The sequence below is a fragment of the Pomacea canaliculata genome, linkage group LG2, assembly GCF_003073045.1.
Source record: "Pomacea canaliculata isolate SZHN2017 linkage group LG2, ASM307304v1, whole genome shotgun sequence".
NCBI classification, from domain to species: domain Eukaryota; kingdom Metazoa; phylum Mollusca; class Gastropoda; order Architaenioglossa; family Ampullariidae; genus Pomacea; species Pomacea canaliculata.
This window is the reverse complement of record NC_037591.1, coordinates 30,881,393-30,943,957: the sequence shown is the minus strand read 5'-3', so window position 1 is coordinate 30,943,957 and position 62,565 is coordinate 30,881,393. Positions and strand designations below refer to the sequence as shown.

The 62,565-nt window shown below is 40.7% G+C and overlaps 5 protein-coding genes and 2 long non-coding RNA genes across 10 annotated transcripts in view; 6 read left to right on the top strand and 1 right to left on the bottom strand.

Moving 5' to 3' along the window:
- Positions 1-2,355: 2,355 nt before the first annotated feature.
- Positions 2,356-8,338, bottom strand: LOC112556322. Its single transcript, XR_003097701.1, has 3 exons — positions 8,324-8,338; positions 6,186-6,437; positions 2,356-2,768 (listed from the first exon to the last, which is right to left on the bottom strand). It is a non-coding gene; the product is annotated as an uncharacterized LOC112556322 (long non-coding RNA).
- Positions 6,595-21,883, top strand: LOC112556323. 4 transcript variants are annotated; one of them, XR_003097704.1, is made up of 3 exons: positions 6,595-6,710; positions 18,983-19,231; positions 20,994-21,883. It is a non-coding gene; the product is annotated as an uncharacterized LOC112556323 (long non-coding RNA). The 4 variants fall into 4 exon arrangements; XR_003097705.1 differs by lacking the exon at positions 6,595-6,710 and adding an exon at positions 17,222-17,237; XR_003097703.1 differs by lacking the exon at positions 6,595-6,710 and adding an exon at positions 18,081-18,296.
- Positions 21,884-25,870: 3,987 nt separating this feature from the next.
- Positions 25,871-27,978, top strand: LOC112556319. The gene is made up of 6 exons (XM_025225195.1): positions 25,871-26,088; positions 26,582-26,674; positions 26,929-27,040; positions 27,189-27,352; positions 27,573-27,735; positions 27,928-27,978. Exons 2-6 carry the CDS (start codon positions 26,642-26,644, stop codon positions 27,936-27,938), a joined length of 483 nt encoding a protein of 160 aa, XP_025080980.1. The 5' UTR covers positions 25,871-26,088; positions 26,582-26,641; the 3' UTR covers positions 27,939-27,978.
- A 3,773-nt stretch (positions 27,979-31,751) lies between these two features.
- Positions 31,752-40,560, top strand: LOC112556317. Its single transcript, XM_025225193.1, has 4 exons — positions 31,752-32,093; positions 34,379-34,734; positions 39,294-39,602; positions 40,409-40,560. The coding sequence occupies exons 1-4, from the start codon at positions 31,834-31,836 to the stop codon at positions 40,438-40,440; spliced, it is 957 nt and encodes a 318-aa protein (XP_025080978.1). The 5' UTR covers positions 31,752-31,833; the 3' UTR covers positions 40,441-40,560.
- LOC112556316 (general transcription factor II-I repeat domain-containing protein 2A-like) lies at positions 35,182-36,605 on the top strand. Its single transcript, XM_025225192.1, has 2 exons — positions 35,182-35,762; positions 35,799-36,605. Exons 1-2 carry the CDS (start codon positions 35,308-35,310, stop codon positions 36,304-36,306), a joined length of 963 nt encoding a protein of 320 aa, XP_025080977.1. The 5' UTR covers positions 35,182-35,307; the 3' UTR covers positions 36,307-36,605.
- Positions 40,561-47,947: 7,387 nt separating the features above from the next.
- Positions 47,948-55,116, top strand: LOC112556308 (tripartite motif-containing protein 45-like). The gene is made up of 6 exons (XM_025225181.1): positions 47,948-48,158; positions 49,753-50,855; positions 51,324-51,470; positions 52,090-52,245; positions 52,947-53,126; positions 53,497-55,116. The coding sequence occupies exons 2-6, from the start codon at positions 49,767-49,769 to the stop codon at positions 53,524-53,526; spliced, it is 1,602 nt and encodes a 533-aa protein (XP_025080966.1). The 5' UTR covers positions 47,948-48,158; positions 49,753-49,766; the 3' UTR covers positions 53,527-55,116.
- A 915-nt stretch (positions 55,117-56,031) lies between these two features.
- LOC112556311 (E3 ubiquitin-protein ligase TRIM33-like) overlaps positions 56,032-62,565 on the top strand; it is an 8,399-nt gene continuing 1,865 nt past the window's right edge. Inside the window, exons 1-6 of the mRNA XM_025225185.1 lie at positions 56,032-56,630; positions 57,057-58,159; positions 59,852-59,998; positions 61,322-61,471; positions 61,720-61,899; positions 62,306-62,565. The exon at positions 62,306-62,565 is cut by the window's right edge and continues 1,865 nt beyond it. Coding sequence (XP_025080970.1) covers positions 57,071-58,159; positions 59,852-59,998; positions 61,322-61,471; positions 61,720-61,899; positions 62,306-62,338 — 1,599 coding nt within the window. The 5' untranslated portion in view covers positions 56,032-56,630; positions 57,057-57,070 and the 3' untranslated portion in view covers positions 62,339-62,565. The remainder of the gene's footprint in view (positions 56,631-57,056; positions 58,160-59,851; positions 59,999-61,321; positions 61,472-61,719; positions 61,900-62,305) is intronic.

Genomic DNA, 62,565 nt, shown 5'->3' with positions numbered 1-62,565 from the left:
AGAAATGTCCATTCTGCCAACCAGAAGGCATCAGAGCCGATGGGACGGTAAAGCAGTTGGTTGATCACCTGGTTAGGGTTGAATAAGGATCCAATACTTTGCCCTGACCTCGCTGGGATGGCAGAGATCGGTATAAGGTCAGAACTAGCATCCCAGAATACAGACAAGACAGACACCCAAAATTATATTACCAGAAAAAAATCACTATCCAGCATGAAACACCTGGGACCGTTACATCTGATAACTCAGGCTCTGTCTCTTACTGCTTTTCCTCCCTTGGCGAGGAGGGGAAGGATGTGGATGAGGGACGCTTATCGTCGATTTCTCCATCTCACCGTCCGCTGCTTTCTCTTCTCATTTTGTGAGACTCTCTGCTTCTTTTTCCTCACAGATAAAGTATGTCAACAATCCTTTAATGGCATGTCGAGGGATGACACCCAGCTTTGAAGAACTGCGATCCTAGAATCTCGTTTCTATCCTGATATCATAACTCGAGAGGAGACTTCTCCTACTTTCTACCTTTTTTCCTTCAAAAGCTTTCGCGTTTTCGATTAAATTACTTGGGCAACTACTCCGACGAAAAGGACAAAGAAACACCATCTACTGTCCCTTGGCTCAACGAAGAGTGTCGGATGACTCATCATGCCTTCCCATGCGGTGAATGTTAGACAACACCAACATGCATTCAGTATATTTTGAACCAAAACAGAAAACTTGCGTGGACGAAGTTTCTGTCTTCATTATATTCTTTCCTTTCAATTCTTGTCTGCAGGGGCGTGGTTATCCCAGGCTGTGGTCGGGAAGGGGAATTTGACGGTTATTTGAGTTGTCTCTTCTGTCTCTGGGATCCTTTGTTTATCTTTTTTGTTCTTCTATTTTTCTTTTTCCTTTGTTCTTTTCTCATTAATAAACACGTGTTTTGTACTGTTCTCACGTGTGTAAGTTTGTGCAGTGAGGGACGATTGGGGGCGTCGCCGGCATCGGGTGTTTGTGTGTCTGTTGAGTCTGTGTGACTGTGAGCTCAGTCGATTTCTTAACGCGACAAAGTCGACTTCGATGGTCTCCGGAACGAAAAATAGACAGAGGAATGGAAAAGATTACAGCTATCTGTGTATACTGTGTCCTCAGTTTTGTAGATGTCTACCCTGGTCTACTCCATCTTAGTTGATATCAGACGAGTCTACCCGCGACCTCTCGCAAACTGGGAGAAAAAAAAAAAAGTTCCATCCTTAGGATGTTGGAAATGAGAAAATGCTAGAAATCGCTGTTTCTGTTTTCGGGCTTGTATTAAAATTCTAAATTATGCGGCGGGCAGGTAAAATACCAAAATCCCAGGCCAGCAGGTGACTACACAACAAACCTTGTGATAATAGAATGGACAACAACTAGTAGATAATCTCTTTCACTGACCGAGTTTATTGTGTAAAATGAAACTGTTTGAATTCGTTCATAATAAACTTTAAAAGCAACATTTCCTTTATAGGCAGCCGTAGTCAATCTCGACTAATGTTTAAGATGAAACCTAAAGCAAACCTGTTGTGTGAATCTTTATTTAGTAAAAAATGTTTTACTGATAATGGTACGTGTGTGTGTGTGTGTGTTTGTGTGTGTGTGTGTGCGTGTGTTTGTGTGTGTGTGTGTGTTTTTTGCATCAATTTAGTGCTTTCACTTTCTTCTGTATTTAAGGCTCTTTTGCAATTTAAGCTTGTACACAGCAAATTATAAAGAAAATTTTATTTGTGATGTAAGTGGTTCAGTGACTAAGGTCAGTGTAGTGCCATAACAGACACAGTCAGCCCCCACATTGAGAATGATCAACAAGAATGTGTTCCGTCGACAGCTCGTACACACTTGTGCAAGGTGAAAAACTCAAATAAAAAAAGAACAATTTGATTGAAGATAGATATGTTTACTTCAAGATTATTTCATCCAGCAGCAGAAGCAGACTAAAAGATGGAGCAAGAGTGAAGTGAACACATAGATATAACAGAGAGCTTGTGTGTAAGGACATCGTGGACAATGTTTCAAGCTGCACGTGACACGATGACAAGAGTCATCATAGGGCTACAGTAGACACAGTGAGCCTACAGGATGTCATTTATCTACACTGAAGCTTTGTGCAGTTCACTGACAAGACATTGGAGTAAGATAACTACAGACTACAGCTAACATTGACAACATTATAAAAACATTTTGTATTTGTAGATAAACACAATGTCGTCTAGTAGCAGAAACATTTGTTTGTAAAGTGCAGCATCTCACTTGTTTATGTTTGTTTGTTTGTCAAGTACAGCATCTCACTTGTTTGTTTGTTTGTTTGTTTGTTTGTTTGTTTGTTTGTTCGTTCGTTCGTTCGTTTGTTGGCCATCGTTCTTACTGCTGTGTGTTACTGCTGGCCACATGTTAGTGAAGGTGTGTTGTCACCACATTGTGATAATATTTGCTGTCACAGCGGTTACTGAATGTTCACTGTTGTATCTGTTCACTGACACTGAGTACAGGGTACGTCAGCGGCTCACGTGTAGCAGGATAGTGAAGACAAGCAGGATGGAGATGGGAGACAAGCAGGCTTGCTGAAAGCAGTTTTGGCTGGATTTGTAGTATTTGCTGATCCTGTAGTAGGGATCACCCTCGCTTCATGGTGATATCACTGAGGGGTTTACCGGGGTTCTTACGGACATCACCAAGGACCTTAGGTGGTGGAGCTGCAAGCATGCCTTGACGTAAAACGGGTGGATTTGGAAGTGGCATCAAGCCTCTTCTACCGCCTGTAACAAAGTGTGACCAGACAAACATTATAAACACAAGACTCAGCACGTGCACTGTGTAACTTATCCTACAATAAGTAAATACATCAATAACAATAAACGGCTTACGACACACAGGCTAAACTGTCATCACGACAGTGGACATCAGATGTCCCAAGTTCGTATCTCGTGGAGAGAAATTTCTCTTTGTGAATTTCAAAGGCGTAAACAGCTGATTGTAGGTTTTATCAGTTTTATCCAGTGTGTCTGTGTCCGTGTGAGTGAAAAAGAAAGACTGATTGAGCAATTATGATTTCAAAGTTGATGAATATTTAGTGGCCACAAAAACGGGTCTTCTTCTTCCTTTTTTCTTCTTTCTACTTCTTGTTGTTCTTTCTCATTTTTTTTCTTCTTTCTTCCTTTTCATTTATTCTCTTTTCTTCATTTTTTTCTGGCATTTTTATTCTTCTTTCGTTCTTCTATCTTCTTTATTTCTTTTTCATCTTTTATTATTTGTTCTTTTTTCTTTTTTCTTTCTTCTATCTTCTTTATATTTTCTTTCTTTATTTTTCATCCTTTTTTATTCCTTCTTTTTCTTCTTTTTTCTGCTTTTTCTTCTTCTTTCTTTTTTCTGTATTTATTTATGCGTTTAGCTTTGCCAGTGGAGGAGACTGAGTGCGGTGAGCGCATTTGTTTTGTTTTTGCTTCTTGCAGTTTTTCTACGATGTTAAATATTGTATTTCTGTGTGTACTTCTTATCTTTATGGAGGAAGATGTCTGTGGCAACAACTGATGTGACCGTTAGAAGGGCTCATGGGCATCAAACTGCACACCTACCAACGCAGCAACACTAACCACTCGACTATCCGCTTACACAGAGCGAACTAGATGAACTATAAAAATAGAAACACTCAAAAGCAGGATACACATGAAGTGTTTACATCAGCTGCTGAAGACACCTTCATCATGCCGACAACGAGACCCAGTGTCTACTATGCACCTTTGTTGTAGTGTTGTAGATATTTGCGGCTTATTGGCAAAGAAAGTAGTTACTTGGTGCGATAGTATCAAATGGTGTGGCTAAGATAAAACATTGTTTATTTCTACAAGATATTATTAACAGTAAATAGAAAACAGCAGACCGCCACAGCTTTAAGTGTTTTGTTTGAGTGGTTCGTCATAACAATTGCAATAAACAACTTTATTCATCTCAGTGGATAGTTACACAGGTAAAGGTCATCCCCTAACCTTATCAGGTCGTTGAGGGGTGAAGTGTTAGAGACCTCAGACCTCACTTGTGTCGGGGCCAACTTTACATGATTGCAGTGCCTATCTCTCCCTCACTGTCTTACCTTCCGCTACCCTCCATGGACTCAGGTACCCGCCAGCTGGGGCAATGACAAGATGAGGTGGTGTGTCTCACAATTCTTATGAACACCCACTCTCACATAGTTCAGACACATCTACATCATTACTGAACCTTGCACACACACACACACCCACACACACAATATTCCTGTGTGATGGACCCCTCCCCAGACAACCTGCCAGTCCAAAACCAAATAAAAACGAGGGTTGGGCGTAGGGAAGCATGCCTGCACACGAGATGTGGGAAAGAAAGAGAACTAGTACAGTGGAACCTCGGTTAGCGAACGCCTCGGATAGCGAATTTTTCGGTTAACGAACAAAAATTTCGCTAAAAATTTGTCTCGGATAGCGAACAAAATTTCGGATAACGAACAGCCACATGAACCACACGTGACCGACCAGCATGTAATCATTCGCGCTCGAGACAGTTACGATCAGTCGTTCCTTACCTGTGCGCATCCTTCTTATTTAGTGATTGTTGTGCTTTATTTTAATAAGATAATCCTCAATCATGGCTCCAAAGAAGATTAAGAGCAATTAATAGTAGTGAGGTAATGACAAGACGCGGCCAACAAATGAATTGAAAAAGGAAATGATTTCAAAGTATGAAAGTGGCATGCGTCTGTCGGATCTGTGATGTCGTCTTACCGAAGAGTTTTACAAAAAAAGGCAGAAGAAGCAGACACTGGACAAGTTTTTTTCTTCAACCTCAAAGCTACAGAAAAGGGAAGTCTCCCCGATTTTATAATGTCACGTGTGCTCATGGAGAGGGGATTCAAAGCAGTAATTCCACCCTTCCTCCCCACACCTGTTTCCAACCACGCCGTCAAAACGGCAAGTTTTCTGTTTAAATGCTTTCGTTAATGTTTTTATGTTTATTTAACTCCGTTTATATTGCATTATAACTGTTCTCATTAAAACAAATACCTATATATATATATACAGCCTGTAACTTTCAAATAGCGAGTCAACAGGGGCTGGGAACCAATTAAATCTATTTCCTTTATTTCTTATGGAAAAAATTGTTTCGGATAACGAACATTTCGGTTAACGAACAGCTTTCCAGAACGGATTAAGTTCGTTAACCGAGGTTCCACTGTACAAGGAATGGTTGACTAGAGACCTGACAAAAGACAGAGGAAAGAAAAGAGTGAAAGCAGATCATTCAGTGTCAAGACCAGCAGGAAAAAAAAAGCTCCAAGCGAAGTACTGGGAGATGAACCGAGAAGTTAAGAAGAGTGAAGGAGGCGACAAGAGATAAGGTTGCACACAGGATGACAGAAAAGGCAAAACAAGCAGCTGGGCAAAATAACACAGAGACTATACGGACTTACAGAATTCTGTCAGGATGGCAAAAACACAAATGCATGTCGGACAGTAAAGAGTAACAATGGCAGCGCCATCACCGGGGATGCAGAACAAAGATCTGGCTGGGCGGAACATTTTGATGAAATACTGAACCAGCCACCACCAAGAACCATTTCGGATATTGCCCACCCGCAGAGAAGTTTCAACTAAAGAACAACCCACCAACCCACCAACCCACAAACCAAACACTAAATCATCGAAGCCATCAAGTCTTCCAATACTGGCAAGGTGACAGGCCCAGATGACATTCCTACAGAGCACAATGAGAAGCTGACTGACCCCTTGGCAGTGAGGACTGGAGTGAGGCAAGGCTGTATGCTCTCACCAACAATCTTTGTGATCGTCACAGACTGGATCATGAGAAGAACAACCTCTAACAGCAACACGGCGTTCAGTGGACCTTCGCAAGGCAGCTTGAGGATCTCGACTTTGTGGATGACATCAGCCTGTTGTCCCACGCACAGACAAAAGTTATTCCGCTCTCAGAAGAAGCAGCGATGACTGGCCTGACCATCAACATCAAGAGGACAGAGGTAATGCGGGTGAAGAACAAGCAAGAAGCCCCACTTCAGCTACATAAGGAATGTATTACAGAGTCAGACCTACCTAGGCAGAAGAGTTTTGGAGACCAAGTTACTAAAGCAATTTCGACTTGTAAGAGAAATAACAGCCCGAATATTCTAGTGCACTGAGGGTACCTACCCAGTGGCTGTGGAGCAGACATGCAGGAGCCAGAGATGAGGAGCACCATTGCCACGAGTATCAGCAGGCGGCGCATGATGAGACAACTCGACCGTCTGGCGGACAACTGTGAACGTTCAGAAAATCGCTTGGGAAGCTCTGCCGGGTGTGAACATGTCTCGTGGGCTTCACCCTATTTATAGTGGCAGCTCCCTCTCCCAGAGTTCGTGTCTTGGGATGTCTTCTGTGTGGAAACGCTCGCATAACAACCTGCTTTTTTTCAGAAAGACAAAAAAGGAAAGATAAGGCGTGTTCTTGTTGTCACGTGTTTGTCCTGTTGAAATGGCTGGCTACGTTGTTTCTGAAAGTATTTCACTCTTTGACATGTTCTGATGGACTTACTAAAAGGTTTAATGTAATCTGACTTTGAGGTCAGGTTGGGGTCACAACGCACAAGACCACTCCCACTGGTCCCTCGCACACACACTGAGAGAGAGAGAGAGCGCGGTCACGTGATCCAAGTGGACCCACCGTCGCCGGCTGATAGTAGGTTTTCTTACTCTTCCTAATTGTTTTCTCGTAAATATTTCTTGACAATGTAAACACACATTTTGTGCGATATAAACAGCAACATACATTAAAACAATTTATTTACATAATGATAATTTCTCGGCATAATTGGTGATTGCACATGTTTCAATTTACAGTAGTTTTGGTGTTACAGTTAGCGGTGCTTTACACTTACTGAGTGCTACATCCTTCTGCTTACGAAACGATTAATGGCATGCTAACCAATATACATATATTACATACATCAGCAACAATAAGTGAAGAAACAACAACAACAACAACAAAGAAACTGAAATGCGAGTTCGCTGCCCGCAGTGTGTTGTGTTCACATTGTGGATGACTTTGTCCATTACTTATTGTGCGGCTTACAAGAAATGTTGAAAGTATCAGCATCGCAGTTCACTTCCGCCTACCTGACAAAATGTTTTAAAATGACAAACAGTGACTTGAGCCGCGGTTATTCGGGAAATACAGATATAAATGATAATAAAATATAGTTAGAATATATAATTATGATATGCATCCATCATTATCATCAATCATCAGTCATCAATCATCAATCCATCAATTCATCCATGCATTCAATTATTTTTCATCATCATCATTCATCATCATTTATATATCCATCCATTCAATTATCGATCATCATCACAAGTTTTTTACCACTAGGTGGACTGCTGTCTGTTTGTCGAGACCAACGTTTATAGTTTACTAAGTTTTCTGCTTTTAGTCTCGTCAGGCCTGAACAGTGAATGTGACTAAATCAGAAACTGTGTAGTCTCGTGCCTCGTTTTAGTAGTTCATTGGACAAAAATCCTGTTAAAGCAATCCATTAATACAAGTTGCTGTTTGTACAGCGCATCCTCCCACTCGTAAGGAGCATGTTCTCAGCGGTTACAGACCAACGCCAGTGATGTGTCGCTACATACAGACGATGTACACCTCACCTGTACATTCTAGCTCACAAACCCATCCGTTAATTATCCGCTAAACGGAGTTTGCCACTCGCAGCTGGGATCAAAGAAAGCCGCTTATAGTGTACTACGTCACGCTAACAGTGTACTACGTCACGCCAACAGGTGTGGAAGTGTCTGTATGAGGTTTTTCATCAATCAGCGAATTCGAAATCAAATGTGTCTGTATAGACGGTTTGATATATGTATGAGTTTAAATGTTTAAAACCCAATGTTTATTAAAGAAATCTGTTTGAACCATGCAGTATCAGTTCCATAATTGTTCAAATAGCTTTCTCACTTCTTCACTTAACATGTTGATGGTGACTTTTGTGAATTAACCTGACTCCTACTTGAACTGCTGGTTACTTAGAACAGATGAGGTGACTGACTTGAGTGTCGTTGTGTGAATACGTGTGAGCGAGGGATTAAAGAACAGGTTTGACGAAGCACACGAAAATCGTGAGAGAATAGAAGGGAGAATTAGGTGAGAGGAAAACAATAATGAAAAACAACTCAGTGGAGCGTAGCACTTGCACTTCTGTCCCTTTAGCAGGAGCTCTCCTGTGGAGTCTTTCAAGTGTTCAATGTTGCACCTGCTGAGAGGGTGTGTGTTGGAACGAAAATTTTATTTACCTGGATGAGACTTGCATTATTGCAGTAGAGCGAAAGCGAGTCAAAACACTCGGTGACATCCTTTGGTCGAGTGCTCGTCCATGGAGCCTGTCAAGTGTAAAGTTTTGTATCCACTTTGTAGTGGGGAGGGTTGTATTGCTTATAACATGAGTGGTGTCCCCTGGGGCTGTAGTAATGAAGCGAGAGTAAGCTATTTCCCACAACTCGACGAAAAGCATCTTGTTCTCAAAGCTATGAAGTTACAAAGATAGTTACAAAGTCACTATTTTTATGTTTCTGGACCCCAGGACACCTTGCCTCCTGTTTATAGCTACTGCTCAGGGGTAAAAAGACATCCGCTGGTCTGGATACCGCTCTATAACTCTTGTCTCTTAGCTCCAATATTACCCAGGGCAACAACTTATCCTGACTTCATAAGTACGGCCCCTGGATGTTCCCTTTAAGTCTCATCATGGTCCTGTTTGTGAGCGTGTACGCTTGCCTCTCAAAGCCACACCTCACCCGATGGATTGCACTGGTTGCAAGCACATGGACACTAGTCCTTGGCCTGTACTTTCATCGGGGAAAACATTAACACTGGTGACGTGTTAACATTCCGATTTTCTAAAACTTGTACTTTCTATTAGTTTTATCGTTTCCTAAATTGCCCACAAGGCAGTGGGACCATCGGTTAGGGTAGTGTACACAGGGAGAATGCCTTGGAGCTGCTACACATTTCATGTTTCCACTGGAGTTGGCAGCGCCTGTCTTTCTCTGGTCTCGTGTTTCTAGGGGTCAGAAGTTTATAGCAGGAGGGTCCTACATTCTAACACTAGACGTAGTTTTTGGGGTTTACTAACTTGCAAGTTGATATGGTAGCCTTATATCATTGACTTTTTAACCCGCAAAATTCAAACTGGGATGGTAGTATCAGCTACGAAATTTGTAAACAGACCGGGAAAATGAGAGCTTGCACGTGACTTGCCGTGAAGTTACAGGTCCTAGGAATAGCAGAAAAAGTTGTTACGGAGAAGGGATATGACTTTTTTATATTTTCTTTTCACTATACCCCCTCCTCCAAAGACCTAGGTCTCCATCAGGTGGCAGGACCAGTACAAAGAGGGGAGGCCGCAATGCCCCTTCTTCCTCCCCCAACCGTTCTCTGCACTTTAGATGGCCGGTCCTGATCATTGCACGCTTCAGATGTTTCAAGGTGACAAGGTTTTTCTTTCTCCCAGTCCTTCCCCCCTCTCCTGGATTCATGTTTGCCGCACTCTGACAGGTGACATGTACTCTTCCCAATGGCATGCTTGTCCGGAGATGACTAGTTCTTACCTCCCCGAGAATAGAAGAAGCGCCACTTTATCGCAATTATGCAAACAAATGATTTGAGATTGCCTATAATATTCTAACAAAAATTTGGAAGAACCAATAGTCTTTTCCCTTATAAGCCACAGAAAACCTGTTCTCCATCGGCCCATCATCCTGAACACTCAGGGGGAGGAGTCTAAGAACTTTTTTGAAGATAGTTATGTTCCTAACCTGTCATACCATAAAAAGGAAAGACATTCCAATGTGATTAAATGCTAAAATGTTTTTTTAGTTTGTGGTTGTAGCCCACACTACAAATCGTTTAGAAAGGGTTAATTAATGCTCAAATCACGTGACGACGTCTGGCTGTGTGGTTGGTGCCTTGGGCGAGAGTCAGACCACCCTGACATAGGAAGAGGTGCGCGAGTGCCTGCGAGGCTTCAAGCACGACTGCCTCTAGTGTGGTGACTCCCTGGAATATCATATTTCTGTTTTGAAATTCTCAACATTCTGTCTGTATCTTTTACTACAGGTCCAGCCATGTGATATGCCGCACGTTTCTTCTCTCCTAATACATGTGCAAGCGATCACACACACACACACACACATCTTCTTTGCCAGGTGCACATCTGCAGGTACTTGAGTTGTCAGTCACACAAACACCACACCTGTACTTGAGCTGTCATTATCAGATGTCTAGTAGAGACAGAGCCAGGGAGAAAGAGAGAGAATGGAAAAAAATGAAGAAAGAGGAAAGTAGATATGTTATATATTATTGCAAAATATTATAGCATGAACCAATTTCTGGTAATCAACAGAACACATCAGTGGCGACAACAGACATCCCTGTCTCATTCTTGATGTGACTTCACACCATTCTGCCATCCAGTGAGGTTCTCAACATTAGTTTGCTACATGGCTGTCATGTTGTCCTGTAACATCTTGCTGAATGTCCCAGATGCTGACTCGGTCAACTACCTTTTCTGGCCTACAACAGAAAATGTCCAGTTATTTTGTGTATTCAATGGTCAGTTTACTCAGCTGACTAAAAACAAAGATTGCGAGAGTAAAGTCTCATCCCTTCCTTAACCCCACTGTGTGTTGCTGATGTGTGATTCCTCTTTGCAACGACTACACTGTTCCAACATCTTGAGATACATTTTCTCTCATGACTAAGGAGCAAGATTCCTCCAATCGTTTCTTGTGCACTTCTTTAAGTTAGACATCAGTTTTGAAGGCTTTTGTCTCAGGATAATTTAGATGGGTCACGTGCTGCTATTTACCCCACAGAGTAGGATCCTGTCCACAGTCATTTTGTCAGACACCAGACAGACGGCAGGATCGACCACAAGTCATGGCTCGCACCACCTGTCTCATCTCTGGTTCACCAACAGTAGCTTATTCCTGTTCAGGGTATTTTGGGAGAAAGTCCTGTGTTGGTCAGTCTGTGACTGGGCTCAAAGCTGCTTGTAATAGTTTGTCCACCTCTACCTGGGATTCCACTTTTGTTGTTGAGTCACAGAACACATCTCTCAAGACCATTGCGTGCACATACGTGTACAAGTTTCTGCATGTTTTAAATAGTTCTTTTACATATTTAGTCCATGACTTGTCATGTTGTACATGAATAGCTTTACATATTCTCAAGCACTCGTTTTGTCACACAACACTTCCATTTGCTCTGTGTGTGTGTGTGTGTGTGTGTGTGTGTGTGTGTGTGTGTGTGTGTGTGTGTGTGTGTGTGTGTGTTGAATGCCTGTCTGTGTGTGTGTGAATGCGCTGTGCGCACATGTACACGTGTATATGTATGTATGGTAGATGAGTAGGTAGACCCGTCAGTAGGTGTGAGTGCAATGTATTCATGAAGGACGGGTAGACAGACACGTAGATAGCATCGAATACTTTGCACTCTCCGTTGCCGTAAAGCGCCCTCTGTCGACACATACCGTTTGCACTTCCTTGTTCCCCCGTCTCCATGCTCTACACCCCACCCTCCCTTGGGTGCGGACAGGGTAGCTTGTCACATGTACTTTTAGGTTTTGCTTGCAAAAGTTAGCCTGGCCTTGACCACCACGTGCTCTGCAAGTTAATGACGTCAGGCGATCTGCTGTCGCCCGGATGTTATCTCACACGTCCACGGGGAGGGGGGTGTTACAGAGATAAAAAGTTTGAACCGTGGCGATGAGGGGGAAGGATCATGTTTGGCTGTCGCAATAACTAGACAGCTTATATTAAGCTTTTAATTGTGTGACACTGAGGTGACAGCCAGCACCCGGATGTCCGCGGGTTTGTGTTACGACCTTGTGTGTGGACGCGTGTGAAAGTGACTTTATGAGTAGCCTCTACATGACAGATGTAAACACCAATAAATGTTTACTCACGGCGACAGACAATATTGATGTGAGTGGCACATGGCTGGCGGGCGGGTAAACTGACAATCATACAGACTGGTTATCAGTCGTTAGCACATTTTTCTAACCGACAAAATAAACACAGGCCGCAGTTATAATGTCTTATTTAATTAGTTAAATCCCTGATGCACAACTGTAAACAAAAGCTAATTACAATGCTCATTTGTTGAGAACTTTAACTTGTTTCACGAGTGTTTTACTAGTCCAGGTCCACTGGTCCATTTAGCAGGATCTGACCAAGCAGTGTCCCTTGTTGATTTCAATTATTTCTTCAAATCATTATGCATAACAATCTTGTTTACATAGAACTAGTCAAGATATTTTATTTAGTAATACCAATACAACAATACTTACTAATTATTTTAGTCATAGTTCTAACAGCCGAGCGACTGTGTTTATAGTTGTGAGCCTGGCTGTCGAAAAATAAGTTCAGAAAGTCTGCTGCCTACGATGTGCAAGTATTAAGATGTCGACTGTTCAACAGCAGAGGTTCATTTTTTTATTTTAAAAGTGCAGAATGCCAGACAAGGGAAAATATAAACAAAACTGTATATATTGTCATTGCTGTAAGCTCTCTCACACTCAAAGTATATACATATACAGCTGACATACAGCTGGGCAGCTGTAAATGAAAGCTTTTTATTTCACACATTGTTTAATATTTTTATAATCTGTCCAAACTCTGCTTGTGTTTCATTCTGTGAGACATGTGTTATAGACTGTCATCCATGCTCATCACAATGAATAAAAGTGTGTAGCCTTGTGTTTTAGTCGTGCCTAGTTTGTAACAGATTGTAACACAGTTTATAGCACAACATGGCACAGTTTATGTCACAGTTTATAACACAGTTTATTACACAGTTTACCGCATAGTCTATGGATCACAGTATTCAGCTCCCTCTCATCTTCATCCATTCTGGGGAATCATTATCTGTTGACTGTGTGTGGGTCTGCTTCATTATTATACCACTGGAAGTATGATCCTAGATGTCTGCCCTCCTACAAACTGGAATCAAAACATAAAGAAACTAACATAATGTTATTCACGACATACGTGTCACTGAAATACTTGCCTATAGACGAGCGCTCACACCCACAGTCACACGTACACACCCACAACCACAGTCACATGTAGGCACCCACACAATGTACACACCCACATACATACATGTACACACCCACACTCACACCCACAATGACATGTAGACACCCACAGATATGTACACACCCACACACACATGTTGACACTCACTCTCACACGAACACAAAGTAAGCTACCAACTGGACAACCACTGTATCTCCAGGTGTCACGTGACATGTGAACTATGTGTCTACAGGACTGAAGTCTCTTCAACCACAGCAGCGCACGTGACGATGCAGTGTGGCGGTTGTTCACGGCTGAATGATTCTGTACTTTGCACTATGTTCCCTGATCAGTGGAGTGTTACACCGCATAACAACTTTAATATCGTGTGGTAGTGAGGACAGATGTGACAAATGTAAATCCATGTACCTCCTGGCCGCTTGTTTGCTGGCTGAGCGACAGACACCCTGGGTACAGGGGCAGAGGTCATCTACTTCATAGATCGCTATTCACCAAGTCTTGTCCCTTCCAGTCTCTGGGTCAGCGCCTGTCACCAAACTGTGAAGGTTGGCTGTATTCGGTTCAGCTCTCGCTTCTGGCACGCTTTTCTGTGTATCAGGTATTTGTTTACAGGGCTGCCTGCCTTCGGGATGTACCTTAGTTGATGGCTCTCCCCCCACTTCACTGTGTCCGGTTAGCTTACCACGATGCTCTGTGTAAGGTGAACGGTGTAAGGCTCAGATACAACTAAATTTCACACTAAATTGACATTAGTGTTAGTCTTTCAAATCATAACTATTTCTCTCTCTCTCTCTCTCTCTCTCTCTCTGTCACACACACACTAGCAAGTCTTCACAGGAGAGAAGTTAAAGGAGTTTTACTAAGACCCAAAATACAACCAAATGACTTTTCATCTCCAGGTTTCCTTCCTCTGTAAAAAACTCACTTTAACAAATACATAGTCATTTATAACAGACTGACTGATAACGCGTCCGTTAGACACACTTTGCTACTTTCCTCCCAAAACACTCGAACTTCTCTAAAACTGAATACTCTCATTTCTAGAAGTCTGGAATAGTCAGGAAGCGTACAGTGGAATAGCCTCCCTCTCCATCCTAAATAATTGAACTCTTTGAACTGATTGGAGTTAATAAAACACATATACAACAATGTAAGTAAATGTGATGAGGCTTCCTACAACAAAGATTTATAACTCACAAAACATTACAGATACTTCCCAACTCCAGGACCCTTGTAAATATAGGTTTTACTTACCACTTTGGTACATATTCACCTACCAGCCTCTTTTGGTATCTTACTTTAAGTTTATTGCTTCTTATTCTCGTAGTACTTACTCACTTATATAGCTTATTCTTCCCCTGTGAAAGGCAAGACATAACGGGAGAAAAGTATGTCTTGCTTTATTTACCTCTCCTGAATAAAAAAAAAATCATTGTCATACACTCTCCCACACACTCACATACACACGTACAAAATGTAGAAAAGAATTAGCACCCTGTAAACATATTTAAAATTGAGAGAGAGAGAGGTATGCGAAGCCAAGATATGAACCATCGACCCCTGATTCTCACTGTTGTAGCGAAAGGCGCTTTAGACCATTCCTTATTAACGGCTTGATTTCTTCAGTAGTTTATTGTGTGATCCACAGCAGCAATATAATATAGTAACACACAGCAGTAATGCACAGTAGTAACAGACAACAGCAATATAATGTAGTAATACACAGCAGTAATACCAGATAGTAATACACAGTAGTAGCACAGAGAGGTAGCGAGGGTCTAATGCGGGTAAAACCCTGCAGACTTGTGTTTACTACATAAATACATGATACATACACAACTTTACACCAATGACCAGGTGGCTACACGAGAAGAATGTGAGTTGACCGCGGGCTTAATAAATAAAAACAACAACACAACTGATCTGTAGAGCACCTTACTCCATCATCAAAGACAGCTCCACTGCTTTACAAACACAAAACACAGATGGCATTAGAAGCAAAGAGTTGACTAACAGCTGATAGTGTGGCCACTCATTTTGACAAGAGGACGATTGCCGGCAAAATATAAACAGCTTTGCTGAGGCAGGATGTCAGTAAAGGACCCAGAGTGACTGCTAACAGAGCCTACAATGACAGCCGCCATCTTGTCACAGGGAGGTACACCAGTCAGGTGGACACACAACAGCCGCAGGACGCCATGGGGCAGCTTTGTATTCCTCTATTCTTCGCATGGCAACCCCGTGCAGTGAATGTCACACCCACACACACATTCAAGTGCATTCTCAAAGTAACCTGCCAACCGCTGTATCTGCAGGTGTCACGTGACATGTGAAGGGCGTGTCTACAGGACTGAAGTCTCTTCAACAACAGCAGCGCTCGTGACGACGCAGTGTGGCGGTTGTTCACGGCTGAATGATTTTCTATTTTGCACTGTGCACCTGATCAGTGGAGTGGCACACCGCATGACAACTTAATATCGTGTGGTAGTGAGAACAGGTGTGACAAATAAACACACTGTAACTACTTGTTACATTAACACTAGTGTAATATTATGTAATTCGTTGTACAACATGAGGACCTCCTATTCATCCTGATATGAGTACAGACTTACAACTGACTTCTGTATCAAAGAACTGTTAGGGCGAAGGTGACATGCGACAAAGGAGAAATGTGTTTCATTATTTACATAATATGTCTTATTGTATCTACCTGCTACACGACACACATTTCAAACATAAACAGCAAGAAATGAGTTCCACAGAATGGAGTCACTCCTGCCTTTGTCCATCACATACTTATCCCTCCCGTGGGGTAGCAATGCCATTGAACAATAACTTTGAATTCTCAACTAAAATATTTTACAGAGATAATGGAGAAATTATGTGATGGCCGTGATACAAACATTAGAGAAAGAGTTTTAATTGCTAGTGTATACGGACCGAATAAGGACAACCCACAATTTTACTCACAGTTAGTAGAATGTGTTGACAGATAGGGTAGAAAATATTGTTATTGGAGGAGATTGCAATATTGTTTTGAACTTTCAACTTGACTGTAATAATTACAAACATAACAACAATACTAAAGGGCAAGAAGAAGTTGATCAGATGATGACAAACATTTATCTAGTAGATATATGGCATGAGCTCAACACACAAGCACTGAAATATACTTGGTGTAGGTAAAGACCATTCCAACAAAGTAGATGAGACTTGTTTCTGATGTCACATTTACTCTCAAAGCTGGTGATGGATGCAAACATTACTGCCTGCTACCGTACGGACCCTTTGTTGATTGCTTTGTCATTAGCTACAGAACGAGAGGACAGGAGATGGAGGCTAAGCTCCTCCCATTGGAATTACAAAGACTAACTCCAATAAATACTGACATTAAAGGAGTGACAGAAGAGTACTCGGCCTTCCCATATGACAGATAATTTAGGGAAAATTCCCCCCTTGGAAATACACCTTGTAGTATCTAATCAGACATTTCTAGACACAATGCTAATGACAGTTACAATGACCTGCTTTAGCAGGAACAAGAAAGAAAGAAAAAGAAAAATATTAGAACAAGCACTTATACAGTTAGAAAGTAAAAATAGGTTAAACGAAAAAGAAATTCTTCAGCCTGAAAAGAATGTTTAAAAACTTATTAGTTTAAGAGAAAAAAGAATGGAGGGTGTACTGATTCACTCCAGGACAAAGTGGACAGCAGAAGGACAATGACAATGACAATGACAATGACAATTCTTTACGAGAGGTAAAACAAGCAAGAAAATGCTTTTTTCCATTTAGCCCTCGTCCTTTACAGGGAAGAAAATTAACTACATAAATGAAGTAATTAAAAATTATAGAAAAAAATGAAGTTGTCACAAAAAAGCTACGCTATATTTTTTTGAATGTTTTTTGTTTAGCTAGGAAGGAGACTGCGGTTTTCCTTTAGGGGAGCGGGGAGAAGGAACAGTCTCCTCTGTGTTGTCAGTGCCTCTCGGAGAGGAAGGTTTTCTTTTGTTAGAAGTCTTGAACGGACTTGGTGTTGTAGACCTGGGTACACACTACGAAGTTACTAGATTTGTTTGTATCTTTGTGTAACATTGAACCTGTTGAGGTGAGTGTGTATTTCTGTTGATTTTTGGTGAGCCTGTGTTTAATGTTTGAAGAATGGGTAAAATTCTGTGTTGAATGAGTGGGATATGTTTGTGTCTATGAATAAGTAGAAATAGTTTGTCTAAAGATTGATTTCGTTGTTTTTTTTTCTCTCCCATTTTTTTTCGTTTTGTTTTTCTCTTTTGTTTGTTACTCTTCTTCTTCGTATCCGCCTGGGGTTCGCCAGTGGAAATTTCGTATCATTTTCTAGTGGAAACTGTGTGCTACTTCAAGTGTAGATTTTGTCTACAGGCCTCATCTTTATATCTTGAAAGTATTTAGAAAGATGGCGTCGACAGCAGTTCAGGGAGTTCAGTTGCTTGAGATGGAGAAGGAGGCTGTTCATAGCGCGCTCCCTGAGTATTTCACACTTGATTTAAAGGCCTTGTCTAGGGATGGTAATATTCTGCTTTGGAGAGGTTCTAGAGTTACTGGAGGAAAATAGTAGAGAGAGTCTTGACGATAGTTTACCCGTCAGTATTTTATACATGAAAATGCATTTATTAATGTAAGTCTGTCTTTTAGAGGAAGGACGCCCAGAGAGGAGAAGTCACGTGGGTCTATTGTCAGCTTTGACAGCTCGCCTCTCGACACGTGCTCGAGGTTTGATGGAAGCTCCACTAGCGGAGTCCCAGAGGGTAGATGAGTAGTCAATGACTGACTGCATGTGGGTGGTATAGTAGAGTTTTCTTGTGTGAGTGTCAAGGAAATGTTTTAGTCTTGACAGCCGGTAGACTTTCTTGGAGATGTTTTTACTTGTGGTTGAGATGTGTTGGGACTACGATAAGTTATTGTCAATGGTAACACCCATGAGTTTGTGGAACTGTACTTCCATTACTGATTGAGCGCCGATTTGGATATTAGGAGATGGGGTGGCTAGGTTTTGTCTTTTCTGTCTGGCTGTTAGAAGCATGACTTCAGTTTTCTGGGGGTTGAGGGACATGAGGTTGGAATCAGTCCAAGCCTGGAGCTCGTCAGCGCTCAGCTGTAGGAGGGAAGCAAGTGGCTCAGTCTGTTGGTGGTGAGCGTGTATTGTGGTGTCGTCTGCAAACATTTCACAAGATTGGGATATGTGGAGAGCAACATCGTTTATGTAGTTTGTGTACTTTGTTGTCTTGTGACTTGTCGTTTGAGACTACCCTAGTAGCGATCCCTGCAAAATGTGCGGTCAGTGTGTTACAGGGAATTGTCATTGCAGGACCGGTTTTTATAGACTTGTTGGTTAGATGGCTGATGGCTTTCCACATCAGTTTGGTGTTCTTTGTGCATTCTACGAGGTTGCTAAAGTAGTTTTTCATCTTGCCTCGTTTCATAGCGGTGACAATATTTCTTTGCTTTTTGAATTCAGCTTCTTGGTCCGTCTTTTTAAGTGTGTCTCTTTCATGAACCGCGGCCTGGAGCTCCAGGTCGAACCAAGCGGGTTCAATGTTGTGTTTAATGCATTTGGTCCACAGTGGCACATGCTTATTCTATGTTGTTAGAAACCGGTTGTGCCAGTGGGTGATGGCGTCCTGTGGGTCTGTGATATCCTATATTTTATCTAGGGGACGACGATGGGGAAAGAACTAGAAACTTTATTTTACAAATCTCGGAAGTGGGTCCACTTAGATCATGTGACCGCGCGCTCCCTTTCTCTCGGTGTGTGTGCGTGGGACCAGTGGGAGTACACACCTTATCCTTCCTTTTCTGTCTTTCTGACAAAAACAGGTTGTTGTGCGAGCTTTTCCACACAGAAGACATCCCAAGACATGAACTCTGGGAGAGGGAGCTGCCCCTATAAATAGGGTGAAGCCCACGAGACATGTTCACACCCAGCAGAGCTTCCCAAGCGATTTTCTGAACGTTTGCAGTTGTCCGCCAGACGGTCGAGTTGTCTCATCATGCGCCGCCTGCTGATACTCGTGGCAATGGTGCTCCTCATCTCTGGCACCTGCATCACTGCTCTACAGGCTCGGGGTAGGTACCCTCAGTGCACTAGAATTTTCGGGCTGTTATTTTTCTTAAAAGTCGAAATTGCTTTAGTAACTTGGTCTCCAAAATAACAAATATGTTCACAAGGAATCCGTCACTAAGAGTTGTTTCTGGTCTTCTTCAGTGAAGACACACATCATGGCGAAGATAAACATCACTCTTCAGTAAAATAAATAACACGTTGAGATAATAATCGTGTCTGGGTTCATGGAATGTAAAATAAATTAACACTACTGTTAAAGAGAGAATAAAAAGCGCCGTAGTTTGTTTGTCTAAAAACACATTAAAAATTAATAAAAAGTCCAAACTGAAAACCCTTCAAGAATTTATTAATCAGAAAACAAGTCTCTGATAATAACCACACGGCATCACACAGGAATATTGCGTGTGTGTGTGTGTGTGTGTGTGCAAGGTTCAGTAATGATGTAGGTATGAACTAGATGTGAGACTGGGTGTTCATAAGTTTTGTGGATGCACCACCTCATCTTGTCATCGCCTCAGCTGGCGGGTACCTGACTGTAAGAAAGTTGGGGAAGGTAAGACAGTGAGGGAGAGATGAGCACTGACATCATGTAAAGTTGGCCCCGACACAAGTGAGGTCTGAGGTCTCTAACACTTCACCCCTCAACGACCTGATAAGGTTAGGGGATGACCTTTACCTGTGTAACTATCCACTGAGATGAATAAAGTTGTTTATTGCTATTGTTATGACGAACCATTCAAACAAAACACTCAAAGCTGTGGCGGTCTGCTGTTTTCTATTTACTGTTAATAATATCTTGTAGAAATAAATAACATTTTATTTTAGCCATACCATTTGATACTATCGTACAAACTAACTACTTTATTTACCAACAAGCCACAAATATCTACAACACTACAACAAAGATGCTTGGTAGACACTCGGTCTCGTTGTCGGCATGATGAAGGTGTCTTCAGCAGCTGATGTAAACACTTTATTTGTAAGCTGCTTTGATTTCAACATGTGAACAGCTAATATTGTAACACAGTGAACAGTTCACACTTTAACATGAAGCTCGTGGAATAATTAATCCGCAATCAAGTCTCTGTTCAAGTCGCAGGTTGAAAGCTGAGGAAACAGTTGCGGCTTGTAGTCCGGTATTTGTTGCCATAGACATCTTCCTCCTTAAAGATAAGAAGTGAGCGATGGACATGACTTTTACAAACAGCTAGGAAAGTGCGGTTTCTAACACTTACCAGCCGAATGCTAGAACTTGTTTGCTTGTTGTCCAGTCGCCACACGGCGGGAGGTCCTGTCATCGGGTAGACTTTGGGGCGAGGACAGGTAAACAGCTCAGGACAGGCAGATGGACACTTGGAGTTTAGACCCTGAGTACGAATAAGAGAGAAGAAGGAAAAATGAAAAATATTTAAAATTCAACATCTTGAGGATAAAGATTTTCATAGTGAGTGTAGCATTTATCATAAAATACAAAGTCATCACCATACACACAAACACTGATAGACAGATGGTACACACAGAAATACAATATTTAACATCGTACAAAAACTGCAAGAAACAAAAACAAACAACACGCGCTCCCCGCCCTCAGTCTTTTCCACTGGCAAAGCTAACCGCAAACCATTCAACACAGTGCATGTACACACTCCACGAAATAAAAGAAAGAAAAGGAAGAAGATGTATTTACTTATTGTAGGATAAGTTACACAGTGCACGTGCTGAGTCTTGTGTTTATAATGTTGGCCTCGTCACACTTTGTTACAGGCGAAATAAAGGACATGGGTAGAGCTCCATCTAAGGCCGTCAGTAAGGCTACTAAGATCCGTACGGTCCCCGGTGCGCCCGACAGGAGTATCGACACTGGGAAAAAGTGATCGTAAATCCTTAGCTCGGGACCACTCATCATAAAGCCAGTGTGGTCCCTACTACAGGATCAGCAACTACTACAAATCGAGTAAAAATGCTTTCAGCAAGCCTGCTTGTCTCCCATCTCCATCCTGCTTGTCTTCACTATCCTGCTACACGTGAGCCGCTGACGTACCCTGTACTCAGTGTCAGTGAACAGATACAACAGTGAACATTCAGTAACCGCTCTGACAGCAAATATTATCACAATGTGGTGACAACACACCTTCACTAACATGTGGCCAGCAGTAACACACAGCAGTAAGAACGATGGCCAACAAACGAACGAACGAACGAACAAACAAACAAACAAACAAACAAACAAACAAACAAACAAGTGAGATGCTGTACTTGACAAACAAACAAACATAAACAAGTGAGATGCTGCACTTTACAAACAAATGTTTCTGCTACTAGACGACATTGTGTTTATCTACAATACAAAATGTTTTTATAATGTTGTCAATGTTAGCTGTAGTCTGTAGTTATCTTACTCCAATGTCTTGTCAGTGAACTGCCACAAGCTTCAGTGTAGATAAATGACATCCTGTAGGCTCACTGTGTCTACTGTAGCCCTATGATGACTCTTGTCATCGTGTCACGTGCAGCTTGAAACATTGTCCACGATGTCCTTACACACAAGCTCTCTGTTATATCTGTGTGTTCACTTCACTCTTGCTCCATCTTTTAGTCTGCTTCTGCTGCTGGATGAAATAATCTTGAAGTAAACATATCTATCTTCAATCAAATTGTTCTTTCTTTTTTTATTTGAGTTTTGAGCTTTTCACCTTGCACAAGTGTGTACGAGCTGTCGACGGAACACATTCTTGTTGATCATTCTCAATGTGGGGGCTGACTGTGTCTGTTATGGCACTACACTGACCTTAGTCACTGAACCACTTACAATAAAATAATAATTAATTTTCTTTATAATTTGCTGTATACAGGCTTAAATTGCAAAAAAACCTTAAATACAGAAGAAAGTAAAAGCACAAAACTGATGCAAAACACACACACACACACACACACACACACACACACACACACACACACACACAAACACACGCACACACACATAACATTATCAGTAAAACATTTTTTACTAAATAAAGATTCACACAACAGGTTTGCTTTAGGTTTCATCTTAAACATTGGTCGAGATTGACTACGGCTGCCTACAAAGGAAATGTTGCTTTTAAAGTTTATTGTGAGCGAATTCAAACAGTTTCACTTCGCACAATAAATTCGGTCAGTGAAAGAGATTCTCTAGTATTTTTTGTCCATTCTATTATCTCAAGGTTTGTTGTGTAGTCACCTGCTGACCTGGGATTTTGGTATTTTACCTGCCAGCCGAATAATTTAGAATTTTAATACCGGCCCGAAAACAGAAACAGCGATTTCTAACATTTTCTCACTTCCAACATCGGAAGGACGGAACTATTTTTTTCTCCCAATTTGCGAGAGGTCGCAGGTAGAGTCCTCTCATATCAACTGACATCGAGTAGACCTGTGTAGACATTTAAAGAGCTTATTACAAAGTATACACCGATATCTGCCATCTTTTCCATTCCTCTGTCTATTTTTCGCACCGGAGACCATCGAAGTCGACTTTGTGGCGTTAAGAAATCGGGTGAGCTCACAGTCACAAATATTTTACATGTCTAAGTTCACATTAGCATTTGGCTACTTACCACACACACAGGGACATGCATTCGCTGCCCTCTGTTCAAATAACAGAACAAACAAAGGTGTAATTCGTTGTGCATTATTTACTTTCTTTTGTTATCACATTCTAGGTGTCTGTCTTATTGACATAGTGTAGAAAGGTATTGTAATATTTATTCGTCTGGATTTAATGTCGATTCCTATGTGCTATGTGCGATTCACTCAGATCAGGGGAGACAAACAGTGCAGCTACAAGCCGCGTATCGCCAGACACGACTAGCGTCCCTTTAGTAATGCCTAGATATTCTATTGGGTATTGCGGTATTACATATACACATATAGAGTAGTATTTACAAATGCCTGTATAGCAGGGCTTCTGCTTACGCAAAAAATTGCGTACAGTACGCATTAAAAGTTCGGAGGACCCCTTCAATTTTCGTCAATGGGGTCCCCTCCAAAGTTGGGCGAAGAACAGGGACCCCTTAAAAATCTGAAGAAGGGATCCCTGGGACCCCAAATAATTTAGCCTTAGCAGAAGCCTTGGTACATTATATTTCACACACACACACACACACACAAACACGCAGTCACACACACAAACACACACTAACACACAGTCACACACATTTCACTGGTCGCTTTATAACAGCTAATATATTAAAAGCTAATTATTCATCCATTCTCTCCTTAAATCTCTTTGATATATATATGTGTGTGTAGTCAGATAAATCACAAATAAATATAAACAGCGGAAGAACTTTCCTTATATGCTATTTCTTATTCTTACCTAAGTAACAGATAAATACATATACTCACATCGTCATTGTGTGTTTTGTTATTCTCTCTCTCTCTTGCAAACACACATTAATTCCTCTCTTTCGTCATCCTCAGTAATAACTTTATAAATCAAGCTAATCTAGGGAGGGTCTTTTCATTTCTTGAAGCAAAAAATAAATGGAATAAGCATTAGAACTGTGGGTAGAGTGTTCAGCATTTGTTTTTGGTGGTTTTTTTTTTTTTTATTACAGTTAAATGGTAATTAAATTGATATTTTACAATATCAGTGTTACAAAGTCTACAAAGCCTCATTTTGCCGACATTTATTCACGGGAAGGTAGTTGTTCAATGTCATAAACCTTATAAAGGAAGGCAATCATGTAAGTTTAAAAAAGTTTCTAGTAAAAGGTGTCACAGACACGCGCGTCTAGGTAGACACCTGAACATTTGCGCCTTCTTTCTTCAGACAATAACTCTGGCTCTCTTGTAAGGCTGTATATATATATTTACTGACACGAAATAAGGTTATACTATAGGAAATAATAAAAATACATCACTCAATGCTTACTGTTTTCTAAGATATCTAATTTTAACACAGTTCTTTTAGCGATTGAAGTTCAAACATTAGAATAATAAACATTCCGGCAGAACACTTCTTTCTCTCATGACTAATGATTTATCTTCTTAATTTCAGTCGCTCTGTGTGTGTGTGCAAAGCCACATGGGTTGGAGATGTCACGTGAGCAAGGAGTCAATCAGAAAGGTCGGGTAAGGTCCCTACATAGCAGGACAAGACAGGAAACTACAGGAATCGTCTAGACTAGAGTGTGGAGAGACACGTGATGACCACAACAGGGACGTTGTGTGAACGCTGCACGTGCCCTCACCTACAGACTTGTGTTACACAACGACACTTTGTCTACAGGACGAGTGGTCAGGAAACTACAACCGGACAAACATCTTCACCGACACTAGCATGACAGTCACGTGATTACTGGCCGTAACACTCGTCCTCACTAATGTCTGTAACTTATTTAGAAACCGGATATTAGGCTACAGGAACTAGAGAACACAATCAGTTACTGTTCACGTTTACTTTTCTCTCTGTATGTCGAGGTGGTCGCCTACACACCACAATGTTTGAAGACTCGGCTACACAGCTAAGAATAAATCCGGGTAATCACAGTCCTTGTCTTGTTCTCGTCGTTTTATTACGGGTACATTGTACTGAGCTGCTTGCTTTACACACAATTGTATTTAGCTCTTAGCAGTTAATACACAAGGTCCTTAGTTCATTTTTGTTTATTCCTTGTTAGTCCTCGGGGAGCATAGGGCCACAACAAAGCCTCGCCAGCCGACCCGGTATAGGGCAGCCCCCTCAGTAGGGCCCATGTGGTTCCCACCTCCTTTGCCCCGTTCTCTACTGTTCTTTTCCAAGTCTGCTTCGGTTTCTCAACTCTCCTCTTACCCTGAAGGTTCCAGTCAAGTGCCTGCATGCAATGGTATCAGTTTGTGCAGGGTGTGTCCTTTCCATCCCCATTTGCGCTTTGTGATGTCCTGGCTAGTGGTATTCTGGTTGGTTCTTGTCCACAGGCTGCTGTTGGAGATGTTTTCAGGCCATCATATTCCCAGAATATGGCGTAGGCATCGGTTGTTTAAGGTCTGGAGCTTGTTGTTGATGGTGTTTCTCACTCTCCAGGTTTCAGAACCACACAGAACAAAGGCTGTGTTTTCCTGGTTCATCTGTTTTTACAAGAATGTATAATTCTAGGACTAGAGACGTTTACTGAAGGCAGAAAAGTTTAAAAAAGGGGTTTCTAGTTCTTCGTGATGACAAACAAGCCCTGTCGAGCCAATATTATTAAGTTTCATCGGGAAGACGATGATGGGTAGCTGTATGCAGGACTAATGGAAGTTGTTCTTCATTGTCTTCGACGGTGCGACTTATTCACGCTATCGTGTGCGGATGAATGAACATCACATGCGAGTGTGAATCATGGATGCGGGTCTGTGTAGTGGAGCAGGTATGATTTATTATGAGATTCCTGATTGCTATTGTTGTATTGTGTGACGGGTATTACTGTATGATGATACTGCTGATTGTTGTCTTTGTGTGTTTACTTAGGCGGCAAGGGAATAACAACAATCCTTTACATGCTGTTTACGGGTATGGAGTGACAGTGAAGGTTGTTGTGTCTGACATGATACAAGGGCGACATTGTAATCAGTTTTGAGAGCAGGAAGCAGTTTGACCCTACATCCGAATGGGACACAACCAGGCGATGTCAGCATACTGACGAGAGCTGCAGTGGTGACGATGTGCGATGCTGACTGAGACTAAAGTCGTCTGCCACCCCCACATCACGTGACTCAGTCCCTGCAGTACTTGTTTTCAATAGTCTTACATTTTACTGACAGTCGTGCGCTGGTTGCTACCACAGAATCCTGTCATTTCTCTCTACCTTCAGCCTTCCGTGTCCTGTCACCATGCTCTGATACTTCACACACTGAGGTGAGTGTCAGCGACAGACACACTGACACTGATTCATGTCACAAGAAAGAAACTCCTGTTGTGCGTAAGGTTAGAGGTGTATAGTTTCGACTAATTTGAGTGTGTGAGATCACCTGTAGATGTGGTAGACTGTACAATGTAGCTTCAGGAACAAAAGCTAAGAAAGGTGACGTGTCCTGTGATGGCCATCTGTCTATACTAAATATCTGTCTATAACCGACAGTCTTTAGTCTCTAGTCTATATAGACACAGTTTGTAGTCTTCAACGAACTCTCCACTGATCCTCCCAGCTTTAAGTAATCATCCATGATCATCATTGTTGCCAAAGCATTACCACGATATTATTGAATGATTACAAGTCTGCTTACTGATGTCTACTGCGATATCACTCAGTAATGACTGAACACCACTGACATTATAGAGGGATTATTGTTCACTGAAATGCACTGACATCCTAAGGGATTAAATACTGAACTCCACTGTGACATCACAGAATGATTACAGACCTGTTTACTAAGCTTCAGTGTGACGTCACATAAGACAACTGTCAACAATGTCTGGTCATCAGCCGTCTGCTGCACAACAGGTAAGACACGGAAAAGTTTGATGTATTTTACCCAGAGTACGTTTTATCATCATCATCATCATCATCATCATCATCATCATCATCATCATCATCATCATCATCATCATCATCATCATCATCATCATCATCAATCATCAATCATCAATCATCAATCATCAATCATCAATCATCAATCATCAATCATCAATCATCATCTCAGTGATGTTTGTGGTGTTCAGTCTCGGGATGTTTTCTCACTGTACCAACTCTCACAGGGACAGCGCCCTAAGGGAAGAGGAGGTAAACAACATTCTACAGGTCGTGGCCGGGTGGAAGTCTACCTACACACAGTGACTGACCAACAGGCTGAGCTACTGACTGACACAGGTGAGTGGAATGTTTACAGTCACTTCGTTCTCTAAACACCAACAGCTGTAAGTAGGATAAACAGCAAACAAGAGTAAAGTAGATAACATTCATAATCACTAACTCTATGTGAATGACAAAGGACCTACAGATGATAATATTATTTTAGCCAACACACGTCCTCTGGAAGAGGTGAAGAAGAAGTCAGGCGCTGACGCAGACTTTGACCCCAACCCGTCACCTGTACCAGGTGTGAAGTTTCTCACCATCCGCGGTGATGATTCTCAGATCAAAGCAGCAGTTAGTCTCATCAATCAGAAGACTGGCTCAAAGGTTTGTTAGTTTTTTTGTATTGTTGTTTTTTGTATTTCTTTTTGTTTTGTTGTTATTTAATACCAGTATTACATAAAATAACACAGGATATTGGAATTTTACAGTGGGACAAAACCAGTTGCTGATACAAGCTTGAACAAAATTTAAAACATGAAAAAGGGCTTAACACAATAGTTGAGATATATATATATTTAAATTTACCAAAATGGTCTTCACACAGGACCCATTACCAGACCAGGCCCAGACATTCTGGCTACAGTGGGTGGAGGCCGCGTTCCCTCATCTCGACTCTCGCGCCTACTTCCTGCCTCCTGTCTACGTCAACCGCGTGCCCATGACTAGACAGTCAGCTGCTGGGCAGCAGGTTCTCGTCCTACAGTCAGGTCAGTCAGGTCAGACAGGTCAGTCAGGTCAGTCAGGTCAGACAGGTCAGTCAGGTCAGTCAGGTCAGACAGGTCAGTCAGGTCAGTCACCTATGATTCCATCAGCTGCTGGCTTCCATTCCTCAGGCCACCTCGCGTTCAGGACAGTGACCTCAGACGATGCAGCCATGCACGGTGCTCTTGTGTCTCCAGAAACTGTGTGAAGACAACAAAGAAGTCATGGTTGGACTGACTCAGCTTCAGTTCGGCGACTACCTGTGGGAAACTTGTACGCGCTGCAGCTGCACAGCTCCCCTACCGGCCAACCTCCCATCGGCTCTTGCCAGAAACTGGAAACAGGGGCGACTTGATGTCTTCTCAAATCTCACAACATTTCGGTTTAGTTTCACGTGCGAGGTGAAGGCCTTTGGCGACAACACACTAGGCACTGAATATTCGAAACGATAAAGAAAAAAACATCAGAAAGAAGCTGACAGAGCATGTCACAGCTGACAAGGCGGGAGGCCATGTTGTCTCACTGTGTCCGACATCGCTCCCGGTCTGCCCGTCACTAAGGTCATCGCCTTCCCCAACCTCACGGCTCGTCAGCTTCAACAGGCCATCTCCGGCGACCAGCAGCTCACTCAGGTTTCATCTCTCTTCTGACTACTTTACAAACATGTATCTTAAAAAAAAGAATGTTCCTTCATTGTTTAAGAGTTAAATGACATCTTTCGAATTTTCTGAGGGTTTGAAAGAGCTTGTAGATGTTTAGACATACTATGTTTTTCTTAGTTTTTCCAAGTTTTCGCTAAGTTACAAGTATTTTGGATGGTTTTGAAAACGTGTTTCACAAGTCATTAGTGTACTACTCTATTTATTTTAGTTCTACAACTTTCTAAATACTTTATAATACTCTTGTAGTCTTTCAGGTTATTGTGCTTTATATGCTTTAGTAAAAACCTCGACATTATTAGAGAGTTTTGATACAGGACTGTGTCGGTGTCTGGGAAACAAGAGATCCGCGCCGACATCCAGGTTGTGTCTGTCCTGTGATCAGTTGTCTGACCCAAGACACCCTATGACGTCAGTAGTCACGTGCTGAGGAACTCGACACTGGTGGCAGCGACGTGTGGCTGGGCTGGCAGTGTTAAAGTGTCTCGTAAAAATGTACCAAAAGTTATAGCCAGGTAAGGTGTTAACTCATGAGACTTTACATGATTTATGGTGTTTAAATACTGATGGCATGCTAAGGCTTGTGGTAAGCCCCTCCCCCATCTGACTGACCTTCTTAATGCTATTTTTCTGTCTCAACTTTTTTTTTTATGAGAGACAATTATATTTACTATATCTATATCTATTCTGTTGGTGAATTTGTTTAACGCCTGGAGTACTGAGTTTGAAATTACCAGGTATTGTCTTTGTGTCATTGTATTTGTACTCGTTGAAGAGCTCGCTGCTGTATCACCGCTGCTATGTATTCACCCAGCTCCCTAAGCCCCTACTGAGCAGACTTCAAAATAATGAAGATAATCTCGCGCGTATGGTCTTCTTAAATCGAAGAGCAAACCATGCTCAATGCAAGTGTATTTAAGTGTACACACAATGTGATTACATCTATAATTTATGCATACATAAAGTAAACAAAAAGGTACTTCTAATCTCTTAAGAACATATTAATTTGAAAACTCAAGTGCAACCTTACTGTTAATAGAAGTAAATGATCTGGCTGTGGGCAGTGAGATTCCACAAGACAAACACGTCTGACAGGAGACGAAGTTTGTGGGATAACTGATCCCACAGGTGTTGGTGGTGCTGGGGGGAGTAGCTCTAACTTATTGGGGGAGCGAGATCTTTCTTTTATTTTGACTTCAGAATGGTACATGATACTGAAAAACACTTACAGCTATCTCTTTAATTAACATCATTCATATTATTGTTTTGTTCCTAGTGTACAACAAAGTAGTAAAATCAAGCAACTCCACCAAGTGCATTTTAAAAAAAGAACCATGTATACGATATATAAGAATCACAGAAGTACAATGATAACCTTTGTAACTATCCATTTGGTAATGAAGATGTGTATATTGTTGGGGTACAAACTGGTGATGTACTGCTGTAGGAAGTTTCATAGCCAGGACTCCTAAAACAAGCAATTTTGGTAACAAATCACCAGAAAGGTCTTATGCTTTCTTCTATACAATATAATTTAATCTGAGTAGTGTATTTAGAAAGCTGAAGAAAAACAAGAGGTTTTCTTTTTTTAAAAACCACAGTCAGAAGCATCCCATAGGTAGCTAATGCTTATTTGTCTTCTGACTTTTAGAGAAGCCTCACACTGTTTTGGTATGAAGCTGTCAACATGTAATACAATATGACAAGAGACAGAATTATCACAATTAAGCACAAACTAAAGTAGTACTAATTATTTAATTTGTAACGTATCAAATACTAAATTTCTTTCAAACATTCTGGCATAGTATGGCCAATATATATGTACTATATGTACAACATATATGTACTATATTCAATTTATCATTAGTACATTAGAAGACATTTTAAAACTTTTTAACAGACAAGGAGTAATAAAATGAGCACAAACAGAGAAAATATCTTACATGTGCTTTTAATTATCCGCTGGTAGGTGAAAATATTCCAGTTCGGGCCTGAGTTTTTTCTGTTTTTGACCCAGGTGGAGTGTGCATAGAGGTAGGCCAGAAATATATGTTGGTGCTCTCTGGTATTAGCCATTCATCGGGCATGATGGCTGCAGACTTTTTTCCATCATGAATAGCTTGATAATGTGGTACATCTGTTAAATTTAAAATGTTTTCTTAGATCATCAAAACTAAGGAAATAAGAAGGAAAAGACTATATAAAATTTTTTTAGCAAATTTAATGTCTTTTCTAAATCTAATTCCTTTATCAAAAAAAAAAATACCTAAATAAAAAAAAAAAAAAATAACAAAATAAAAAAAAAAATAAATAAAAAAAAAAAAAAAAAAAAAAAAAAAAAAAAAAATAAAAAAAAAAAAAAAAAAAATACTGCAGGCATTCCAATTTAAGTGGACACTGGTCTATATTAACCTAAATAACTTGTTTACATTTCTTTTGCTTGTTATTGATCATGCATTTTCTATAAGGTGGATTTAATATCATAAGAGCCCACCCAATACAGTGGTTACTGAACATATAGAAAATATCTAATGACTATATATACCCATGCTCAATCCATTTACATTTAATAGCACACAAACTAAGGAATTGTTTTAAAGACGAATAAAAAAATACAGAAAAAGCAGAGGAACCAATTAATAACAAGAAGTGAGAGTAACATGATTTTGCAAAAGGAAGACGAGCAGGGAAGGTGTGAAAATATGACTAGCATGGTGGGAAAGTGTGTTAGGAGTGATGTTTACAGAAGTGGTGCGTTTACAGCGCATGTGTAGCTCATTAAACCTGTATTCACTCACTGATGTAGTTTCAGGTCCAACAAAACAATAAAGATGTTGTAAGCGACTGTTTGCCAGAGGCGAACCATGGTCACAGTGTTATAATTACTCTCTTGTTTTTTCTGAATACTTATGTTTCTTCAAAGTCACTAACTACAGTCTGTAAACTTGTTGAACTATTAACATATTTTACCTCCACATTTTTATTATTATGCTTTTTTTCACTCTGCTGGGGTACTTCAACTTGTAATTTGGAGTAGATTATTGTGTCGAGTATAGAAATAAGCTTTAGAAAGCGTCTTCAGATAGTATAAGTAAGAAAGTGAAATGAGTGTCTCCTTAGTTTTGATAGAAATTGTATATTTTTATTTGGGGAAAGAAAGACAGTTAACATATTATAAATTGTAAAATAAAAGTAATTGTTTTGGTAACACATCAATGGATGTAACTGTACAGGTTCTGCGGTCCGGCGACAACAGTGACTGTGCCATGTACAAGTCCTCCACGTGTGAGTGTCAAGACCCTGGGTCAGGCCGTGTCACATACAGGACAGTGCTACACTGCTGTCATCACACTCTTCCCGGAGCAAGTTCACCTGCTGAACACGGCGCCTCCCACAGTGTTTGTCACCGGACCGCCCGGTACAGGTAAAACTGTGGTGCTGCTGATGATGGGTATAAAATGGCTGCTTGGTGGTCACCACGTCTACATTGTCAGTACCTGGACTATAAGTCATGCAGCGAGCATCATGCTGTATCACCTGTTGCTGCAGACAGTAAACACACAACAGTCAGCAGGTGTATCACCCGGTCAGCCTCACCTCCTGCAGTATAAGCTTGATGACCGCCAAGACGTGGAGAAGGCTGTCAACGACTTGTCACAGGCAGCAAGTGGAGGGTCGTTGTACGTCATCGCTGATGAAGTGAAGTGAGTAGAACATCGTGTGATGTGATGATAGACACACAGGTAAATAGCGCTCGCTGTGATTTTACAATCACCTAGAGGTTTTTAACAGGGTATATTTCTTCAATGAAAGGACACAAGCCCTGCTTACGCAAGTTCCGTTTGGGTAAACAATTTTTTTTCCCACACGCCTTTTGCAGCGACATGTACTCATGCGCGTACTGCCATACGTGGTTAACAAGGTGACAAACCTTGACGTTCCCATGGACGTGTATTGATGGACTGCTGTCTGTTAGCCGAGACTCACTCTTGGCCTCTTGCGAGGTGATCCGCTGTTCGTCTCGGCGAGCCGTAACAAAGAATGTGAATAAACCCGAAGCAATGTCGTCTAATGACTCATTTTAGCAGGTAACTGGAAAAAATCGTCTGCCAGCAGTCCAGGGATATTAGTTCGTGACCTTCCGAAAGAACCACTAGCTCGCGTAACCGTAGACTTCATTCAAATTCTAGGTATAAAAGTAAGAGATGCCGAGATGTAAGTGCTTCAAGACCAGTGGCGGACTGGCCAGTCGGGCATTTGGGCAATTCCCGGTGGGCCGGTGGGTCTATTTTGTTTCTATAGAATAATATTGTGTACGTATAAGCATCAGGAGAAGGACCTATCTGTAATTAATGCCCGGGTCCCTTTAAAGCTCCAGTCCGCCTCTATTCAAGACTGATGGTAAAATGAAATGAGAAAGTTGTGATTTGTCCTGATGAACACATTGCGACAGTCAGCACAGAGTTAAAGACAACGAAGATGAGCAAAGATGTGGAACAGATGACTACACCAGTCGATTGATTTAATACATAATCAACATCCAAAATAACAACAACTATAATAATAAATGGAAAATTTGTAAATCACATACTCACACTCATAATGCTCATGCTTTCAGCAATAAAGCACAGGAACGAAACATGGACAGCATACGAGGGACAGGAACACAAATAACATATGAACTATAAAAGAATCAACTACCGTAAGAAAAAGAACAATAAAATACAGGAGAATACAAAATACAAAAAAGTAGAAATACAAAAAACACAAAAAGAAACCAAATAATAAGAACAAGAGCTGAGAGTAACATAATATTGCACAGAGAAGGGTGTGACAAAGGACTAGCATTATGGGAGAGGTTGTTAGGAGTAATGTTTAAGAAAGAGATGTGTTTTCAGTGCACGTGTAAAGGATTCAATAGCGGGTAGGTGGCGGGTATGGACAGGGAGAGAGTTCCATTGTTTGGCTGCACAATAACTAAACATCCTGTGGCCACATGTTGTTGTGGTGGTGACAGGAAGAGTCAGGAGACGATCATCAGACGAGGAGTGGAGTTGTGTAGCTGGGATGTAAGGGAAGAGCAGTTGAGAGAAATAATCAGGGCAGTTGGCAGCAAACAAATTAAAACACAGCACGGACAGTTTGTACTGGATGTCACAACGGATGGGAAGCAAGTGTAGACAACGAAGTAGAGGCTGGCGTGGTCACGTGTTCTACATTAAGCACCAGATAATAATACTGAATGTGCTTTTAAGATATTTTCAAAAGAACGAAAAATAAAACCTTCCTTATTAAGAACTTTGCATGCAGAATCTATTTTGAGGTAGAATTTCTTTCATAAATTAAATATTTACGACAACAATGTTTACTGCTATCTTTGAAATCAGTTTGACTTTCCTATCCTCTTTCTCCCATATATGAAATAAAAAAGAAAGTAAGATATACTTATTCTTTTTAATTTACACCACAATGTCTTTATCATCTACATGCCATGTACGTTTTGAACAAAATGAGACTAGCTGTAGTCCTTACACATCTGTTCTGTACATCTGTACACAATTCTTGTCAGTAACAAACGGTAATGCTTGTTAATTCCTTCATTTTATTTGTACAAGATACATTTATGTGTATATTTACACATTGTGCTTCAGACAACAGACATCTACTCTCTCTTGCCTCCCTCCCTCATGCATGTATACATATCTACACACACAACACAGCATTCACCGCTATTCACACACATTATTATGTACAGTGTCAGTGAGCTTAGTATACAAGTAGCCTCCCCTTGACATCAACGTGTTACACAATTACTGTCTAGTCACACACAACACAGATATACTCTGAACACGTGACAAACAGTTGTTGTTTATTGTGATTTAAAGTGATGTTTGTGTTGCTGATACTTCATAAAATACTTTGACAGGAATTGAAAACTTGTGATGTTTGTGTGTGACGGTAACTATAGTAACACTAATGTTTTTCACAGGTCACGATACTTCCGCACTGTGTGTGACAAGCTGCTGACACAAGTTCCTCATCTCCATCTGTGGGCGGCAAGTTTTCACCATGAAGACGCACCCGCCGGCTGGCAAGTGGAATATTTAACCAGACCCCTCCGCTCTCCACCGGCCGTCGTCAGGGAAGTCGCGCAGAACTGGAGTATCACTGACTTTCGTGATGTCCTGCCGTACAGTGAGCGAGGTGTGGCCGACCACACAGACGGCCCGCCAGTCACACGACTGTATCATGGTGAAGGTCACTCAGGTGACAGGCCACGTGACTGCGTCACGTGCGGTCGTGACGTGGCCAGCTTCCTACTCAGTCTCCGTGTTAGTGTTACAGGTAGGTGTGGGTATTGTGTAGTGCAAGGATGCTCAACCTACGGCCCGCGGGCCATATCCGGCCCGCGAAGCTTCTGCCCACAGTACAGGAAATCGGCATGTTAGTAATAAAGAAAACCGAAAAAAAGGAAAGAAGAAGTATTTATCCCGACGTAGGGGCGTCTCTCAATCTTTCGATGGATTTCATTCTTGATTTTCGTCTTGCGAGGAAACTAATGTTTGAGAACGAGGGACGCCACATTCCACAAGGGGATTAGTGATCTTTTGATTGGTTAATATTTGAATCAGTCGTTAAAGAGATTGAAAATGCTTTCTAGCAAGGTATAAAACAATGTAATTCTGACAGGGAAGCAATACCGAAACAGCGTTTGAATTTCGTCATTTTCCTGTGGAAATCAGGACGGATCGCCTTGGGGTACCTCGATTAAGATGTATTTTAAGACAATTTCTAACTTTTATTTTAGCATAGAAGTGTATTTTCCTGTTAGTTCAATAACCAAGGAATCCATTTTTAAAGAAAAGTCAAACTGCACAAAATTCACCCTCAACACCCTTCGGGGCCTGTAGTACGAAAATGTTGTCATGTCGTCGTGGCGGCTCACAGTTGCGCGCCGGTGAAATGGGAGAGCTGAAGAAACGAAGAGTTGACTCTGATTGCAGAAACTTCCAAGAAAATTGGACAGATCTTTACTTTTTCATGCAACACAAGCCAACGTGTTTGATTTGCAAAGAAAGTGTTGCTGTTCTTAAGGAAGACAACATTAAACGGCACTATGAAACAAATTTAAAGAACAAGTATGGCGGCATCCTTGCTTCGAGCCGCACAGAAAAGATTGCTAAGTTACGACAAGAAATTGGAGGCTTGACGAGAATATTTAGCAAGAAAAGACAAGAAAATGAGGCGGCGGTAATTGCAAGCTACCGAGTTGCTCACATTTTGAGCAGAGAAGTGAAGCCATTTTCCGACGGTGAATGCGTAAAAAAGTGCTTGCTAGCAGTGGTGGAGGAACTGTGTCCTGAAAAGAAGAATGCATTTGAAGCCGTCAGCCTTTCTCGCACGACAATTGCACGGCGAGTGGAAGATATTGGGAAACATCTCCAGTCAAAACTAAGGGACAAAGCAGCACGTTTCGAAATGTTTTCTATTGTTGCTGACGGGTCAACCGACTCATCCGACACCGCTCAACTCTTGGTATTTATTCGCGGTACAAACAACGATTTTGAACTTACAGAAGAGTTGGCGGCCATGAGGGGCATGCACGGGAACACCACTGGCGAAGACCTGTTCAAAGAAGTTTCAGCCGTAATAGAGGGTCTTGCTCTTCCTTGGGAAAAATTAGTGGGAGTGACTACCGATGGTGCCAGAAGTATGGTTGGATGCCACAGCGGACTGGCATCAAGGGTTATTAGAAAAGTCGTCGAGTCTAATGGAACCGAGCCTCTGCGGCTTCATTGCATTATTCACCAACAAAATCTCTGTGGCAAGGTGTTGAATGTGGACCATGTGATGAAGAGTGTGGTCAGCACTGTAAACTTCATCAGATCACAGGCGTTGAACCACAGAACTTTCTAGGAACTTTTGACAGAAATAGAATGCAATTATGAACACGTTCTCTTTCACAGTGAAGTCCGCTGGTTAAGCCGAGGAAAGGTACTTAAACGGTTTTTTGATTTGAGACATGAGATTGAATTTGTTATGAAATCAAAACAAGTGCCTCGGCTGAACGACCCCTCGTGGTTGTGGGATTTGGCTATTTTATGCGACATCACGTGACATCTGAATGAACTCAACACCAAACTACAAGGGAAAAACAAGTTGATTTCGCATGTGTATGCGGACATAACAGCATTCCAAGCGAAATTACTACTCTTCATTCAGCAGGCGGGAAGGATGGAGCTTGTCCACTTCCCAACGTGTACATCTCTACGTCAGGATCAGCAGCAACAAATGTCTTTCCCCAAAGAAAGAATGATAGAACTTCTGGGGCTCTTGAAGGATAATTTCAGTGAAAGATTTAAGGATTTTCATGATTTGAAGGATGAAATACGTCTCTTCGAAAATCCATTTGCGGCAGATGTGTCAAGTGCCCCGACAGACCTGCAACTGGAACTGATTGACTTGCAAAGCCAGACATCCCTACTTGACAAATTTCGAGCGATGCAGACAATTGCTTTCTACGCCGTGTTGCCTGCAGAAACTTTTCCAAATCTCCGAAAACAAGCGTTAAGGATGATCACGATGTTTACAAGTTTGTCACGACCGGCAGTCGGACTGCGCGTTCTTTCAAATAATACAAACACGAGATCACTTCAGTATGAGACGTTCTGTTATTGATTATACACCAAAAGAAATTTAAAAAAAAACATAAATTGTAATACAAGACTTTCAAACAAATCAATTTAAACCATACCGCCCAAGTTATCACTCCTGTCTGTTCTAAATCATAAGATATACGTCAAATATTATTCAATACCGAAACTACGACAGCGCACAGGCTGCTACAACAGTTCTCTTAATGTCACCAAGACGACATACATATGTCCGTTACAATACACTCCTCACCATACGTCTCTCCGAGCACTTTTCTAGCCACCAGCAATGGCCGTGTGCTCATTAATGTTCATCACACACATACACACAGTCCGTGTAAACCGTCTTACTCTCCCTCTAACGTTGACGGTGGAGATAAACAATGGAGGGTACGACCTTCCCCCCTCTCTCTCTCTACAGGTCAACTCAAAAGTCAAAAGTCTTACTTTACGTTGTCGGCATCAGCGGACAATCAAATCGTCAGTGCCGACACTCTGCTGCACGAATTTAAAGACGACAGCGACGGCCCTCCACGCGGTCGGTGTGTCGTCGTCGTTGTCAGGTACTAGAGTGGAGCCCACTTGCTCAACACTCTCCGAGGCTTTGATGAGGATGTTCTCCGCCTTATCGCCGGCTCGGGTTCTTCTTTCTACAGGAACCTATCGTCTGCTCTGCGATGTCCACGGCTCCTCTCAGCAGAATCGGCGTACAACCTTCAGCAAACTTGAGTCGGCTGTTAACCACAACAGCAACAGTTATACTCAAGTTGCAATCCCCAAAACACAGTAGCAGCGGCTCTACAGCAACACAGCAACAGCGAGTCTCTCATAAATCCACTCCAATCTACAATACCACAATTAACAGCCGCCGCTGGATCAATCAGCCTCTCGATTGCCTGATGGCTCTCTCTCCACTCCGCTACCGTCTGCTTTCTTCCACACCTCTCCGGCTGTTACTTTGGGCTTTCACACTCCCAAAGAATCCCTTCTTAGTTCCTTGACTGGGCAAACAACTACTTTATTTGTTACCGGTCCCTGTATCCACATGTACAGTCAGACCACTTTCACACCTGTTCTTTCTATTCTCTCGTCTCCCGTCGTCTGCTTTCTTCCAAAATTTTTCACTCTCTTCCAAACTAAAACTACGTCATAAAATGACGTCGTGTTCTGACGTTAAACACGACGCAACCAAAAACAATCTCCGTTACTGGTAAGGGCAACAATCTTTAAAAAACTAAAGACAGGGGCAACAACCCCCTGTTCCTAATAGACTGGTCCGTGACAAAGTACTTATGTGTGTGAACAAACGTTTTCAGTGATGAAACGGGCGAAACCCGTCTGACGTCATCGCCTCGCGGACAAACATTCAGTGCTCCGACTTGGTGTCTCTACAATGCAGCCGGACATTCAGAAGTTGGTTTCTGGTAAACAACTTCAAATATTATATAATATGAACTAATTACTACATAATGAATGGTAAGTACGACTTGTTTCTAATAAATATGATATCTGTTCTATTTTTTTCTTTTTTGTATTTTTTGCGGTGAAGCGGCCCGTGACACGCATGTCGGAAATGATTAATGCCCGCAGGCCGAAAAAGGTTGGGCATCACTGGTGTAGTGTAACGTCTGTTGACAGGTGAAGAGTTAGCGGTGAGATAAATAACAGGCAGGTGAGAAACAGTCTTGTGAAGATGAATGTGAGATGATGTTTGCCTAACTAACTAAAGGATGACAGCTCTTGATCACATTTCGTCTTCGACCTTTTATTTGAGCCTTGGTTTCTGTGGACTGGTCATCTCTGACAGTGGGACATCATTATCTAGGTTTGTCGATTGGTTTCTGTCTTCACAACTTGTCTCAGTTTTCTAGAACATTTCTATTCACCTGTAACATCTGCGCCATCTTGCCATGTGTTAACCTGTTCATCACTTGTATTACTTGTGTCTACTTCACTGACACTTTTAACATGTTTGGTACTGCTGACCACTCACTTCTCCATTTTGTGATGTGAGGACCTGTGCCTCATGGCTGCACTGTCTGTAGAGTAGATGTTTGTGTCCTCTTCATCTCAACGATGTGACTGACGATGAGTGTGATATCAGGGATTGGTGGTTGTCATCTTTCAGACGCTGTGTTTGTGACGTGTTACTGTTATTTTACGTCGTGTTTATATCCATGTGTCTGTCAGTGTGTACGCTGTATCTCCGACAAGTAACTAACAGAAGAAACTTACTTTGAATGTTAACAGAGAATGTCACGACAACAGCCACGACCGTCACCTCCACCAACGGCGGCACAACACCGACCTGCCTACAGTGGAGAGACGTGCTGTTGTTGGACTGGGATGACATTAGTGACGACTCGGGTATGGTGAAGGGACTTAAAGAAGCGGGTATCCCAGTGCGTGTGATGAATGACGATGACATCGATGACGTGGCCACGGCCCGCAGTGACGTGGTGTGGGTGACGGATGGACCTCGTGTTTGTGGTCTGGAGAGAAAAGTCGTCGTCTGTCTTGAGGAAGATCTCAATGCCCGGTTCTACTCCATGTCCCGGTGTACGTCACAACTTGTGATTGTCTCCTCTTAACACAAACCGAATGGCATCTGACGTCATCATCTGATGACGTTGTACACATGTTGTGTATGACACATTTATACACATTTACTCACAACAACTAGTGTAAACATCAACATCATACAGTGGGTCTTGTTTGTATAACACTTGTGTCAACATTAATATCACACGGCATACACACTGGGTCTTGCGACAGTGACCAGTTACACTTTTTGTAAGGATTCAATTATTCAAAGTATTCAGAACCCTATTTCTATGTGTTCGCTTGTCTGTATAACCTAAAAAACAACAACAAACGTGTAACATTATTGAAACATGTAAACTAAGCAATGGTACAAGCAATAAAAAATGTCAATGAATAATGCAGAAATGTTTGTCTAGTTATTGACAACATTTAGTAAGAATTTATCAATAATAATAATTTTCCAAAAACCTATAAATAGTGATATACTATATAATTATATATTGATTGTTTAAAGTAGAGATGTTATAAACATCATCTCTTTAAAGGCAGCAATACTCTCTCCGGCAGCTTGGTTGAGACGAGATCTGAACCCAGTGCAGCTAACCCTCACTGTATCAGGTGTTAACCGTTGCACCGCAGGACTGCTCCTGGCAAGTTTTTTACAAATAAAATCTGCACAGACATACGTACAGACAGACAAACAGACAAGGATAGTGGCAATCAGCTAGACAGAACTGAGAGTTGTTTATGGCAGTATGAGCAGCATGAGAGTCCAGACGACAAGTCAGAGTGAAGTATGTGACTACACGACTGTGTCTCAGGTTGTACTCACTCACATCCTGACTTCAAGTAGCAGCAAAGACCAGATGAAGCAACAAGTGAAGAATGATAACACAAACAAGTGGCTGGTGCCGGTGGCCAAGTCCTGTCTCACAGCCAACAACATTCAGTCAGCGGAGATGTTGTCAGCGGAACAACTACCACAGGTGTCTGTCAGGTGAGGTGGCGCTGTCATTGCAGCGTGTGAATACGTGTAAACACAGCACACCACACAGAAACTAAGCAGTTTACTATAAATTCTACTTTTTTAAATTAAAGACTCGAGCAACTACATGCGCTGTAGCTGCAACATCACCAGGAGCAGCAGTAACTGTGTGTAGGACTCTTGCTATCAAAACTGTTTAAACATTTTTCTTCCAATTTTGACTTTCCTTTTTCTTGTGTGAAGTGGACTGTTGAATGTGGTCCAGTAATATCTTTTCTTGTATGTGTTTATGCATTCACAAATGCAGAATTCAACTACAGCAAATGAAAATCTACAATGCAAGATTCACATTAAGAAAGTAGGCATTTCAGTATGTGTCAGACTGAGTGATTCTTTATTACTTTAAAGGCAAAACTTCAGCAAAGGTGTGAGTATTGAACAAAATAACTACACAGTGTAAAAGTGTTGTACATACATTCCAGTGATACGTAATGTCAAGACCAGTGATGCTCAAATTCTGTGCACACCACATGCATGCACTTCAAAAATTACCTTTTACACTTACACACATACACATACACATACATAGACACATACATGCATGCACACACACATACACATACATAGACACATACACTGCTCATACACCATTATCCTATCAACACCAAATACGGAGAATCATGACATAAAGAAGAAAACCTCAGGGTTGTCCATGGGACATATTTTTCTATCCCATCCCATCCCATGGCAATTTATGCCTGTCCCGTCCCATCCCATCCCATGGGACGTTTCCCATGGTAATAACATTCCTATGGACAACACTGCGCATTGCACACATGTTAACAAAGTCATGGCATAATGAAACTGGAATAAAAAAGTATTTTTCCTGTGCTTAAAAAGTCTGACAATGCAAATTTCAGAGTAAATTTATTTTACAATATCAAGTATCGACTACCATGGGAAATACAAATGTGTGCTGTCCCATCCCATCCCATCCCATCCCATGGGACGTTTATCATGGAATTCCCATTCCTATGGACAAGACTGGAAAACCTCCTCACAGCCTTGAGCTATCAAAAGAACTTAGAGAAGGGAAGTAAACAGTTATCATGTGTAACATAGACATTAAACTCTATGACCTTCCTGAATGTAACGGGCTTTAATTTATGCCACAACTTGGTGTTTACAACTGTCATAAAGAGGCTATTCATAAAAAAAAACTTTTACACGCGTCCACACACAAGATCGTAACACAAAAGCGTGTACATCCGGGTGCTCGCTGTAATCTCAGTTTCACACAGTTAAAAAGTAAGTTGTCTAGTTACTGGGACAGCCGAACAGGACTCCTCCTCCTCATCGCGACGGTTCAGCATGACTGCACGCGACAGCAGGCAGCTCCCCATGACGTCATTAACCTGGATGTGACAAGACTACCCTCTGCGCACCGAAAGGAGGGTGGGAACATGGAGACGGTGGAACAAGGAGGTGCCAACGGTAGGTGTCGACAGAGGGCGCTTTACGTCAACGGAGAGGGCAACGTATTCGATGTTATCTACTTGTCTGTCTACTCGTCCATCATGCATATATTGTACTCAAACCTTTTCACGTGTCTACCTACTCATCTACCATACATACATATGTACGTGTACACACACACACAGACATTCAACACAAAGCAAATGGAAGTGTTGTGTGACAAAACTAGTGCATGTGATGATTATTGACAAACAAATTTTAAATACAGCAGTAAAGTACTACGAAAGGTCAGCGCAGTACATCTCTCCATCAACAGAAGCAGGACACTGTGCGACACACAAAGACAAGATCGTTTCATGCGGTGGACAAACTATTACAAGTAGCTTTGAGCCCAGTCACAGACTGACAAACACAGGACTTTATCCCAAAGTACCCTGAACAGGAAGAAGCTACTGTTGGTGGACCAGAGATGAGACAGGTGGTGCGAACCATGACTTGTGGTGGATCCTGCCGCCTGTCTGGTGTCTGACGAAATGACTGTGGACATGAAACTATTCTGTGGGGTAAATAACAGCACGTGGTACAACTAAATTATCCTGAGACAAAAGAAGATTTTCAGAAGAGTCTATCTATCTATTCCTCTTCGTGCATCAGGTTGCACATAAGGCCTCAACCAGAGTCCGCCACCGATGTCGATCGGCTGAAACCCGCTCTAGGTGACCCCATGTCCAGCCCTTTCCCTTCATCTCCCTTTCCACTGTTCTTCTCCAAGTTTCCTTTGGGCGGCCTCGTTTTCTTCGGCCGTCTGGAGTCCATCGTAGGGCGACTTTGGAAAGGTCTGCTGTCTGCTGGCGGAGCACATGTCCAATCCATCGCCAACGCCTTCGTTGAACCTGCGTGGTGATGGACTCGGTTTCAGTTCTTCGGTGGAGTTCTTCGTTGCTGATGGTATTTGGCCAAAAGATGTTAAGTGTGCGCCTGAGACATCTGTTTTGGAAGACATCAAGCTTGTTACTGATGGTTTTGGTCATCTTCCAGGATTCTGATCCGTAAAGGAGGGTGCTGATCACATTTGACTTGAAGATTCTCAGTTTGATCTTCTGGCTGATGTTTTTTGCCTTCCATGTGCTCCTGAGTGAGGCAAAGGCGTGGCTGGCTTTCGCCAGTCGGGCTCGAATCTCCACCTCCACATCCCCGGTGTTTGACATTTTGGACCCAAGATAGGTGAAACTGTCAATTTCCTCAATATTCTTCTCCATTTTGTTTGATGGTGTCTTGGACTCTGTGGTTCACTCACAAACTGTTAGTTTTCTTTATGCTGACCTTCAAGCCAAGGTTTCCAGCTGTTTCTAAGAAGGCCTTTGTTTTTTCCTGCATGTCTTGGTAGCGGTGTGACAACAAGGCAATGTCATCAGCAAAGTCCACGTCTTCCAGCGTTGTTGCTGCCGTCATAGTCATAGTCCATCTGATCCCTCTCATCTCACTGTCGGTGGAAGATTTCATGATCCAATCCATGGCCAGGATGAAGAGAAACGGCTACAGAATGCAGCCCTGCTTCACCCCAGTACTGACGTTGAAGGGGTCTGTGAACTCCATGTTACAGACAACCTGGGATTTGAAATCGCTGTACAGCATTGCAACGACCTGAACACGTTTTGCAGGGACTCCGTAATGCCTTAGGATCTCCAGGTCGATGAAATTGATATACAGCAGTGTGTTCTATTCGTTGCTCTGCTCCAGAATCTGTCGTAGAATAAAAGATGTGTTTAGAGCAGGATCGCCCTGGGCAAAATGCTGCTTGTTGTGTTCGGAGGTCTTTCTCAAGGGTTGCCGTCAGTCTTGACAAAACAATCTTGCTAAAGACCTTGCTGGTGAGGCAAAGAAGTGTTATGCCCCTCAAATTATTGCAGTCTCCAAGATTTCCTTTCTTGGGTAACTTGAAGATGAGCCCTGTCTCCCACGCATCAGGGAGCTGCACTGATTCCCAAACTTGCCTGAAGATTTCAGTCAGCTTGCGAGCTGTCACATTTATATCTGCTTTCAACATCTCTGCTGTTATTCCATCTGCCTCTGGTGCTTTGCGCTCGCTATTTTCTTGATTGCTGCTGTCACTTCTTCCAGGCTTGGCGGGTCTGTGCAGATGTCAAGGTCTATAGCTGCTGGCTGAATGTCTGCAAGCTGAGGGGGATCTGGTCTGTTCAGAACTGACTCAAAATGCTTCATCCAGCGCTGTAGTTTTCCTGCCTCTCCCTCGACAACATTACCGTTCATGTCCTTCACTGTCACATCACTGTTCTTAAACCCGTTGTTTAGCTGTTTGTTTATCTTGTACAGTGTCTTCAGGTCATTTTTTTGCTGATATTTCAGCTTCATCTGCCAATGTCTCTATGTAGTCTCCTTTGCCGGTTTTTGTCATCCTCTTTACCTCTTTGTTTAGTTTTGTATATCTTTGTCTGTGTTGTTCCTTCAGGCGTTCAGATTTAGTGCTTTTGATTTTTTTCGCTGACTTTCTCTCGTCTATCTTCTTCCATGTCTCTTCTCTGATCCACTGTTCTTTCTTTTCCCATTGGAAGCCCAGTATTTTCTCTCCTGATTCCTGTAAGACTCAGTTGAAGTCGTCTAAGGCCATCTCTTGTTGGTCTCCTAGTGTCTGCAACCTGTTCTTTACTTCATAGCAAAGGCCCTTTTGGTGGCTAGATATTTCAGTTTGCCGGAGTCCACTCTCTGCTGACGTGCATGTTTACCGCCGTAGCTTCAGAGAAACTGTGGCTATCACAAGAGTGTGGTCACTGGCAATGTCTGCTCCTCTGTAAGCTCTCACATATTGAAGTGACCTCCTCCATCTTCGGTTGATGATGACATGGTCTATCTGATTCTTTGCGATCCCATCTGGTGATGTCCACGTTGCCTTGTGGATGTCTTTGTGTTGGAAGAGTGTGCCTCCAATCAGTAGGTTGTTTTCTTCACAAAAGTCTGCCAGTCTTTCTCCGTTGTCATTGATGGTTCCAATTCCATGCTTGCCCATGGCGTGCTCCCTGCTAGTGTTGTCACTTCCCACCTTGGCATTGAGGTCGACGATGATGAGCAACATATCGTGGGCTGGAACGCTCTCTGAGGCTGCCTTATTCAGGTGTGAAACGCTAGTGAATGTTACCCTATCAGTAGAGTTCAGTTGTCTACAGAGATTACAAGGACCTTTATTCTTGGTTTCCAAGAGTCTGTATGTAACGAAATCTTCATTAATCATAAACAATATTTCTAATAAACTATTGTAATAGTAAGCGTAATATAATAACAATAATAAATATATTGACAATTAAGAGGGGAAAACGTTGTACTAAAAGATTATTATTATTATTGACTCAAAAGATATATCTAAATTCTAAAGATTTGTTTTGACCCCATAAACATGTTATCTCATATTTTTATGAGTATCAGTAGAAACATTAGCTCTAAAGTTTGTAGTCATAGTAGCAGAGGCCCTTCTATGCAGATAACTTGTCTTCAGCTTATCTTTTCGAAATTTATATTTTACTACACACCTGTCATTTGATGTCTTCCTTTTGTTGCCCAGCTGACAGCCCTTCCCACATCTACAAGAACATCAAGTGTATGAAAATACAGGAGGTCACATTAAGACTTTTGTAACTGACGACGACAGGGACTTCAGCGATGTTTTTATTATTGACTGCTACAGAGGGATCTGCTCCGTTAACCAATTAATACAAAGAAAAAATAGCTTAGAATCGCTTAAAGAGTATAATTTGAAGGTTTTTAGTAGAATGTTGTGTTTAATAAGAGAAATGAAACGGGACTCTTTGTTTGCTTCCACGAAGTCTCGTTCTCCGTCACGTGACCTATGACGTGTGGTTTCCATAGTGAGAACCACGCCTCGAGAACGTGCTGCACCCGATTGCCACGAAAAGATGGAAAAAGATTCAAAATTTTTCATCAGTTTCCGACAGACAAAGCTTACAAGCCTTACACACAGAGTGCGTCATACGAATAAACAGGTGACGTCAAATCTTCGCAATGATACAGACACTTCCTTTCAGAGACTGACGTCACAACAAGACTCTGACGTCACAATAAGACTCGTCTGCTTGACTATCTCGGGAAGCTATCGTGGTTACTCGGCGGAAGGACACAATGGTCGATTTCACTGGATTTTTTCGATTTTTATAAACATCGGCAACCGACATAGTGCTAATAAGTAGTAATTAAGTGAGAAACGAATCCTTTATTTCTCCTGTATCACTCTCGTGCTCTGTAATTGTAACTAAATATAGTTTTGAAACGTTTGACCGTCACCACAGCATTATCACAAGCCTTGAGTATACCTTTAAAGGTTTGCATATTATCTAGTCCAATATATTGTTTCGATATTTTTGAGTATAAAAGAAGAAAAGCGTTTTTCATCAAGTAAAATGTTTCTTGCTACCTTCCATACATTCCCATATGTTGAAACCTTTTGCAGCCAATCATTACGAAATGCGTGAGACCTTTCTTATTTTGCAGAATGTATATTAACATAAGCAAAACTAAATGCATTACTGTGTGCAAATGGTTGAAAAAAACAGTTTTTGAATGTTCTATTTTTGACATCAATTACGCATTTTACGCAGTCTACTCGCTATATTTAGAATTTACCTATGGCTTTATGATGATCGTGGAACTATAAGGTATACCTATTCCTTTACAAATTATCAAGTGAGGTCTGTTTATTTTTAATCCTTTGTATATTGAGTATAGTACAGAGTATACTTACGTTAGAGAGGATAATAACTAAATGAAGCAAGTTCAAACTCAACAAGTCCACTCATGTCTGCAATTAAAAAAAAAAGACATGTTTTTTGTTTTCTGTTAGTGTTTTCTTGGTGTTTCTATTCGTGTTTTTCCTGCTTTAAAGCATGCAAATTTTCTTCAAATGTATTGCCTTGTCATGTGACATGTGATTTTAAAAAATGCGATGTTATATTTACTAGACATTATAGCAAGTAGTATCATGCTTCATTACTATTTAATTGCTGTTGCTACAAGTTGCTATTTTGAAAAAGTGTGATGTGAACACTATGTGTACAATGTATTAGAAGTTTGACCCCGCATTTGACACCAGCTGGTGTCTGCCACGCCGGTTTGATCTTTACTAAATAAAACTTCTGTAGGTTGTAAAGCTGTTTTGTAGTTGTGTGGTTGACAAAGTTGTCGCTGACCAGAATGTTCACAGAGTGAATGTGTATTCAATCGCTGGTAGAAGATTTCATATTTCTGTTCAGTTTATGTGAATTTGATATCGTGTGAAATAATGGAGGTTAGAGATGTAGACGAGTAGTGAGTGCAGAGAGAGAGAGCTACAGCAAGTGTCGTCTGGCTGGTGTGTTGTTTGTACACTGGGAAACTACTGTATATACAGATTGTAAATAAAAGTGTGTGAAAATACTACGACTGCGTGGACTAAGTTTGACAGAGAAACGGCTACCGTACATTCAGAGTACTGCATCTCATAATACAAGATAATAAACAAAGCTTTAAGCTCCTACAGTTAACGAGGACCCGCCGCCTACTGCGTGAGTTATATGGATCTTTTTTTTGTACTGTTTGAAATATATTTTATATGACTGGATAGTTCAGTTGTCCACAAATTTCTGTTTAAGGAATTGGATGGTTTTAACAAATACGTTAGTTTTTCCCTTCGTTGCCTTCGTCTTTCTTATCAATGTAAGAAAAACATCAGTGTATTGAGTAAATTGAAAATATTCAGGTTACAAAGTCCGGAACAGTCGATATGCCTATTTTTCTGCATACAACAGAGAAGTGAAACCTGTACTGGAAATTTATCAAACGGGGATTTCCAGATGATCGTCGTAGTGCAGACACCGATCACGTGACCCACATTCATGGCGCCGGCCGGTGACAGCAACAGTGGGTCAGTGTTAGGGACACGATTTCATCACTTTTGACTATTTAAAACAACATTCTGTCAGCGTATTGACTGCGTGTCCACACTTGTTTATGTGGAAGACTGTAAGTATCCACCACACGTTGACAGTGCTTGACGCCAGAATATTTGACAAACTCCAGTCGCTCAGTGTTGAAATCGCCATTTGCAGGTGAGTGACAACATTGTTGTAGGTCAGGTGCTGTGTGATAACATTGAGTGCTCCAGGTATTTTCTTTATTTTATTTTTATTATATATATATTTATAGGTATTTTACTTTATTTACTTTAATTTATAGCTTCGTGTAACGATAGTAATATTCTGTCAGAAAAAAAAAACTGTCTAAAGATAAGCTACTAGATAGAAAGATTTAGTTGTGACCTCCCTTTAATCGGCTGATGTAGTTCCTTGTACCAGAAGAAAGTCTTTGAAATTGGGGACATCACTTTTGCTGTAAAAAATGTAATGGAAAGTTAGAAGTACTAAAATACATTAATGGGAATTTTCAAATAATTATCTCATCTGCGTCTCATTAACTACAGTTAGTATCAATTGTACAGACAGGTGCAGCTGTGTCACAGGTCGTTTGTGTGTGCCACCTGCATTAATGGTGACTGCAATTTAGTTTGAGAAATCCCTGGATGGCAAAGGCAAAAATCTGCTAACACATAAACACCAGACTTCAGATAAAAGAGCTCATTGGAAGTGTAGGTTCGTCAAAAGTTTACTAAGAATGCATATGTCAAATTAAGTGTGCGTGTGTAATTAATTTCCCAGTAGCAAACGGTAAGTGACAGAAGTAATTTTTATAATTTATTTTCATACTTAATATCATAATACTTTAGTGAGTCACTGATCCGTGGCACATGAAAAGGACGAGGAAGAAAAATTTTCTGTCGTCCTGTAGTCCCAAGTATAAAGACATAATGCGTACTAAAGACTTTTTCAAGTTCTTTATATATTATTAAACTGACTATTTATTAAAAATCTACTCTAATTATGCTTTACTATGTTATTTTCGGGAAGAGTTTTTATTTTTTTGTTTATTTGCCCTTTCTAAAATTATTTAGTAGTACTTGTCTTGACTACGACGATATGCTTAATATAGATAAGGTTGAGAAGACTATAAGAAAATGCTTTTTCATTTGCGTGCGTTTCTTTTTATCTTTTGACATAGCTTCTACAACTTGCAAATATTCTAGATAATATTTAATACTAGTTTTAAAACTAATAGTGATAAATGCGTAATTGCTTCTGATAGATGAGGCTGTTCGAGACTTAATCGATGAAACGTGGATTTATAGAATTTATAGAAATCGGGAATTTCCAGAGGCTTTTGACACTTGAAAAGATTCTTTTCAATATATAAGATAGCTGACACGTTGTCATCAAAGAAAGAGAACTTGTAATGCTCTAAGAAGGTATTTATTTTGCTCCTATGTTTCAGGAAAGCTTAATTAACTATCTATTTCAACCGATTTGTATTTAATGGTCAGTGATTACTTTACAAGACCCAAGAGCTTAGAAAATATAAAGATAAATATAAGATGAGATGTACAAGAACAAATCTCGCAACTATAATAGTTGTCCACTAACATTTTACACCAAAATATGAAGAATTAAAGGAGGACTTCTTTTTCTTGTGGACATAATACTAATACGATAATGATGATGATGATGATGATGATGATGATGATGATGATGATGATGATGATGATGATGATGATGATGGTAAAACAAATTTTAAACTTTTATTTTTATTCAGATTTACCTTTCGCTATGGCGACAGTAGTTCAGCCACACAAAAGAGAGTGTCCTGTGTGCATGAATGACTTCACAACACCAAAGATTCTACCCTGTGGTCATCTCCTGTGTCGAGAATGTGTCATTTCCTGGATGGACTCTAAATCTGACGCCGGCTGTCCTCTGTGTACATGTCCTATAGTAGAGCATCAAGGTAACTTATCTCAAAGTTCAGTCGGTGTTGTCGACGCCCTGCCTACCGACTCTGTGATGGAAGCGATAGTAGAAAGTGCTGGCATGCTGATAAAGGATGACATTTGTAACGCTTGTGATGACCTCACAGCTGAATACATCTGTATGGAGTGTGTGGAAAAGATGTGTCCATCGTGTGTGAAGATACACAAGAAGATGGTAGCTACCCGCAGTCACGATGTGGAGAGTGTCAGCACTGTGACACCTGAACGTCTGGCTGCCAGCCGCCCTGCACTGTGTGCTGACCACGGCGACAAACAGGCGGAGTTGTTTTGCCCTCTTCACCATCTTGTTTTCTGCGCATTATGTTTTTCTGAAAAACACAACGAATGTCCAAACGTCAGACATCTGGAGGACGAAATGAAGTCAGCAGAAAACGCACTCGGGTCATTGACGGAGGTGTTGGCTAAGTGGGAAAATAATCTACAGCAAGCAATAGGTAATCTGACGGTGCGCACCCAGGCAGCAAACGCAGTTGAAGAGCAAAACATGGCGCTGGTGGACAAGACATGTGACCGACTTCAGAAGATCGTGGAGGAATGTCGTAAAAGACTGAAGAAACTAATCCGTGATTCCATTGGTAAATTCAAGAAATCCTTGTGTGACGTCAAAAGCGAGCTGGACAAACGTTTAGGGAAAGTGACGTCACACAAACATCTCGTGACGCGAGCCACAACAGTCAGACCGCGTCCCGCGCTGATACACGCAGCCCAGACTCTGACAGACAGGGTCAACAGCGTTGACCTCAGTGCCGACCTGGAAGTAGAGCCTTGGGTGAGTCCATCGCCAGACATAAGGAAACAGTGTGACGATGTGGGGAAAGCAATGAGGGCTGAGCTACAGTGGATGGAACTAGAGCTGGCTGACGTTGAAGTAAGCAGTCTTTCTAATTTGTCTCCCTTGCAGCATGACGTAATATAAACTCTTAGTATAAAATTAAATTAAAACTTAAATTAAAATTTAGTTTCGTTTATTTATTTACTAAGTGTAACATTGTTATAATAAGATCTCTCCTACTCTTAGTCTCTATTCCCTTAGTTGACAGCGACACAAGTTTGCATGTGACATCTTTCTAGCAGTAGTAGCAGCATTTAGTGTCGCAAAATCGATCAAATCGTGTGCAATAACTTTTAGTTTAACAGCATTAATGATTACATTAATAAAAATGACAATGACGGTAAAAGTAATACTTATTATGATAATAAAGGCCATGGCCGTAGTGATAATGTTAACGACTTTCAATCCCAACTGCTGGAATATTTCTTATATGCAATATCATTATCTATTAAACATTTTTTTTTACGAACATCCTCATGATTTTTGTCACATTTTGTCACCCAGAAACCAGTCCTTGTGTTCCACGAAAACTGCGGGACCAACATTTGTCTGACGAACTGTCAAAGGACTGCGAAGAGGATTCTGCCTGCTACTGAAGGCCACGGTGTGGTCATGTCACGTGACTCCATGGCATTGAACGTCTTGTATGAAGTAAGATGTGATAACTGAGTTGTGATAATAATAAATATGATAGTAATTGCGTGATAGAGCGGTTTGGGTGGAGGTGGTGCTTGCTGTGGTGGAAGTATGAGTATTGGAAGTATTGGAGGTAGTAGACGCTGGGTTGAGGCTTGAACAGTAGTTAAGGTCGTAGTGACGGCAATGGTGGTAATGGAGATCGTCGTTGTAGCAGTAATTCCGTAATATAGCTATAAACGTGGGATAGAATGTTTACATCTTTATAATGAGCAAAATCCTGAATACTTTTAAAGCAGTTATTTTCCTTCTGAAACATTTTATTACCTTCACAAAAGAGGGATCTGTAGAAAATACGTGGCTCAAGCAGTTATCAAGGTAAGCCTTGTCATTTACCATCAATAAATGTGCAATAAATGGCTGTTTTGAGTAGTTGACATGTTTACATTATAATATGATATGGTCATTAAATCATCATTTTATTTTATTGTTATTGCAGCTCACCACAATGAGAGTGTCTGTAGCAGTGTTCTTTGTAAAGCTGATGCTAATGGTTGGACTGAACCTTTGGATTGTATTGTCTTAGCGATTGCAATCAAGTTCACTTTAACTTGTCGCAATTATGTTTGCACAGGTCAAAATAGACGAAATAAATCCGCCAACTGAAAAAGGTGTATCGCTTGGTGTGACGAGATTCCCTCCCGAACAGCGCATTGTGCCGATGTTGTCCGAGGACCTGACCGAATCCATCATCATCTGGGAGAGTGGAATCCGCCGCAAAGAAATTAATGTGAGTTTCCATTGCTGTGAGCAAATATTGTGGACTGGTGTGACTGTGACTTCCAAGGAAAAAATTAATCCATTACTTGTTTTGTAAGATCAGCATTCTTAAGGGACACTTGATAAGTAATTCGATAAAACTCTTTCTTTCTTTTTTTCCGAGGTATACGCCTTCAAAAATTACCTTGCACAAAAAGATTGAAATCATTATATCACTATGAGCTTCAAGATAGATAAACCCGCTACCACTAAATGAATCGAATTTAAGCTCAAACAGTGTTTGTAAAATTTCAAAGATTTTACCTTCATTTTTATATCAAAGATTTCTTTCTAGTCTCAGAATTTAGGTGGCAGATTGGTAGAGCTAAGGAATTACAGAGGTGTGGGGAAGGTGACGGATAAAACAATTTATGATGCGTGCACTGAATTAAAATGCTAAATATGCTCCTCACAAATCCTTCTTCATAATACTACTCTAAGTCTGCACAAACATATTATCATCATTTCATTCATTATATTCCATAACTGGTACTAGTCGTGGAGAAAATTGTGTGTTTTTAGACGTTTCGCTGTGCTAAACAAATTATATTTTTGGCCTAAATGATGTGCTGTACCTTTCTGTGTATAAACTGTGTAAAATGATTGTAACAATCCACCACTAACACAATATTTTATTAGGCATATCACGTATTTATCTCTCATTTTCCACAGAAAACTTCTAATGTTGCTAAAGCTCTCAAAAGCCTCAAAGTCGGGAGTCGTGTTGGACTGTTGGTGGACTCATCAAACAACCTTCACTTTTACGCCGATGGACAGGACAAAGGTGTTGTAGCTGAACATATCCCGATGCCCTGCTTCGCCATATTTGACCTTTTCAGGAATGTCACTCAGGTGTGAAGCATTTGTTTACATGAATGTGTTAGTTGAGATTTTATAGAACATTTGCTCTCAGATGTCTTCGCGGCCTCCAGATATCTTTTAGCTGACGAATAATTGAGGAAAGCACTGTACTCAAACATTGTATTCCACTGTCACATTTGCTTTGTTTTTTTTTACTTTTTTTTACTTAAAAGGTATATCGAAATATTTATATTCGCTCCAGAAACAAGTGGCTATGTGTAATTATGAACAGTAATAGAGACATCAACTGTAATAATAGCTAGTTTTCAGCTTTACTTCACCGTTAAAGATTTACACATAACTAATATTAATCCCCATTTGTCTGTCTAGCAACTGATAAATTCTTCTCGTTTTTGCACAGGTGACAGCTCTTCCCACTTCGAAGAGATGAAGCATATGTAAGAATAAACAGGGAGAGACAGTGATAACACACAACATCGGGTTTGGCAAGGATTTCATCAATAATCTCTACAGTGTGATGTTGTTTAACTACTGGACTCAAAGAGCTTACAAAAACAAATAACACACACTATATTTAATGCTTTACACATTACTTAACCAAATATATTTTTTTCTGGTAGCTGATCAAGAAAGTTCACATTTTCTTCCCAGGTTTGTGTATTTACATCCTTCTCTTGTGTGGCATGCTATAGTAAGAAAGCTCTGTACATTTACTAGAATTTATCACAAGTATCAGCATGCTACATTTTTAATTTATGTTTTGTTGCTTCAAGGTGCTGCTTGTCATGTACTTTTATAATCGCTGGTATAATTGAAACATTATATGTATCCATTATGTTACAATTTATCAAGTCCTACTTCATGATCTGTATGATAATTTGTTGTCTATTGCTACAGAATATGTTTTGTGCTTTATATCAATATCTTTGATGTTGGTGGAGAAAAATAAAAAAAGTTTTATAGAAAACATTCTTGTGTTTGCTAGCAAAACGCTTTTTAAAGTATTATAGTGATAGTGGAGATGTACGGAAGTTGCTTAACATACGGACTCATACGTTTAGAGACAAATCTCTCATTAGTTTCATTAAGCTCCTTTGTTTGTTCAGCTGTCCACTCTAGCGAATGGAGAATAGTTCTAAAGAACATAAATATAAAAAATATGATTAAAGAGTTTAAAAAGTGTGACAATATAGAGATTTAGCTCTGATGGCGGTTTCTTCGTCGAGGAAATTATGATGCGAAAGTACTTAAATGCATGTGTGTAACATGATAATCAGTCTTATTTTGATGAAGTATTGTTTATATATTATATTTATTTATCCATTCAGCTTTTAGTTTTGCTTCTTTGTCTTGGGTCTCCTCGACAGACAATAAAGTCTGATTTGATTTTTTATTGTTTCTGTGGTTAAAGGACAGAACAGTAACAGGTGACAGGCAAATGAAGGAGGGATATTTCTGTAAGAGAACGAATCAGGAATATTAATTTAATTAATTAAACTAAAACTCACGCTAGTGTCATCCAGTACGATGAACCAGATCAGCATTTTCCTTCTTCTGTGTTTCTAAATTAAGAAGAATCCAATAGTTATAGGTTCTGTATATATGTGAATAGCGAGTTTCTGTACTGACTGTAACAGCGACTTTCTACACAAAGCTGGTTTCACTCTGGTATATTTTATTCCAGACAGTAATTTGGACAAGAATTTCTGTTCACTTATGTTGTCCTCTTTAGCCATGTGACCCCATGACACAACACCATGTCGAGGAGTCTACTTTTTTTTGTATCATTGTCGCCCCGATCCACAACAGATCATCTCTTCCGTCCTCACCACTGACCGGCCAGTCATCGGGCTTGTCAGACAGGACATGGTAAGGGTTGTGTCATGATGTCTGCTGACGATGTCCTATCTTCTTTTCTCCTACCATTTTATTCCATATTCATAGCCTGGTAGATAAAGGCATGGAGAGCCTGATCACGTGCTAGCATTCCGCGCTAAAGGAGCATCTCGAGTATTCTTTTTTTTTGATGATGCCCGGTGCCCTTATAGCAATAGTTCAATAAACAGCCATCTCTTAATTTTACTTATGATATCTTTGATTTCTTTGCAGATGCCGCTGGATTGCTTTTCGAAATAAAATCTTTTATAGCAACACACAACATTTTTAATGTTTTGTGTTTGTGTGCTTCAATAAACATATTGTTGATCGAACGGTGGAGCTAGGACTGGTATAGCCTCTTACCTGGCGGTGCTACTCAAAGGATGTTTGTTTGTTTACATCCCTGATGATAGAGCCGCTTCAATTTATTCCGTATTCGTGGTCTGGTAGTAAATGTTTATTGCAGGGAAGGGAATCGCTTTGCCTGCGGTGTGTATAGGGCTCGCGAAATCATTAAATTTGTGTGTGGTCCTGCCAAGGATTTAAAATTCAAGAAATCATAGAGCTTTTTATAATAATTTGTAATAAAGCAATCATAATAATACAGTAAATAATGATGGCAGTGCTAGGCAGGCTGGGAGTGAACTCTTGCAAGAGTGGTAAGACACTTTCCCAAACTCCTGCTGACCAAACATGGCTGACTAATTTCAAAGTTGATCAGTTTTTATGGCCTGCACAGTGATGCGTGAGAACATGCAGATAAGTTCACAGTGAAAAAATATTTTTTTTTTCGTAGAACTTCGTGAGCTCGAACCTTTATTTTCTCTCTTTAATTATCAGTCCCCAAGATAAAGGGACAAAGTAATGTGAGAAATTCTTATTTTGTATTCCTCATTGCCCTATTGTAGAATTATTTTTTGTAGTCTGTTAGCATAAACAATTATGTGTATTTTTCTTTCTTTTTGTTACTTGGTCCGGTAGCTGTTGTAGAGTATGCTTTCTTAGTATGTATATGTGTTTACTACCTTCTCATGTATCACACGCTATTACTGTTCTGTTGTATTGTCTCAACTTCATCCCACGAGATTAAGCTGCGATTGTTTAAAATTGTTTTGTCTACAAGCTGGTATATTTGCAGTTTCTTTTGATATTGTTGGTAAAATTTATGGATTACATGTAGTAATTTCTTAACAATTTACCGGTTTCTACGCAATGTAATTGAGTAGTAATTTGTTTTTTGTAGATACAGAATATATTTTCTAGACATCGTTTCTATTTTGTTGAAAAAAAAGTTAATTCAGTGTTTGCAGTAAATCATCTTCAAAAGTATGATGCAGTTGATATGATTAATGTGTCTGCAATATAATAGAGGAGTGAGAGTTTAATTATCATTACCGGTAATTCCCGCATGAGCAGATGGACTTTGTCTATCACTTGACCAGTGTTCATGGCGCCCGCCCGGTCGTAACAACAGTGAAACAGTGTCAGGGACAAGGTTTCTGGACTCCTGAGTCTCCGGTTTTCTGTCAGCACTACTCAGGTGTGACGTAGCCTGCTACACTGAGAGACTACAAGTAATAGAAACACGTTGATGTCGCTTGATGTGTTAAAGTTTGACAGACTTCGTCAGTGTTTGTTTTAAGCCGCTATCAGCAGGTGAGTCATATCATCAATCCGGTCAGGTGATGTGCATTGACATTTATTGCTGCAGGCATTTCATTTAATTTATATTTTTGTGTAACTGTTGGAATCTTTCGTCAGAATTAACAAGAATATGAAGATAAGTTACTGCAAAATAATTTCTTCGTTTTGAGATAGTTATTACTTCTCTTTTACGAGACCTAAATTATTAATCTTTGTACAAGAAGAAATAGGTAAAATACATCTGTGAAAAGATATAAGGAACACTATTTATGTTAAGGGTTAAACGTAGCAACTTAAAAAGTCTTTGTTTTAAGCACTTGTTATTGATCTTAGTGGGGGATGTCCTTAATGTTCAAGATAGCTGACACGTTGTTGTCAAAGGAAGAAAACTAAATTATATTTCCAAGACTAGACTGCTGACCTTCTGTTTTATTTCAGATTGACTTTTCACCATGGCAACTGTTGTGCAGATTTACGACACAGAGTGTACAGTGTGCAATAATGGCTTCAAGGTACCCAAGATTCTACCCTGTGGTCATCTCCTGTGTCGCGAATGTGTCATCTCCTGGATGGATTCGAAATCTTACGCTGGATGTCCTTTCTGTACCTGTCCTATAGCAGGGCATCAAGTACATTCATCTCAAAGTTCGGCCAATATTGCCGACGCCCTGCCTACCGACCCTGTGATTGAAACGATAGCAGAAAGTGCTCAGGTGCTAGTGCAGAATAACATGTGCACTATATGTGATGACGTCACAGCTGAATACATCTGTATACAGTGTGTGGAAAAGATGTGTCCATCGTGTATGAAGATACACAAGAAGATGTCCATCAGCCGCAGTCACGATGTGGAGAGTGTCATCACTGTGACACCTGAACGTCTGGCTGCCAGCCGCCCTGCACTGTGTGCTGACCACGGCGACAAACAGGCGGACATATTTTGCTCTGATCACAACCTTGTTATCTGCAAATCGTGTTTTTCTAACAAACACAGTCAATGCCAGGACGTCATGTATCTGGATGAGAAAATGAAGTCAGCTGACAACATACTCGGTTCTTTGAGAGAGGAATTGTCTAAGGCGGAGGATAACTTTAAGCAAGCAATAGGGAATCTGCACGAGCGCGTGCAAACAGCAAATGTCGCTAAACAGAAAAACATGGCGCTGGTGGACAAGACATGTGACCGACTTCAGGAGGTAGTGGAGGAATGTCGTAAACAACTGAAGAAACTAATTAGTGATTCTATTGGTAAATTCAATAATTCCTTGTATGACGTCAAAATCGAGCTGGAGAAACGTTTAGGGAAAGTGACGTCACACAAACATCTTGTGACGCGAGCCACAACAGTCAGACCACGTCCCGCGCTGATACACGCAGCCCAGACTCTGCCAGACAGGGTCAACAGCCTCGACTTCAGTAATGAACTGGAAGTAGAGGCCTGTGTCAATCCATGGCCAGAAGTAAAGAAACACTGTGAAGACGTGGTGAAGGTGATGAACGTTAAACTCCAACGCCTGCAGCAACATTTGACCGACGCTGAAGTAAGTAACTTGTTATCTGTTACATGTGTTGTTTATCTCCCCAACACTTCTATTTCGGTGGTCCGTCGTGTTCTTGTATTGCTAACGCTTCATGTTCTCAGAGGTTAGGTATGTTGTGCTTGTTTTTACTCGATTGTGACGACTAAATCACACGGCCTCCTTTCCCACTTCTCAAATCTCTGCCTTGAGTTGCCATTGATCCTCTCCTTGATCTTTACAGTGCTGGTCTCCAGTACATATGCATTCGAGATGTCTGCCAGTTTGTTGTTTAGGTCTTGCAGTTCTTCGTTAGTGCTCGCTAACAGATCTATGACATCAGCAAAGTGTAGGTTGCAGATCGGTCTTCCACCACTAAAAATGGTAGTATTATGGTCGTGGAGAGCTTCGAGGATGATGTTCTCCAAGAAGATAATATCTAATACATTATAGCACCGGTGATAGGGTATATCCTTGGCGTATCCCTACTGTGGTGCGAATTTAGGCTCATATTTGGTTGATCAGCAGTACTCCACTCGTTGACCTATTGTACATAAACGAGGCCTTCTTAGGTAGTGAATTTTCGCATCACATGCCATAACCCCTTGTGCTAGACTCTGTCAAATGCCTTTTCAAAGTCAATAAAGTTGCGTTATAGCTTCCGCTGTAGCCGAAGATGCTTTTCTCTACGGATGCGACAGTTAACGATCTGATCAATTGTACTTCTACTTGGTCTAACGCCATTCTATTCTTCTGCTAACAACTTGTTTGCATTGGTTATGATGAGGTTCTGTATGATTTTTAGCTTGACTTTGCTTGGGTGGCTGATAAAGCTTATAGTTCTGCAGTTCTGGCACTGTTTGTTATTTCCTCTATTTGGTAGGGGTATGATAAGTGACTGCGTCCATTCTTTGTGCCATTCTTTGCACTCGGCGTGTCAAATTTTCCTCCAACTGTTGCCTTGAAAACGTTTGTTACATTTGGGTCTTTAAGTTTCTCCAAATCAAAGCAAATTCGGGGGAGTGTTTAAGAGTCGCTTCGCTTTCAGATTCAGCAGTAGGTTCGTTAGAACAAGGACATGGTCACTGACAGTCAGAGACTGGGGTACGTCCTTGTCTTGGCCTTGTTGATTTGAAACGTCTCGACAGCAGGATGCGTGGAAGTTAAAGCGTATACCTTGACAATGGTGAGATTGTAAAGCTTAGCTAAAACACGGATGGAGATCACCCTGCTGGATAGGGGTGTGCACCTGATAACGGCTTAGGTCACCTTCCTGCACTAGATAATGTTAACGGCAAGAACTATAAATAGCTCCTTATGCTTTAGATTGTGAGAGGACGACAACAGTTAAAAAGATGCATCCTTTCTCTAGGACACATATTGGGGCTACAAATAGCAACAAAAAAATGTCTCATGACAGACAATACAATCACACCGGCTAATATTCTGATCTTTTTACTGGTACTCTTACCACAAGTAGAAGTGACAGAAACAACGCAATGAAATCTTTTATAATAACTTTTAAATGACAATGGTCACGATTACAGTATTGTTAACGGTAATAATGCTAATAGTGAGAGTGAAAATGATGGCAGAGGTTATGATAACGACTTTAATCCCAGCTGCTATGATATTTATTATTTGCAATATTACTATCCATTATACATAATTTTTATAAGCATGAGAGGATTGATATTTGTACATGTTAACGCACAGGCATCAGTCCTTGTGTTCCGCGAAAACTGTGGGACGAACATTCGTCTGACAAACAGAACGACAGCACGGATGGTAACGCTTAATAAGAAATACGAAAACGGCGTGGTCGTGTCACGTGACGCCATGGTGGTGAACGTCTTGTATGAAGTAAGATGTTATGAAAAAATGACGATGATGATGATGATGTGATCTGATTGAGTGGTTTGCCTATGTAGTATAATAATAATAATAATAATAATAATAATAATAATAATAATAATAATAATAATAATAATAATAATAATAATAATAATAATAATAATAATAATAATAATAATAATAATAATAATAATAATAATGAATATTATTATACTTTTGGTGAATATAAAAGATAATTTTTAGTTCTATAGCTGCTGTGGTTGGTTTGCTTGTAAGGTGCTTTATAAGTAGGTTTTTAGAGAATTCTGTCATAAGCTTGGAATACGTAAATTTGTTCATTATCATCTAAAGAACACAAATTTCATGTGATAATTAAGTATTAATGTTTGCACATAAACATCTGTTCATTCTTTTACAAAACTAAAACCATTTATGCTTGACAGGGCGTTGTTTTATTTAATTATTATAATAAATCTCTCTACTAATAAGTCCCCAAGTGCTGTTAGGACAAACAAAAAAAAAAAAAAAACGCAGACAAACCTGGACATTTCTCTTATTTTTTGGAATATTCGTGTGCGGACGTTTCGCCGACGGACGTTTTGCCGCATTATGTCAGAGAGAGAGAGAGAGAGCTTACTTACTTCTCAAAGAATGAAAGTAACTACTAGATTACACAATAATTCTTTATTTCAAACAAATTTTACACACAGACTTCACACACAGTTCACTTTGATTGTCACAGATTATGCGCAACAGCTTTGAGAAAAAACATTGATACAATGGCGAGAGAAATGTGTGAGCTAACGGTTCGCATGAGGAGGGATAGTGAGAGAGAGTTCACTGAAACATTGATACAATGGCGAGAGAAATGTGTGAGCTAAGGGGCGTCACACACTTGACTTCGGCTAAAGGTCCCGTGTGAAATGCCGAAATGAAGTGCGAAACGTCCGGCGACGAAACGTCCGTGTACCGGAATACTACTGTTACTTTTTACCTTATACACTCAGGTATTTTGCTTTATCTTAGCAGTTGTGTGCAGAAGAATACTAATAGAGATTGTCAATTTTACTCTCAGTTTTAAATTTTTTTAACAATATTTGGAGAACTGTGAACTCTATGGTAAGAAAAATATACATAATGTTGTATATTTATTGATAACTGCAAGCCCACCTGGTAGAACTTACCAAAGTTATCGGACTTCAGTGTGAATTGTGTCTGGTAAATGTGTTTAATGTTAAACTTCTGCTGATTGCTGAATTTAAACTAGAAATCACAAAATGATAGCTAATGCAATTAAATTCACTTGAGCGTGTCGTCCTAATGGTTACACAGGTGAGAGTAGATGAAATAGGTCAGAGAAACACGATTTACCTGGGTGTGACGGGAACCCCTCCCGCTGATCTCACTGTCACCAATTTTTACGAGGACGTGAAGGACTACGTCATCATCACGCCTACTGGGGTCCTGCGCAAGGATTCTACGGTGAGTTTTCATGGTTACAGCTGTGCCCGAAAATTATGGTTTAGGGTACTGGTGATTCTGAAGTAAGAAATGTACTTCTGGCAGTAGAAAATCATACCTGTAGACCTTTGAACGAACGCAAGAAAGTTACTTTAATTAATCATAAATTGCTGTATCGCTTAGTGAGTCAATCACTCGAGACGAAAATAACAAACTTTTCCAACATTTTTTGTTAGACATATCAAGCATTTGTCTCTCATTTTCTTTAGGACAAGAATAATGTCGGTAAAGCTCTAAAGTCCATCAAAGTCGGCAGTCGTGTTGGAGTGGTGGTAGACTCATCAAAGAGCCTCCATCTTTATGTCGATGGACAAGACCAGGGAGTTGCACAAAAATTTGTCAGGCAGCCCTGCTTCGCCGTCTTTGATCTTCGCGAAAACGGAATTCAGGTGTGAATTATTGGTGCATGCTAGTGTATGTCTTTCTGTACAAACTTCACGGGCATTTTGTGCTAACATTTGTTATCAGCTCCCACAAATCTGCAACTGCCAAATAAGTATGAGGACACAAAGTTCTTATCGAACACTTTATTCCACCGACGTAGACACTTCCTTTTTATGTAAAATTATAGATCATAAATTATATTCTCATAAAAAACTTTGCGTTAGCAGTAGTAGTTAAAGCATTATTGTAGAATTTGTTGAAGTACTCATAAAAGAAATAGCAGTCAAAGTCGAAGCCTGATAAAGAAATAGCATGTCTGCAGCTTGTCTGTACTGTGCAAAATATTACTATTACATATTACTACACACTCATATGTCTAGCACCTGAGGCCGTATTTTCTTTGTTGTGCAGGTAACCGCCCTTCCCACATGTAGGTGGGTATGAAGCATATGAAAGGAAAATACAGGATGAACAATAATAACAGCGATAATAATTATGTGGCTGAACTCTTCATCGACATGAGAGATCATTAGTTCCAATAACCGTTGCAAATTTGTGTGTTTCGTCAACTGAGAGATGTAGTAAACAAAAGTAAGTAGCATAACTGAGCTATTGTTTTGCTTATTACCCTATAAGCGAGTCGTTTTGTTTTCTTTGATGTTTTAAAGGGA

Bases quoted from the DNA above. Each gene is read 5' to 3' on its own strand.
- LOC112556319 (XM_025225195.1), top strand. From the start codon at position 26,642: ATGTCTGGTCATCAGCCGTCTGCTGCACAACAG. The intron at 26,675-26,928 runs GTAAGACACGGA...CAACTCTCACAG, and splicing joins AGCCGTCTGCTGCACAACAG to GGACAGCGCCCTAAGGGAAG. The intron at 27,041-27,188 runs GTGAGTGGAATG...ATATTATTTTAG, and splicing joins TGAGCTACTGACTGACACAG to CCAACACACGTCCTCTGGAA.
- LOC112556317 (XM_025225193.1), top strand. From the start codon at position 31,834: ATGATGGGTATAAAATGGCTGCTTGGTGGTCACCACGTCTACATTGTC. The intron at 32,094-34,378 runs GTGAGTAGAACA...TGTTTTTCACAG, and splicing joins GTCATCGCTGATGAAGTGAA to GTCACGATACTTCCGCACTG. The intron at 39,603-40,408 runs GTACGTCACAAC...ACTGTGTCTCAG, and splicing joins GTTCTACTCCATGTCCCGGT to GTTGTACTCACTCACATCCT.
- LOC112556316 (XM_025225192.1), top strand. From the start codon at position 35,308: ATGTTGTCATGTCGTCGTGGCGGCTCACAGTTGCGCGCCGGTGAAATG. The intron at 35,763-35,798 runs TGCATTTGAAGC...TCGCACGACAAT, and splicing joins CTGTGTCCTGAAAAGAAGAA to TGCACGGCGAGTGGAAGATA.
- LOC112556308 (XM_025225181.1), top strand. From the start codon at position 49,767: ATGGCGACAGTAGTTCAGCCACACAAAAGAGAGTGTCCTGTGTGCATG. The intron at 50,856-51,323 runs GTAAGCAGTCTT...TTTGTCACCCAG, and splicing joins TAGAGCTGGCTGACGTTGAA to AAACCAGTCCTTGTGTTCCA. The intron at 52,246-52,946 runs GTGAGTTTCCAT...CATTTTCCACAG, and splicing joins TCCGCCGCAAAGAAATTAAT to AAAACTTCTAATGTTGCTAA.